The 72089-nt window shown below is 38.0% G+C and overlaps 1 protein-coding gene and 1 non-coding gene across 2 annotated transcripts; both read right to left on the reverse strand.

The window, feature by feature from the left end:
- Nucleotides 1-23100: 23100 nt before the first annotated feature.
- LOC108203891 (uncharacterized) lies at nt 23101-24081 on the reverse strand. Its single transcript, XM_017373094.1, has 3 exons — nt 23821-24081; nt 23518-23577; nt 23101-23406 (listed from the first exon to the last, which is right to left on the reverse strand). The coding sequence occupies exons 1-3, from the start codon at nt 24079-24081 to the stop codon at nt 23101-23103; spliced, it is 627 nt and encodes a 208-aa protein (XP_017228583.1).
- A 20425-nt stretch (nt 24082-44506) lies between these two features.
- LOC135152533 (small nucleolar RNA R71) lies at nt 44507-44613 on the reverse strand. Its single transcript, XR_010291708.1, has one exon. It is a non-coding gene; the product is annotated as a small nucleolar RNA R71 (small nucleolar RNA).
- Nucleotides 44614-72089: the final 27476 nt, after the last annotated feature.

Consider the following 72089-nt stretch of genomic DNA (forward strand, 5'->3'; position numbering starts at 1 on the left):
TACAAAAATATATCATTGGAAATAAATTTTAATCTACTCTAAGATGTAATTTTCAGTTTTTTAAAATAATGAAAGAGTGATTAATAATCTTTGGTCAAAATTTAGTCAATTTGACCAACAAAAATAGAAATGTGACAACTAAAATTGGACGAAGGGAGTAAAAGAACCGAAGTCTCTAGCTCCATCAAGAGTAAACCATAACTTATGTCCACTGTTACAGCATCTGAATTCCATTTCATTTCGATTTACTCGAAATTTACTTCCAGGGACACTATATAAGGTTTCTCTTCTCTTTTCATCCAGAACAACTTCTCTCTGCTTGCCAGAACAACTTCGCATTCTTCAGCAAACTGAGCTTCCAGATTGTTTAAAGATCCAATCACCCTGATGTACACTCCTTTCACAATAATGGTCTTGAATTTATTCAGACGGTTGATGTGAATTTCTTGATCAAATCTTTGTACCTTATGGGATTATCAAGTGTGACAGCCCGCAAATCCGGGGGTCTGGATTTGGTGCCACTAAAAGAAAAACAATTTAAATCCTGTAATTTCTAAAAGAAAGTAAAAACAAATATTTCAAACCCTGATTTTTTTTCTTCTTTTCTTAAATAAGGTTTTGAAGAAAGGCCCATTTTGAACCTTTTAAAACACTTTTGAAAAATTGTATTTCTGAAAACCAAATAATTTAAAACCTTAGAGCATTAATAAAAGGTTTAATAGGAAACACTTTAACCCCCTAAAAACAGGATCGCATCCAGGTTACAGTATTAAAATCAGAAAACACCCAACCTGATCTCTGATGTATAACTTAACCACTTGCAATCCTTGCAGCTTAGCATCACTCTCAAGCGCAGCCTAATCAGTAATTCATCTTTGTCGTTAGCTGAAAGGTTTAGAATTGAAAAGCAAGAATGAGCTAAAATGCTCAGCAAGTTCTAGTAGTAAAATAGTGTGTATAAAGATAATTTGCAAGGTTGAGCTATGAATCGCTCAGCAGTGCCAATTTGAATAAACAAGAGATATAATCGAAAAACATTTTATAAGAGCAAGAGTATAGAAATCATGCATGCTTTGAATATAAAGCAGTAAACCATCATTTGACATAAAAACCAAGTATGCTTTGAGTATAAAGCCTTAAGTCATCATTCGATATAAAACTGGAAATCACCTTTAACTAGCATGCTTTTAAAACATAAGAGATCATATGATTTTTAAACTCAGAAATTTTCTCTGGCATGCTATAAGAGAATTGAATCTCAAAACGAATTATCATATATATTCGGACGCTAACAGGTGAAGATAGCTGATCAGTCTATCAACACCGGACGGCGACGAGGCCATCACGAATAAATGTTCCGGAACCTAAAGACTAGCTAGGTCTTTAGCACGCTGGACTAGGGGGTTTAACAATGTGCACCACCCCGACTTAGCCTCTTACGCAACCACATGCTGGGTCGTTATCAAATAACGGAACCTCTTACGCAGCTCCAAATAGAGATATCTGATCCATTTCCAGTTTCCAATTTGATTTGTATCTATCCCATTTTCAAAACCATTACATGATATTCATGAATCAATACCATGTCTCAAAGAATTATACCACAGGTTTAGCAATGATAATCACTAAACATTTTCCAACACATCAAAAGTTTAGCAATGATAATCACTAAACATTTTCCGAATTAAAATCTCATTCGGGATAGATAATCAAAAGATACTATTCCCCTAAACCACATTTTAAAAGATATTGAAATCCATAGAAACAGGGGAATACGTACTGAAAACATTTGATATTTGAGATGCATTCTTGCTCTACTTTATTAATATATAATCTGAACCACCAGAGATATGGTCAGAAGTACTTGCAGAGATTTTAAAATATGAATATGGACACTTCTTTTGGATAAAAGAGGAGTATACTTGATCTTTCAAATATAAGAGAAAGGTAGGAATACTTGCACTTTCAAATATATAAGAGAGAAATGAGAATACTTGCCTTTGGTCCTTAGCTTATACACTCTTAGCTAACATCCTTATCTTATTCTGCTTTCTCAAGACATCACCCTCAACTATTCCTGATTCTCTGCTATGGCGCTCATGCGGTTGCTGCAGCCTGATACGAATCTTATCTAAGTTCAGTCTTGATCCCCAATGTCTGTTTCTACTCGTCTCGAACAATCCGTAACTACTGAACCACTATGCAACTCTCCCTTTTTCAGGCCTTTGCTTGGTCTCACGCCCTCAATGCTCGATCCTATTATAAACAAAAAGATACTATTTTAGTATCCTTCCAGAACGACTATCTTATTTCTACCCTTTCGTGATATATATATACATATATATACATGGCACATTATATAGCACATAACAAGTAGCACACGTTATAGTTTTACAACTTACAACCAACTCAGAATATTATTTAACACGAGAACGCGTAACTTAAGTTAATATTTCTATAGAAAATTCGGCATCACCTATTCGTAAATAGGACTATCCCCTTGTTTTCAAATCAATCAAATCAAGCTCTTTAAACTAAATAAAATACTAATATAAAGAAATTCTGCCTCGACATGCAGTAAATCACATAAGAAAGTACCCGCCCCGACATGCGGCACCTAACACATAATGATAAATAATTCGCCCAGACATGCTGCACCTAAACATATAATGATTGAAAGAAACTAACAGCTTATCTTTAAAACAGAAAGTAACTCAATATTAATACATTATACTATCAAGAATAATACTCTAACATTTAACACGTAGCATGTTAGGTCCAAAGTATCGTAGAAAGGGGGGGGGGTTGAATACGATACTCACTACAATTTAAAATTCTTTCGAATCTTGCGGATAAATAAATTGCAGTCCTGTAATGGGTTTCGTGTTCCGGATATTTATTGGGTCGGTTTCTGAGGATATGAAAATATTAAACCAACACACAATATTTTCCAAGGTATATCTGTATATTGATAAATACCTCGAAGGGTGCTACAAATCCAAACCCGAAGGTTGGCTACAATGACCACTCCTCTAAATATTACAAGCCCTATCCACTACAAATATTTATGGTACAAAACTAGGCTAGGGTGTGTGAATATTTGAGAGAGTTTGTGCATAGCACTTGGCCATCCATCCCGAAGGATGATGTGTAAATTGTGAGAACACAATTCACATATTTATAGGCTTTCATAAACTAACCATGGTTAACGAGTTCGTCCTGGACGACTTGAGTTCGTCCTGGACGAGTTCGATTTATCAAAATAAATCTAACTCCTCAGCACTTGAAGTGGCGCCAATTACACATATATATATACACATATATATATCACAAACTTGCGCTTGGAAATTTATATATGTGTACACATATAAGTGGTCAAAGGTTGCGCTTCCAGGAGGTCAAACATGGCGCCTAAACATTGCTTCACTGTAGTGGCACTTAGACAATCTTCAAGAAACTTGCACTTTGCCCCAAGGTGAGAGTGAGGCGCAAACTTTGACTTAGAGTCAAAGGTTGCGCTCACAAGAGCTTCCACAGTGTCACAGTAGATATGACTTAGAACAATTCCAGTAGTTGCTCTAGTGAAGTGGATGGGAGTCGCAACCTTTGACTTAGTCAAAGGTTGCGCTCATTGCAGTGATGACTCCACTGTAGAGCACTGTGTGTACTTAGAAAATCTAAGTATGGACTGAAGTTGCGCCAAGGGCAAGAGTAGAGGCGCAACATTTGACTTTAGTCAAATGTTGCGCTTGACTTAAAGTTGCGCCAAAACTGGTTCATCTGTTGCCTTAGACAATTTTGAGCATAATCCAAGTCAAAGCTTGCGCTTGACTTTCAGTCAACAGTGGCGCTAATTCTAGTCAAATGGTGCGCCTTTACAGTGTTCCCAGTGAGTGGTACTTAGAAGATTTCCTGATAAATATATCAAGCGCAAGTTTTGACTTTTAGTCAAACTTGGCGCCTGATTCATTTACCTCAGTGTATACACTGTTGTACACTTGGAAGATCTTGCCTTGGACTTCCATTTACCTTTATTATATATATATATATATATTATTAATTGTGTTAATTGAATTACTTGAATTATTCAATTCAGGTAATTCACAATTAATATATATATATATATACACATATAATAAAAAGGTTCTTTTGGTAATCCATTCAGGAGTAGCTCGATTGACTTGATCAATTAATCCGTTGCTTGAATCCACTGAATACTTTCGTACGTCCTGACGTCCTGTGCACTGGTCTGGTTCACGAACGACTCGAACTGAAATAATCCCTTGAATTCTTTTGCTTAACAATATACTTGATCAGTCATTCCGGGTTAGTTTATGCTTCAGTTTGTTGATTATAAATAACCAACCAAGATATATAGAAATATCTTGCTTCAGGGGTTGCACTGAAATCTTTCGAGTACTTGGACAACATCTTCATTGCTTCCACAATCTTGAATACTTCAATCTTTATTCTTCACTGAGGCATGAACATATTAATGAACTTCTTCCAGTGAACTTATTCCTTCAAGACTGTAGATGGCTTCTTCAACCTTTGTCTTCGTATCCTCCGATTCCGATGCAGGCGTAGTGTTATTTACTTGTCCTGTTCTATTGTTGAGTTATCATCCCTATGTAACAGATAGGGTTGTCTTTACATTTAGACTTACAATCTCCCCCTATTTGTTTGTTAATCATAACAAGCAAATCCTCTGGAGGATAACTCAACTAACACTAGAAAAAGTAAAGTCCTGGACTAGTAAATAATGCTACAAAGTTTCTGGATCATATAATACATTTCCAGATTTCATGAATAGAAATAACAGATGTGCATATCACCTTCATTTCTCTGGTTTTTGCTTACCTGCCAGATAATCCTCATAGTCTGTCTTGAAGAGAATTCAAAACATTCCATTATGCAAAGAATAATCAGCAGCTTCATTGAATTCTCCAGTGGTAATGAATAAGTTCCTGTCTACCACTTACTGAAGAATAAATGTATCACCTTATACTTCTCCTCCCGTTACCTTGATCAGGTTCCCCTTGGTGATAAGTAGCTATCTCCCCTTAGATGAAAGATCAATCCTCCTCCGCAGTTGAAAGAAGAATCTCCCCCTCAGTAGTACATAACTAAAGAGTAGTTTAATCCCCTTTAGTTGTAGACAACTAAAGAAAGCTAACTTACTTTTTCTTCCCCCTTTCATATATTCTCCCCCTAAATATATTCTCCCCCTTAGTTGTGGAATCCTCCGAGGATATGTGGTATCAAATAGGTCAAGGAACGTGTACAATACTTCCTGTACCAAAAGATAATCTCCCCGTAGAGAACTAAACAACGCTAAAGCTGGGGTCGAAGAAAGAGTTCAGAAGAAGGGTTTACTTTGATTGGGTTGGTCCCTATGCTGAAAGAATAGGTTCCAAACGGAAAAGTAATGAATAAGAACTGACATTCCAGTAACAACATCCACTTTGTCTTTAGGTATAAATTTGGTAATTAGTAGGTGTCTCACTAAAATGTTCTGCAGGTGTATCACTCAACACTCAATTTTCTCTCGGTTTTTGGGTAAGGGTGTCACTCACGAGTTCTGTAAGTGTATCCCTCCACACAAATACTGAGCTTCCAAAATGCTGAGTACCTGCAAGAAAATCACCTTAGCCACCCTTAAAGGGGGTCACCGGTGGTGCAATGGGAGTTCGTAATTCCCAGTCCCTGCAGACTCATCAGATAAATCCGAATCATGGTCCACAAGTTGCCAACCACTAAGTGGCTTATCCAATTAAGGATCCAGAGTTGTTTGCTCTGGGAGGTTAGACAAAGGCTTAATTATGGCAAAGGCCTAAGTCCTCCTCAATGTCTGTGAAGACACTTGATTCAAGAGAATCATCAACCATAAGTTCACATCGTGAAATGGAATGAACCGTAGTTGCTTCCGTCAATTCTTTCAACAACTTGTGAGCTTTCAATACCAATTATTATTATATGTACGTCACAAGTGTTTCACTCTTCTCAATATCCTATGTGTTTGCACTCACTCATGCACACATATTTTTCATTCTGATATCTCACTGGTTCTTCTCAGAATCTCACCAAGTGTTTAACTCTCATTGTTTGGCTCACAGTGTTTCTCTCAGCACTCAAAGTATGGTCTTCTGTACCTGCATGAGAAAATCACCATAGCCCCTTCAAGAGAGGTCACTGGCGGTGCAATGGGGTTTCGTAAATCCCCGATCCTCAACCGACTCATCAATAAATTGACTCGTAGTCAGAGAGTTGCCGATCTCCTATAAATAGGAAATCCATTCCGATTGGATCCAGATCTGTTCTTATCTGGGGAGGGAGACGAGAATCCTGAAGATTTGGCAATTGAGATCCTCGTTTCCTCCTTACACCTGTAAAGGCATCAACCATCTTATTTACCGTAAAATGGTGAATGAAGAAGTTGCTTCTGGAACAAAACCTTTAACCTTATTGTGCACTCTCTTGTATTGTGTCCATAAGATTTTTGTTTAGGCTCTTCATCAGAGTGATTACTGATGATGTGCTTGACTCAATACAAGATGCTCTGGCCGACGAGCGAATTTCAATGGACTCATCCTGTTGAGAGAATGATTCCAGAGACTGTTTTATTGCCTTTTCAGCTCTATATTCTTTTGAGAGAATACAGATGAGCAACAGTTACCTCAAGTTTGAAAACACCTTTTCTTCTTGAGAGGTAGAGCTGTGGGTACACTATATCCCTCACATCCTTATTTGCTGTAACAAGTACAGTTTCTCCCTCATTGACCTCTAGTCTAATAAGTTCCTTATCACTCCAGGGGAAAGTTGAGATGTGTTCTGAATTTGGTTTTATAGTCTGGGATAAAGATTGTTGGTTTTCAACCTTATGACTATCTAGGAAAGCCAAGAGGCTGATTAAGTTCCAAAGAACAGAAAGAGATATAAATGCATTTTAGAAAATCTATGATTTTGAATGAAAGCAATTGCATTTAATCTTTTGAGGAAAAAAGAATCAGTTGTGATTGTAAAAATGATTTGCATAAAGAATGACAATCACAACCGATGAAAGAATCAAAGTTTTCCTTTAAAAACTGGTTTGAGTACGAGAGTCTGAATCTATGCTTAAAAGGTTTAAATGAAATTGTCTTTGAAAAAGACACAGACTCCTGTTTCTCACTACAATTTTAAAAAGGAAACAAAAAAAAATTTATGTGCTACAGTGTATAAAGCACTCACCACACAAATTAGTGAAAAGGCCTCATACTAGCACATCGTCAAAACAGACGCTGCAAGTGACAAAGATCACCAAGTACACAAATACAAGATAATCAATGTCTCATCCTATGACGCTACATGTATAGATGCAAAATATTCTAAGAGATATTTATGAAATAGAGTAGTGGATACCAATTATTGAAATCAATTGATAAGAAAATTTCTTTGAAGAAACTCACCACTCCAGAACATAAATATGAGACAGAATAAAGATTATGTTGTCTCCCTTGTACTCAGAATATTAAACACCTAAAATATATTAGCACCAGTGGTTTTAAGAAATATGCAACAATATTTCACCAGTGCCAATACATCACAATCAATTCACAAATAAAACATCAATAAAGTATCAGAAAGAGATACCAATTAAATATTTCAAAACGTAAATTAATCATGCATCTATTATTCTATCAAAGTCAATCATGAAACAAATAAGCATATAATTGTCATGGATCACAATTTAACTAAGATAAAATAAAAATTACTTACGCAATATCATATAATTATCAGATCAGCATATAACAACTAAAATCATGACAATCATACAAAGATATTCGCAAGCCCGAGGGAAAGTTGAGGAAAAGTTCACGAGTCCTATACAAATAATCACTAAACACACGTGAACGCACACAACTCCTCGCAGAAAAATATTAACAATTAATATTAGTGATCTACATATAAGCATGCAATAATATCACTAACACTAAAAGTATCACAACTATATGCAGTTAGACATGAAATAAAATATCAATTAATAAATCATCAAATATCCAACACAAATAGTTATGCTTCAAGTATATGCACTAATATAAATGGATTCAGCCTAGAGAGAATCTAAGTAACTCCACAAATACTAGTATATCATGACTAAATTCTAACTAGATTCTAACCACATACCAATTACTGATACAAGTCACAAGTCTAGAAACAAATAAGTCATGCTTCAGATTTTATACCTATAAAAATGAATTCAACCTAGAAAATAATCCTAAGTATGTTCACAAATACAGATATATCACGACTAGATTATGACAAAGTTTCTCTACTAGATACCAATTGTTAAAGAGGTATAGATCAAGAAAAATAACATAATTAAGTCATGCTTCATGTCATCTCTAATCATTTAAATCATGAACAAATAAGTCACTTAATTGTCATGCAACATAATTTAAATAATTGAAATAACAAACGCTCATGCTAAAACATATAATCACCATCTAAGCATGCAAAGCAATAAACATGGCAATCACATAGAATAGCAAAAAGCACGAGGTACTGGATTTTAAATAAATTCACAAGTCCTATGTATAGACAATTTAATACTCATGAATTCATTCAAGAAATACGATAGACATGCTCATGAAAGAAGTAATACCTTATAGTATGTGATCTACTTGCAGTTAAGTAAAGTGATAAATTGAATACCTCTGAGACTTGACATTTCAGTTGATGTACCTTTCTTGTACTGATCAAGTCCAGTGGTTGTTGGCATAAGTCTTGACATGTATAGAATCTTCCAAAATGCGCATATTCAAAAGATCCTTGACTTCCTTTTATTGCCATCATTCTTTAGGCTAACTAGTAGACCATAAAGAATTGCAACTTTCCAACAAACTCATCATATCACTAATCTGCATTCACTTAGCAATTATCTTGCACAAGTGACGTTAGTCCACATATAATATAATCATGGTATCACAGCACGGATATTTGTCTTGTGTGTGCCTTGTATCATGAGAGGTAAGAATTTGGATACCAAAAATGACTCTAGCAAAGAGATATTAAAATAATATGCTAGTAAGAAGTCATACCATGTCCGTGACGATCATCAGGTGTTGGAGAGTAACTCATAGAGAGCTGGTGAAGAAAGAGAATACAAATTCCATTGGATCTGCAACTGCAAAGTCCTTGAAATGTTGCATGAAGCTTCATCTTCTAGCTCACTGTAATATCTTGAACCCGAGTCTCGTCAATGGTGCTTTAGTTCAATCATGAAGGTTGTTGAGTCCCCTAAGATGTAGAGTCCTGAACTTGAAGATTCTATTTCCATCATCTTCATAACCTTCTCCTTTAAAGTAACTCTAAGCAACCAAATTTGGCTTGTCCCTCGTAACAGAGCCAATATTATCCAGTTGGAATCTGAATACCCGACAAGTACTAAGTACTGAATTGTCTTTAGGTCAGGGTATCAGAATCCGCACAATATGCTTTACAACTGATTGAGATCATCTTGTTGTGCAATCACTCAATCTGGATCCCTTTATGAGCTTCTGAATCTTCCTCAAGTTTCACTTCAGATTGAAACTAAAAGAAATAACATCCTTTCACAATAGCTCTCCCAGTCTTCACTTCACCATTAGGAACATTTAAGAACTAGAACCCGGGAATGATATTGACTCCAAACCCTTTGTCTAAGCAGATACGTTCTTGATATGTCCTGTTCATCTCCAACGTGGTGTAGAGTTTGACGAGTGGATCCACCAAATGCTCCCCCTAAGCTGTTGCTGGGATTTCTTTAATAATCCTTATCCTTGCAAAGAGATTCTGCTTGGATCTGAATCATTATTAAACTAATACTTTCACCTTTAACAGCTTGGAGCAAAGTGTCATTCAATGTCCTGTCCAGACTTACAATCACCTTCTGTTGATTAATCACAATCACCCTGTAGATTATAGACTCCATAGAGTAGCCGAGGAAAATGTTCTTTGGGCTTTAGATGCAAGACTTGCAAAGATGCTCACACTAATATTTTGAGATGGAGCATTTTCCTCCAAACACATACCAAGAGATAGTGTTTGCTTCTGATTGGCCACTGGCAAGAATGGTGTCTTTCTGGATTTATCAATGATCAGGGTTCATCTTGATCAACCTCTATTTGTGATGTCTTGTTCTTCGAACACATACGAACAACACGAAAGAATCTAGAGTAGTCAATGATCATCGCAAAAAGATATATGGCTTTGTTGTAGACATGACATTAACTGATCTGTAGATATTCATGCGTATCATCTGAAGCGGCTCAGTAATGTTGATCATATCTTTGCTTCTGTGCGATGCTCCTTCGACTTCCCTATTGACATACCTCATGAGCTTCATCCATATTGAATTCCAGATGAGGTAGTCCTCTCACCAATTCTCTTCTTACGAATAGAAAGAGCTCCTTGTTTTGACATACAAGTGCGAGAGCTTCAAGTGCCATAGCTAATACTCATCTGATGAGGCTTCACTATCAAAACAGCTCACTCCATCTTCAGTTGAAGTTCCATATTAGCTACGAGCAAAATTCACATCCTTCCTGATTTGAGATAAAACACTATTCCATGAACTGACATACTGTCATTTGTTAGAGAACAGTCTGATACTAGGAATTTGTGTGCTTTGACTCTTCCAAGAAAGATATGCTTCCATGATGACATTCCAGGAAAACAGGCATGTCCCGCAAGAGAATCTTTGTTGTCATCTTTCAAAGATTATTGACGGAACTGCTCATACGATCACATTTGCTAACAGGGTACTTTTGGTGAATCATATGATTTCAGCTACTCAGCAAACAGAGTGCACCAAAAATCATATGGATCATATGTAACCTGCAATCACAAATGGAAAGAGTTCTATGGTCCCCAATCATAACTGGGTCCGGATGGATTAGAGATTTTTCTTTAACAGTGGTAACAACAGAATCAACTTTAACATGCTAATTCTTATTTAGACATTGCCCTAATGTGATTCTCAAACATGCTTTTCTAAAATCAATGCAAGTACAAAGACATGCATTCATGACATGAAAGTAAGCAGACATGATGTTGAATACACATGGCAAACAATCAAAGATAAGACAAGAGCAAGACAGGCAGTTATGCAATTCAGAAGATTCAGTACTCTCTACTTAAACCAATTAACACAAGTGCAACAGGTAGCAAGTAGAATTACATATATTCAATAATCTTCGAAAAGCATATGGATTAGACACAAGAAATTAATAATCACATTATCAATTCATACTAATCCCAATCTGTTGTTATATGGCATTATACTATCTCTATTACCTAAGTCAGTTTTAGATCTAACATGAAGTTCTAAAAGTTCTACTGACACAAGGTAGACATTCCATCATAGAACAAAATAAAATCCTTAACAAACAATTCAGATAAATAAGCAAGTCTAATTGTACTAAGGAATCTGAAACAAAGTGTTTTAACAAAGTTATACATGCTAGGATCATAACCCCTAAAACTAAGAGTCGTGTTCCAAAGGAAATCTTCTAATCTCACCATTGCAAATAATCAGATCCTAAATATTCATACACATGTTAAGAATCTGCTAAAGACACATGCACAATATTATCATCAAACCTAGTTACTAGAGAGGTCATCTAGCATACTAGTTTAACATTATCTATTGTGATGCTATCATGCTTGTGCTTGTGTGTTAAAACATTCTACTCAGAGATTTATAACATGCTTTGAATATAAAGATATATGTATTGCATAGTTAGAAAGAATTCGTACCTGAGATGTGCGAGTTGAGTCATCTTCAGAGAATGCTAGGATAGCCAGATAACCATAATCATCCTTCTCATCAGCAACTGATCCAGCTCACACCTTTCCTAAAATAGCATAAGAACTTGTTGTGATGTTTCTTTCAAAACATCCACTTGAATTTCAGACAAGCCCTATCATCCTTGTTTGTCGAGGCTTCAATATATATAGCAACCCACCTTTGCTAAAGATACCAAACAATATTGTGTGTATTGACCAACTCAGTTTTGAAAACAACCTCCTTGAACTGAACCCTGAAGAGTCACCACTTGAAACTAATGGATTCCATCTGAATCTGACATGACTAAACCTCTCAGACAGTGTTATGCTAATCCTTGAAGTTCTGTCCTCACATTCTCCAAAAGTATTAACTTTCGTCGACTTGAGCTGCCTCAAATTCAGCAGTTACAAACTCTTCTGTTCAATCCTAAGGTTCTGACATAAATGCATGAAACTGATTTGGTGCGGTAGTAACTTGATAATTATATCCTTAAACCTCCACAGTTCTCTGTCTTTGGTTCAGTTGATTCTGGATGGATTTAGTATTGATACAATTCACTATGTAATTGTATATCCCTGAATCACTGAGTTAGATTGAAATCCCTGGAAGATTCGTCCGTAAAAACTTCTCTTTTCCTACTACCAGTGGTGTCATTCAAAGTTGACATTCCGAGCCCTGGGAAGATGCACTGAACACATAAAGCAAGTTCCCATCCTGATCTGGTGATCTGATAATCAAGTAGGAGTAATTACTCAGATCAAGGCCTGAAGTACTTTCTTCAAAATCCACTGTTAGTAGTACCAAATTAGTCTTCAATGGAATCTTCTTCGAATCACAATCATCTTTGTCGAACATGGAAAACTGCTTCTAATAATCCTTTGAGTAATCAATTGGATTGGGTCATCAATGTAATTCCATTACCGGTTCTGAGAATCTGGTATTTGAAAGCCCGGTGTTTGTCTTGTAATCTGTCATCCTGATCTGTCTCAACTAAATGTTAATTTGATTTGTCTTGGAGTAGAATAATCAAAAAGGTTACGGGACACTTGATTATTTAAACTAAGTTTAAATTATAAAGAAAATAAATTTAAAAATAAGTTTTAAAAGATGAAAGAAAATAAAGTATAAAATAAACTTAGTTAAATCTATAAAGTAAATTTAATTATATTTAAAAAATAAATTCAAATAAATTCATAATAAACTGAATAAGTTTAGAATAAATTTATTTCAAATTCATTTAGTAAATATATTAAAATTTATTGTATAAATTTAATTTTTGAAAATATTCAAGTGTCTCGTCTCCAATTAAATCATAGCTTCCAGAACAAACTAAATTGAACCTTTGAACTTGAACTTATATCCATAATCAGTTAAAATCCTCTAAAATTTATATTCTAGATTTTAACTTAAATTTAAATCATAAACCATACAAATTTAAATAATAAATTTATAAAAATTTATGATAAACTTGATAAAGTCTAAGAGTAAACTTTACAAGTCTAAAATAAATTTAAGCAAATTTATTAAATGAATTTAGCAAAGTTTATAAAGTAAATTTAATTAAGTTTATAAGATAAATTTAATTAATTCATAATAAACTCAATTAATAAGTTTAAAATAAATTAAGTTAAATTTATAAAATAAACTTATTAAAATTTAAAGTATAAATTTATAAGTCCCGGTCCAAAGTTCAGTATCCAACAGATAATCCTTGCTTAGGCCTACGGACAAATTCAGCAACACAAACCGGAAGAACATTTCCCCTAATCAAATATCAAAAGCTAGGTTCTTGATTTTCCGTACGATTAGGATCCTGATTTGTATATCAATCAACCTCGCTCTGATACCAATTGTTAGGTCCAAAGTATCGTAGAAAGGGGGGGGGGTTGAATACGATACTCACTACAATTTAAAATTCTTTCGAATCTTGCGGATAAATAAATTGCAGTCCTGTAATGGGTTTCGTGTTCCGGATATTTATTGGGTCGGTTTCTGAGGATATGAAAATATTAAACCAACACACAATATTTTCCAAGGTATATCTGTATATTGATAAATACCTCGAAGGGTGCTACAAATCCAAACCCGAAGGTTGGCTACAATGACCACTCCTCTAAATATTACAAGCCCTATCCACTACAAATATTTATGGTACAAAACTAGGCTAGGGTGTGTGAATATTTGAGAGAGTTTGTGCATAGCACTTGGCCATCCATCCCGAAGGATGATGTGTAAATTGTGAGAACACAATTCACATATTTATAGGCTTTCATAAACTAACCATGGTTAACGAGTTCGTCCTGGACGACTTGAGTTCGTCCTGGACGAGTTCGATTTATCAAAATAAATCTAACTCCTCAGCACTTGAAGTGGCGCCAATTACACATATATATATACACATATATATATCACAAACTTGCGCTTGGAAATTTATATATGTGTACACATATAAGTGGTCAAAGGTTGCGCTTCCAGGAGGTCAAACATGGCGCCTAAACATTGCTTCACTGTAGTGGCACTTAGACAATCTTCAAGAAACTTGCACTTTGCCCCAAGGTGAGAGTGAGGCGCAAACTTTGACTTAGAGTCAAAGGTTGCGCTCACAAGAGCTTCCACAGTGTCACAGTAGATATGACTTAGAACAATTCCAGTAGTTGCTCTAGTGAAGTGGATGGGAGTCGCAACCTTTGACTTAGTCAAAGGTTGCGCTCATTGCAGTGATGACTCCACTGTAGAGCACTGTGTGTACTTAGAAAATCTAAGTATGGACTGAAGTTGCGCCAAGGGCAAGAGTAGAGGCGCAACATTTGACTTTAGTCAAATGTTGCGCTTGACTTAAAGTTGCGCCAAAACTGGTTCATCTGTTGCCTTAGACAATTTTGAGCATAATCCAAGTCAAAGCTTGCGCTTGACTTTCAGTCAACAGTGGCGCTAATTCTAGTCAAATGGTGCGCCTTTACAGTGTTCCCAGTGAGTGGTACTTAGAAGATTTCCTGATAAATATATCAAGCGCAAGTTTTGACTTTTAGTCAAACTTGGCGCCTGATTCATTTACCTCAGTGTATACACTGTTGTACACTTGGAAGATCTTGCCTTGGACTTCCATTTACCTTTATTATATATATATATATATATTATTAATTGTGTTAATTGAATTACTTGAATTATTCAATTCAGGTAATTCACAATTAATATATATATATATATACACATATAATAAAAAGGTTCTTTTGGTAATCCATTCAGGAGTAGCTCGATTGACTTGATCAATTAATCCGTTGCTTGAATCCACTGAATACTTTCGTACGTCCTGACGTCCTGTGCACTGGTCTGGTTCACGAACGACTCGAACTGAAATAATCCCTTGAATTCTTTTGCTTAACAATATACTTGATCAGTCATTCCGGGTTAGTTTATGCTTCAGTTTGTTGATTATAAATAACCAACCAAGATATATAGAAATATCTTGCTTCAGGGGTTGCACTGAAATCTTTCGAGTACTTGGACAACATCTTCATTGCTTCCACAATCTTGAATACTTCAATCTTTATTCTTCACTGAGGCATGAACATATTAATGAACTTCTTCCAGTGAACTTATTCCTTCAAGACTGTAGATGGCTTCTTCAACCTTTGTCTTCGTATCCTCCGATTCCGATGCAGGCGTAGTGTTATTTACTTGTCCTGTTCTATTGTTGAGTTATCATCCCTATGTAACAGATAGGGTTGTCTTTACATTTAGACTTACATAGCACTTAGCAGGTATCACATATTTCCATACATTTACTTACCACCTACCATAATACTCAATTTAGATACTATTCAATTCAGAATTGCAAGTTGAGTTAGATCATCATAGCAGTTCAATTCTACACGCTACAATCAAATATTAATAGGCAAAACATTTTAACTATTTAAGATATCGCATATTTATATTATTAATATTATTATTTACTATTATTACTACTAGTGAAAGTAATAATAATAATAAAGAATAATACTAATATCTATTAATATTCGACATCCTAAAATTACCAAGTAAACACAGTTTCACACATTAACATCAATAATAATGCTATGTAGTACTGCTATTACTACCAAATCACATAAATATTATTTATAGATTTTATAGAAATATCACGAATCAGTAACTATATAAATTCGATTAATAGTCCGATAATTATAGGATACGCTCCCGTATAATTTAAAATCTAATTTCATTTGAAAATCGGGCAGCACCTCCTCTATTTATCGGTCTACCAGTCGATATCATATCGACACAACAAATCCCAACAAACCTACAATCAATCTCCGAATAATCCAAACTAAAAATACCAATCAAATCCAACAAATAAATCCAATGAACTAAATCTACGAAATAGTTATGACTTTAGATAATTTACAAATACTAACTAAATCCGATAATCAATTGAATAAACCAACAATCGAAATAATAAACGAAGAGCGTATATAAAAGAAATTAGTTCAGGACTCGAGCCAACCGAAGAATCTACAACACGGCCCCACACGAACACACCTACGAGACACACACACTTGTTACACACACCCACACCCGCCTAGTAGCACACGCGCACACACCAGAATACACACACACACCTTCACGCACACACACCAGCACCCCATCACACACACTCGAAATATACACACAGACGCACTGATACATACACACACAGCAGCTCGAATTGAGGAGGGAGAGAAACCGGAAGGAGGCGGCGACGAGAGCACAGCAGGCGGCCAGAAAAACGAGGGGGAACAGGGGAGAGATTGTGAGGACGCGAGGGAGAGAGAAACCGAGAGAGAGAGTGACTGTGAGAGAGATTCAGGCGAGAGAGGCTCGAGTGGGAGAGAGTTGAGCGAGAGAGAGAGGGAAAGCGCGGAGAGAAATTGAGAGAGAAAGAGGTGTGGTCGAGGGATTTGGGAGAGATGGGGTGGAGAGAGATTAAGGAATAAAAGAAAAAGGGAAATCAGTTTATATGAACTGATTAAGTGAAGGTGTAACACGTATCAAAACAAAGGACACGCGTCCTTTCCAGCTCGGTCTCAGACTGCTTTTGACAAATTAACGAACAACTCACAGATAAAAATGATCCAGATATATACCAAAATAATTTTAAAATTCTTAAAATAATTAAAAACTAATAAAATATGAATTTCATGATTTTTAGATCATTTTTGAAATAAATAGAGAGACCCCACTTTAATCTACACAGAAAATCATTTGGAGCTGAAAAATTATCGAAATATGATTTTATGAATTTTATAAATCTCTAAAAATATTTAATGAAATATAAAGCTATAAAAATGATTTTATAGGTTATACACAATTTTATAAAATTCAATCAGTATAAAATCTATAACAAATGAAAATCGATAACACAGCTCAACAATTCTATAAAAATGAAATCCACTGACTCTCGAGAATATAATCACATAATAATCATTTAGAATTTTTCAAAATAATATATGAAACTCATTTTTGAAGAAACAATTATATACCAATAACACAATAACCCGGAGTTTAATATATAAAACTTTGAAACCTCATTAAACTGGAATAAAATATTAAATCTTATTCCTTATTTTAAAGAAAATCACTTTTAATATTAATAAAAATATATTTAAAAATCCGGGTCATTACAATCTACCCTCCTTATGGGGATTCCGTCCTCGGAATCACAGAATGAAGGAGGACGTGTAACCTACTAATCCACAAAACAAATATAGACCATCACACAATATTCAATTAAAGACAACCATAATATCTAAACAAATTAGATCTATAATAATCAAATCTGAATTAAAAATCTGGGATACTACATCAAGAACTCGAGAGACGTGATCAGGTTTCATTGATCGATCCCTGTTCAGCACTCTGTGCAGATTTATCACTTCTTCTCTTTGTTCTTGGTAGCTGGGAGGAGTGTATTGATGTAGTTCAGTTGTGGACGTGTTACCTTGTGAAGTTTTTTTAGACAAATTAATTTCATCATCCGCAGTTAGATCATCATCATCATCAGACGACTCATCAATTTGAACATCTTCTTCTTCTTCAGGATAGTCTGAGTCATCAGGCATCAACCAGTTTCTTCCATTTCTTTTATCAAACTCCCTTTTTCTAAGAGTATGATACTTAAGAATTGGCTCCATTGTTTGCATTGACATAGATGGATCATCCATCATAAATTCAATCATTCTTTCCAATTTAAAGAAGTAAATTGGAAAGACAGTTTCACATACATGACCTTGTTTTACGGGATGAAATAGCCTATATGATATGACATTAACTTCTCCGTCGAAATCAACTCTAGCATCAATAACTTGACATAACAATAGTCTCTTCATCGCAGCAAAACTGTTTTCTTCAGCTGTTTGAATTGGAGTCTCTACAGTTTTGTTATGAAGTCTCTTGAAGTGGTCATTTGCAGGATGCTTAGTTCTAGACCACAGACGTGATGTCCACCTTGCTGCTCTCTTCTCAATATAATTTTTGAATTCTTCCCTTTTTCTCATCTGAGTATATCTAACAGTAGATATGACGATGTTTTCAATATCCTTAAGAACAACTTCATTTACTTCAGCAGGTATGACAGTAATTCTGTTCCAGTAAGAGTAGTTTGATTGACAGCAGCTTCTGTTTTCGTAGGGATTCCTTCGTTGACAGTAGCTTCTATATTGACAGCAACTTCTACTTCCTTAGGATCAGCTTCACGATCATCATTTTCACCATTTGTGACAGCAGCTTCATTGACAGTAGGTTCTGTGACAGCATCTTCTGTTCTGCTTACAACGGCTTCACTGACAGTAACTTCTGGGTTGTTGACAGTAGCTTCAATGACAGAAGTATTGACAGTAACTTCTGTTTCACTTTCATTTTCTCTACCTGTGTCACCAGCTTCTTGTCCCACTACTGTAGCTTCCTTAACATTTTCATCAAAAGCTAAGTAGATTAGGCTTCCTCCTCTTTCTTCCCTTGCAGCATTAGCTTTACTTATCCATCTTCTTACATGCCTGTCCTAAGATCTTACTTTATGGATATTGATAGCATGGAGTTTCTGTACTGCTGCAATTCTTTCTTGACTGATGGGTGAAGAGAGAATCTGCTTATGGTGCCAACTTGTCTGAATGCTCTGCAGATTTCGTTCTGTAGAATAGAGAGAATGGATTCATATGAACTTCAAGAGCTTTCTCAATAACGAGATGCAAGAGATTTTCTCTCAAGATTTGATTGACTAGAATCTCCTTTCTCTTCATCAAAGAGATTAGAGTGAATAGAACAATGGCTGGCTGTTGTTTAAGAACTTCCATTGTGACATACAATGTGTGGATAGTCTTCAAGCAAATGTATACAGACCATATGTGCTTTTCATTGATCTTGACACAGAAATCTGCAATTTGTTCTTTGAAATTGTCAGACCAGTTCATCAATATGTTTTCACTTCCAGTTCTTGCATCCAGAATGAGCTTCACAAACTATTCATATTGATGAAACATAACACTTTCCATGTTACTAGTCATGATGACAACAACTTGCTCTAAGTCAAATTCTCTATAGTGATGAACTTCATCAGCATACTCAGCAAGTTTTTCCTTTCCCTTTCTTTTAGTAATTTCTTCTTCTCTCTGCTTGAAACTCCTTTCCAAGGCAAAGCTTCCGGATGTGGGCTCCCTCATTCTGAGTGGAGGAAAGATTGTTCTGCTTACAAATACATTCCTTCTTGCATCTTCACTACTGTTCAATTCTTCAGCCAGGGTTTTACTTGCCAACACCCTTTCACCATCAATAATCATCTCAACTGTACCGGGCTCCCCCTGAGTAGATGCTTCACGTTCCCCAAATCTTTCCTTACTCAGATCCTCCTTTGTTGCTTCACCTTGCTCCCCCTGAGCAGATGCTCCTTGGTTTCCTTTGCTTGTCCCACTAGCTACCCCTATCTCATTCTGACTTGTATTGCCTTTGATTTTACTCTTCTTAGAGGGTTGATCTTGAGGTTAAACTGAGTCACCAGGTTGATTACCTTTTACTGGTTCATCATCCAACTCTCTTTCATCCGATCTATCACTATTCTCCCCCTTAGGTAAGTTTGCAGCGTTAATGAGTTTGGATAAGGTATCAAGTGTAGCTTGAATATTTGAGAAACTATTAGCAATAGACTGAGAAAAGCTGTTCAGATTGTCATTCATGACAGCTACTTTCTCTTCCAAAGAAGATATCTGTCGGATGCTTGAATAGCAGGGACACCAGTTCTCAACCTTTTAGGAATTGAAAGAAGAGACTGGGGCCTGGAGGCTATTGGGGTTCTTCCACTCTCAGGGTGTTTTAAAGTGATCTCATCACTTCTCATAGTTGAACTCTCAAGGCCTAGTGCCTTTAAAATTGTGGCTCCCTCAGGTTCACTTTGGACATTCTCAAGTCCCTCTCCTTTTGCCAGCACATTTGGCTGCCTCTCATTTTGTTCACTGACTCTCTGTTCTTTTATCTCTTCTTTTTCTCTCCCTCACTCATCCTAAATGCATGAGTATGAGCAGTACTGAAATGCATTGAAGAGGAAGGTTTTGATGTACCTTTGATAAAAGATGAGATGAGAACATGATCATCGTCAGAATCATCCTCAACAAGAACTGTAGAAGGATGCTGCATTGAAGTGACAACAGGCTGTGTGGATACGATACTGTCAGTCTGTGTGAAGACAGCAGTATGAGCTTTGCCAGCAGGAGTGCTTGTGACAACAAGTGAAGTCTTGACAGTAGGTATGGAGTCGACAGCAATAGAAGTTGTTGTACCTGCGGAGTCATAGACAACAACAAAGGCTGTGACAACAACTTTTATGGGAAAAGTTACAGATGGGAGAGTAACCAAGATAATGTCTATTTCATTTTCTGACTGGATTCTACCTTGATTAAACTAAGTGTTTAGAAGTGTGGTGTCCATTACACTTTGTGCAATGGGTTCTTGTGGACCACTTGATGGGGGCTCTTCCATGATTTGAAATGGAAGATCAACATCTGAGAGGTTTGGGCAGTCCTCTGCTCTAGGTGTTAAAGAAGAAACAAGTGATGTAGGACAAGTAGAAGATAAGATCTCAGAAATGATTGGGGGCTGAGTCAAAGATGTAAGTTGTGGCTCATCAATAGTCATAGGAGAAGATATCTCACTGTGTCTTAGACCTATGTGTGTTTCTTCAAGCGCAGGCTTCTCAAAAGTGTGTTTCTGAGTTTGTGTAGACTCTTTACAGGGTGCCAGACAGGACAACTTCAATAGACGACTCTTGTTGAGAAGAGACACCCAGAGATAAGTTTTCTTCTCATGTAATGTCTATAGCCTTTTGGGAGGATGCAGCATGGCTGACAGTAACTTTTGTCCTCCTAGCTCTCTTCGCCCTAGGCTCAGAAGGAGCACTGTGGGTTCTATGATATTGTCATCCTTATTTTCTGCATCTTGTGCAGTTACTCCCTCTACACTTTCACTATCCACCCCTTCGGCTTCTATGGTTCTTTTTTGAGGAACTGTTTAGGCCTTTTGAAGGGATTCAGGTAGTCCTGACATTCTAGGTAGAGTGTATGGGGTAGAATGCGGGTTAGCTTAAGTTGGGTCTACTCCAGCCTCATCCTCGAGAGAAAAGATAACGGAGTTATCTTCGAATGGGGAATCAAGGTTGGACACTTGATCAATCATGTGCCTTGTGTAGTGCAGTCTCATGTCACCGTGTGGATTTGAATTAATGAGTGAATTGTGTGTATTCTTTTTCAAAACAAAACACTTCCTGGTGTTGGAAGCATTTGCAGCAATACCACAAACATCATTCAAAAACATAGTGACAAAGCGAGGGTAGATTTGTACCTTTCTGATTATAGAAGAACGAAGTTGAGCCATGATCATGTTACCCACGTTCACCTTGTACCCATGAACCATTGAGTGAGTAAGATTCCTGATGTAGGAGGGTATGGCATTCCATCCAGATGTCTTGGCAGAGAAAATCTTCACCATGGCATCGAATATCATATTCCATTCCTTCCTTATGTATTTTCTATCCATTTCGCCGGTTGGATACCAATCGGTTGAATCTTCTTTAAGAACTAGACCATCATACCCAATCTTTAGGAAGAACTTTGTCAGAGTTGCATCATCAGCAAGATCCCTATAGGATTCATCATTTGCAAGAGTATTTCCAAATTTTTTATTAATTTTTGCGACGGTTTGGATGTGTTCTTTGCCGTCAATCTCGAATTTAACACTGGAATCCTCATCAGTACCTTTGTTCTTAGCAGTTCTTCAGAATTGCTCAAGTCTATCCAAGTCAATCAATGTGCTTGCAGTGATTGGAATCATAAGGTTAGAGTTATTCATGAATAACACTATCTTTTGGAAACATCCAATCGCTTCTTCAGCACTTTGAATACCATCATAGTTGGTAGGAACATTAGCAACTTTGGGCGCCATTGTTGTGTTGATTTCAAGCTTCAAAAAGTATAAGGTTGAGTAGGTTGAAAGAGAATAAGCAAGTATGTCGATTGGAATTAGGAGGGAAGTTATGAAGGATGTTTTTGTTTTTTCTATTTGTGTGGTATTTTTGGTAACCGTTGGATTGAGACTTGTGATTGTTTACTTTTGTTCGAGAGAAAAACATACGGCTTGTTCATGGGGATGGTAACTTGTCAGACCTTGTAAAGCAATTCTTCTTTTAGTCCTTGACAGTTTCCCATATATTCAACAAATCTTCCTGCACACTTCATAAAACATTAGTAACACAAGGATTTGACAGAGTGTTTTCATATATTTAGCAAATCTTCCTGCACACTTCATTAAAGCATTAGTAACACAAGGATTTGACAACATGTTTTCATGACAGTGGAAGGGTCATGGAAAGTTGTTGTCATGACTTAATTATTTAAATGTAATATCCTTTAAATCTTCTTGGACAGTACCTTTGAAACTTGTTGTCAGGCATACGACTGTCATGCATAAAATGAACAGACTTTGTATGACTGATAGTAATTTCAATATCATATATCCGACTGTCTAGATTAAATTTATGGATTAATTTCATTTAAATGTTTAAGTCGTTTTTAAATCGGTTTAAGAACAATTACTATTATGCATGCTTGAACAATGTAGAAGATGTGAGAATATGAACAGTAGAATAATCTCAAACAAAACAAGCAAGAATATCACACAAGATCTAACACAAAGATTTTAACAACAAAAACATAGATCATTTTATTAATAATAAAGAGATTAAACATACCTTCCATAAATATTCCAAAACGACTAATCTAGTCTTCATTAGATACATCATCGTCACCGAAGATCTCCCAGACAATCTGAAGAAGTTTTTCCCAAACCTCATTTCGAGGAAGTTTTGCTCCTTCTATGAGATCTTCAAGCTGTTTCTTGTAGACTAAGATTTCTTCCATTTCTTTTTCGAGTTTTTCTTTCTTGATTCTCTCAGTCTCCGTCTCAAGATGCAAATTCATTTCCTCAAACAGCAAATCTACCTCCTTCTCAAATTCAGATTTTTCTAACTCTAGTTCCTTGATGAGAGAGAACTTATGACTAGAAGAAGAAGGCTTTGACATTTTCTTATGAGAGAGAGTAGGGTTTCAGAGGTGTGAAGAACTATTGAGAGGCGGGTTTTATTTATAGGCAAAAGTGGTAAGGGCTTTTAACCAAAGGTCACTCAGGTGTATTACCCTTTCATCTACCCATTTAATCCTTATTAATGAAACACCTCGAAAATCCATAGTCAACCTCTATAAAACCAATAGACTTGCAGTAAATGTCTAATCAGATTAGACCACATAAAAAATGTACATCATTACGTCTTTTAAAGATATATTTAAAAACATGACAGATAAGCATTTAAACAGATATTCAATCAAGTACACATACTGTCAAGTGTCAAGTAGTCAAATAATCCAAATAAGACGTAATGAGAATATCTCGTGACAGTAGGTTTCCAAGCTGTTGTCACAGACTAGTGAATTTCAACATACCATATTTAGCATTCCAAGGTCACTCACAAATCTGTTGAAGGTGGTTTCATCCAATGGCTTTGTGAAGATGTCCGCAAGTTGCTTTTCTGTAGGAACATAGATTAGCTTGACAATCCCCTTTTCAATATGCTCCCGGATAAAATGATGTCTCACATCAATATGCTTCGCCCTTGAGTGTTGAATAGGATTGTCAGAAATAGCTGTGGCACTTGTGTTATCACAAAAGATAGGAATTCCATTTAACACACGACCATAATCCATTAGCTGATTCCGTATCCATAGAATTTGTGAACAGCAAATTCCAGCACCAATTTATTCAGCTTCTGCAGTTGATTGAGAAACTGATTATTTCTTCTTACTAAACCATGAAACCAGTCTTCCACCAAGAAATTGACAGCTCCCAGTTGTGCTCTTTTTTTCAATTCTACAGCCAGCATAGTCTGAATCTTAATAACCAATTAATTCAAACCCAGTGCCCTTAGGATACCATAAACCCAAGTTAGGAGTCCCCTCTAGATATCTGAAGATTCTATTCACAGCCATCAGGTGTGATTCTCTAGGGTCAGCCTGAAATCTTGCACAGAGACATGTTGCAAACATGATATCTGGTCTACTTGCAGTTAAGTAGAGCAGTGATCCAATAATTCCTCTGAACAAGCTTGAGTCTGTCCTTTTTCCTTTAGGGTCTTGATCTAGCTAGGTTGCAGTAGCTATAGGAGACTTTGCAGGAGATGAATCTTCAAGCTTAAACTTCTTGAGAAGTTCCTTCACATATTTTGCTTGACTTATGAACATTCCATCTTCTTTCTGATATAATTGTAATCCCAAAAAGAATGATAATTCTCCCATCATGCTCATCTCATACTTGTTTCTCATTAAGGATGAGAACTTTTCATAGAGCTCATCATTTGTTGACCCAAAAATGATGTCGTCAACATAGATTTGAACCAAGATGATGTCTTCACCATGATGCTTGTAGAATAAAGTCTTATCCACAACACCTCTGGTAAATTTGTTTTCCAGCAAGAAGGTTGATAAAGTGTCATACCACGCTCTAGGTGCTTGCTTTAAGCCATAAAGAGCCTTAAACAGCTTGTAGACAAAATCAACCATTTCTAGGTCTTCAAAGCCTGAGGGTTGTTCAACATACACTTCTTCTTCTAACTCTCCATTTAGAAAAGCACTTTTAACATCCATCTGGAATACCTTGAAATTGAAATGAGCTGAAAAAGCAAGAAAGATTCTTATTGCCTCTAGTCTTGCCACGGGAGCAATTTTTTCATCGTAATCAATGCCCTCCTGTTCAAAGTATCCTTTGGCAACAAGTCTTGCTTTGTTCCTTGTCACATTCCCACTTTCATCCAATTTGTTTCCAAATACCCATTTAGTTTCTATCACAGATTTTCCTTTAGGTCTGGGAACAAGTTTCCATACCTTGTTCCTCTCAAATTGATTGAGCTCCTCCTACATGGCTATCACCCGATCTGAATCCAAAAATGCTTCATCAGTTGATTTGGGTTCATTATGTGATAAGAAACATGAGAACCTTCTGTCAGCCGAAATGTTCCTCCTTGTCTTTACTCTAGTGGAAGGATTACCAATTATAAGATCGTTGGTATGGTCTCTGTTCCACTTGGTAGCTCTTGGAAGATCTCTAACTTGATCAGTTGAGATTGTTTCGACAGAATAAGAGGTGCTTTCATTGCGATCATCCATGTTTCCAGAATCACCATTGGTTGGGTGATTTGTAGAAACTTCTTGCGATTGTGCAGCATCTCCATTCAAGTTGTTGACAGCAACTTCTCCATCTTCGACACTGTGGGTAAAAGTAGGTTCAGCAATGACAATATCCTCATTTCCAAGGAATCCTTGATTCCCAAATTTGAGTAGCTCCATCTAGCCTTCATCATGAATTTCCGGAAACTTTGTCTAGTCGAAAGTGACATTCACACTTTCATCTATGATCCTGTGCTTAAGAATGAACACCTTGTAGGTAGTTCTTTCAATCCCGTAGCCCACAAAAATCCCTTCATGAGCTTTGGTGTCAAACTTGCCATTCTTCTCATGATTTTCCTTCATCAAGAAACACTTATTGCCAAAAACATAGAAGTACTTGACAGTAGGATTCTTATCAGTCAATAAATAGTAAGGCGTGTTACCATGAGTTTTGTTGATAATAGATCTGTTCTGAGTATAACAAGCAGTGTTGATGGCTTCTGCCCAGAAGTATGTTGGTAGCTTGGCATCATGCAACATAATTCTTGCAGCTTCAATAAAAGTCCTATTCTTTCTCTCCACATATCCTTACACAATCCTTTTTGACAGAATTCTTGTTGAGGAAGTCCTCTAATGAGCTCCTTCTTCATTAACAAATTCATTGTTTTGAAGTTTAAGTGAGAGAGTTTCCTGTGCCACATCATGCTATCACCAACAGTAACCTTGCCGTAAAAGCAATAAGTTTTATCCTTCTATGTTGAATCCAAGTCAGGAACAAACAGGCCTCCTTTCATCACTCCTCCTAGAGAGAGGATTCCATCCTTCTTGTCATAGATGTTGCAATCCAGAATATCGAAATCAACCTTGAATCCTTTATCATTGAATTGGCTGACAGTCCATAGATTATGTTGCAGTCCATCAACAAGAGCGATATCATCAATGACAACATTTCCAATTTCCAAACGACCATATCCCATTGTGTAACCTTTGTTGTTGTCTCCAAAAGTTATAGTTGGGCCGGTCTTCTCCACAAACTGTGACTGCAGGGCTTTGTTACCTGTCATGTGCCTGGAGCATCCACCATCGTTTATCCACATGACCTCTTTATTCTTTTTGCCCTGCACATCAAATGAGATTAAGTTGCATTTGGTACCCAATGTTTGTTGGGTCCTGCAGTTACATCATTGCTAGAACTAGCATCATCATTTGCTTCAAATTTCACAGTTTCATCCACCACATCAAGACTATGAACAACAAGATTTTTGACATCCCTTTTCACCCACTGTGACTTAGAAAATGGCACTGCCTTTTTCTTAGTAAGTGTAGCCTTAGAACTAGCATTAGTAGGCTCGGGAGTCTCAACATCACATAAGTAAGAGCATTTAGCAGTTGATAAAATAGGTAGATTAAAAGCAGTACTCATGGCAGTAATCTTACAAGGCATGCAATCAACATCACTACACACGTTCATGGATCTATCAATTATAGACGTTCTGTGTAGATTACCATTGATCATGACAGCATTAATAGGAGTAGCTACATCATTCTTACAGACATTAGTAAGGTGATGAGAGGAACCACAATTATTACATAACTTCCAAGGTCAACTCTTAGCATACTCTCCATTTTTACCTCTATTCATTTTACCATTTCTGTTTCTAGACATGGTATCATCTGTGTTGACAGAGCACTCAAAAGGTGCAGTAGGGTCACCTTTGACAGCAGCTTTAGCTTCGACGGTCTTGACAACAGTTATAAAAGTTACTGTCTTAGGATTCCTCTTGATAGTACCTTTATAAGGTTCTGTCTCAGCTTTGTTGACAACATGTTTTGAATGAGCCATCTGACTATGTATAGAGTCAACTGTCACGGGTCTCTTGACAGTATTTTTCTCAGTGACAGTTACACTGTTACTTACACTGTCCTCATCATTCAGCTCTTCCTTGATGAGTAAAGCTTCCTCATCAAACACAGATTCAACAAACTTGAATACAGGTTTCTGAACCTTTCTGAGAACCAGTGGTTTGGCAGTATCATTGTCAACATAATCAGAAACAGATTCTTTACTAGGTCTTCTACCATATTCATAACCTATGCCTAAATTATTGTTCTTAGTACCTTTCTCAGAGATGTCCTGAACAATTTGAGAAGAGTTCTTATAGGCCTTAAGCTTAAATTCATTCTCTGCTAGTTTAGTCCTAAGAAATTCCTCAATCTTTTTAGCATAAGCTAAGTCATTCTTAATCTTATCATTATCAGATCTTAAGGAATCTAAAGAAGCAGTTTTAAGAAGTAACAAGTCATTATCAGCAGTTAAGGTCTCATTCTTACTATTTACCCTGACTATTTCCTCATGAGTTGCAAAAAGACTAGTGTGTAAGTTAAACATTTCAGCGCTAATATCCTCAATAGTTTTCTTGCACTCACCAACATTCATATCAAGTAAGACAAGTGAGGGCACCTGACTTGAAGAGCTTGATGCCTCATCACCTGAGTTTGCCATCAGAGCAAGATTCACCATCTGCTCATTCTCTTCTTCATCGGTTTCCTCCCAGCATGTGCCTTCAGCAGTGTTGTGCTATAAAATCTCCCTGGGCTTATTTTATAGCCCATTACATTATCTGGGCTTTATATGGGCTTAGTAGAGTCGTTTGGTAAAGGATATTGGGCTTCGCCATGGCTGAGTGTGTAGGAACAACCGGACCTTGGCCTGCGTTTTATGATACTAATTAAAAGTTTGAAAAGAATATTAACCTTAATCGCTACAGCGCAACCGAATCAAATCCACGTCTTCTACTGTATTCCCTGATTCTCCTTGGACGAAATGTGTCCTTCGATCTCCCAAGGTGTGCCTCTCCTTAAAGCTCCAAAAACCCAAAACCCTAGCTGCCTCCTTGAGAAAAACATCTGCCTCTCTCAAACCCTAGGATGAATTCATTTTGGTGTGTCTTTCAGCTTCAGGAGAACGAGAATATATATAGGCTACAATAGGGATCATGGACCATTAGGTCAGGTCTTCCAATGACATTCCGTGCCAGGTCCAATGTCATTAAATATTAATTCAATCCACTAAAGAATTAATATTTGCACTACCTTTCCTAATTCCGTAAATTATTTAATTCAGCTCCCATATTAATTGCTTATAAATTCCCCACGTTTAAGATATCGCATGTCAATTAATTAAATTAATTTCTGACAGTTAATTTAATCAATATCTTTTATCCTTGATCATCCACTCAAACTTATAATTATGCAAGAACAAATCTGCCTTCAGGACTAAACCATAATTATCTTTATGAGCTTTCAAGAGGACATCATCACCTGAATATATTTTTCGAACATGGTTTCCTTTTGTAGTTAATATCCCACTCTATATATAATGTCATTGCCCAATACATAAATTCGTAATTTAAAATAAATTACTTAACTTATGAGTCAAGGCATGTGCAATAAATACAAGTGTCAGTCACTATATCCGGATTAAGAACCTAAGAAGTAATAACATCATAGAATCTTAGTTCTTTATTGTCAGAATAAAAGAAACAATTATTCTACTATTTTGATCCCGTTCAATATACACAAAGTATATAAGTATTATTCTTTAGTCAAGATAAACTATTTCCAAATAATACTTCAGTCGTTCCAATGGTTTGTCTAACACCATTTAGACTGTGAACCTTTATTATATTATATAAGGAGTTCAACAATCTAATCTTCTGCTATCCCATTTGATACTAGATTGTCTACAATATATAATATACAGACAATGTGAAAACATGCATTCAAGATTCTCCCACTTATACTCAAGATATTCTTTGACTATATATACTTCAAATGAATATTTTAGTATAACCCTAACAATCTCCCACTTATACTCAAGATATTCTTTGACTATATCAGTATTTATTAGAAGCAATCCACTACCAACTATATAACTATGTGACAAAGTATCTGACTCATATTGCTTCCACGTGCTCCTGAAAAGCCTTAGCTGGTAAGTTCTTCGTGAAATGTTCTGCCCGGTTATCCTTCGATGCTATATCAGCCACAATGATATCTCCTCGCTTAACGAACTGTCGTATGAGGTGATACTTACGCTCTATGTGTTTCGCTGCCTTATGGGCCCGTGGTTCCTTGGTATTTGCCACATCACCAGTATTATCACAATAAATCGTGATTTGCTGTGGCAGATTAGGAACCACATCCATATCCAGCAGGAAGTTTCGGAACCATATAGCCTCTTTGGCTGCCTCAGAGGCTACCACATATTCGGCTTCCATGGTTGAGTCTGCAATGCATTTCTGCTTCACACTCCTCCGTATTACGGCTCCACCTCCCAAAGTAAAAACACATCCCGAGGTGGACTTTCTCTTATCCTTATCTGTCTAGAAATCTGAATCGGTATATCCCAGAGGCAATAAATCAGAGGACTTGTAAACTAACATATACTCCTTAGTCCTTCGCAGGTACTTGAGTATTGCTTTTATGGCACTCCAATGTTCCTGTCCTGGGTTTGACTGGTATCTGCTAACCATGCCCACGGAAAAGCAGATATCAGGCCTCGTGCATAACATAGCATACATTAGGCTTCCACATGCCGAAGCATAAGGAACTGCCTTGATGTTCTCTATCTCCTTAGGTGTCGAAGGACACTGACTTTTTGATAGAGTAACTCCATGTCTGAAGGGTAAATTACCCTTCTTGGAGTCCTGCATGTTAAAACGAGCTAATACGTCATCTATGTAGAGCTCCTGAGATAAAGCCAACATCTTTTTCTTGCGATCCCTTATAAGTTTGATCCCAAGGATGTATGCTGCTTCACCTAAGTCCTTCATTTCAAATTGTTTGAACAACCATGCCTTTATTGAAGACAACATCTTAACATTGTTTCCAATGAGTAAAATGTCATCAACATATAGCACTACAAAAATCACTGCATTTCCCTAACATCTCTTATACACGGATGCTTCGTTTGGACTTTGATCAAATCCATACGACGGGATTGCCTGATCAAAGCGAATGTTCCAATACCTAGAAGCTTGTTTAAGTCCATAAATAGACCTCTTCAGCTTACATCCAAGATGCTCTTGGCCTTCTTTAATGAATCCCTCTGGTTGTTGCATATAGATGGTTTCTTAAAGATTTGCATTAAGGAAAGCTGTCTTGACATCCATTTGCCAAATCTCATAATCATAATCGAGATGAGCTGCTATAGAAAAAAGAATACGGACTGACTTAAGCATGACTACCGGCGAAAAGGTTTCCTCATAATCGATACCTTCTTTCTGAGTATACCCTTTCACAACAAGTCTTGCTTTCCAGGATTTCACCTTTTTATCTGATCCCCTATTTTTCTTGTAGACCCACTTACATCCAATAGGTTTTATACCTTTGGGTGGTTCCACGAGCTCCCAGACCTGATTAGAATACATTGATTCCATCTCAGAATCCATTGCCTTTTGCCAAAAATTTGCATCTTTGTCTTGTATTGCCTCTTCGTATGTCCGGGATCATCATCATGTTCACTAGAGACCAAGTCCGAAGATTCTCCCAAAAACATGAATCTATCAGGTATTAGTGACAGGTTCATTATTCGTCCCTCCCACTAGTTCCTCTAAAACGATACTACTCATGGGTTTGTGATTCATTATATAGTCTTCTTCTAAGAATCTTGCATTGGTGCTAACAGTGACATCCCAATTCTTAGGACTATAAAATAAATAACCTTTTGTTCCCATGGGGTAGCCTACAAACAGCTTTAATTTTGTACGAGATTCTAGCTTAGTCATGTTCTTGTTCAGCACATGTGCTGGACAACCCCATATCCGAATGTGTCTTAGACTCGGTTTGTCCCTGGTCCACAATTCTAAGGGGGTTTTTGGAACTGACCCAGAAGGTACTAAGTTCAGAAGATAAGCTGATGTCTCTAAGGCATGTCCCCAAAACGAGTTGGGTAAGTCCGAATAACTCATCATCGATCTAATACTCTCTAAGAGAGTCCAGTTCCTTCTCTCTGCTACACCGTTCTGCTGGGATGTGCCTGGTGCAGTTAACTGGGATTCTATCCCATTGTCTGATAAATATTCCCTGAATTCCCCAAGCAAGTATTCGCCACCACGATCAGATCGTAGTGACTTGATACTTTTATTATATCGCTTTTCCGTTTTAGCTTTGTGCGCTTTGAACTTATCAAAGCACTCAAACTTACGGCGCAACAAATAAACGTACCCATATCTAGAATAATCGTTAATGAAAGTGACGAAATACTCATAACCACCTCTTGCTTGGATATTCATAGGTCCACATAAATCAGAGTGAACCAATTCTAACACTTCTTTGGTTCTATTCCCCTTTGCCTTGAAAGGCCTATTAGTCATTTTACCTTCCAAGCAGGATTCACAAATTGGAAATGGCTCCACTGCCAATGAGCTTAAAGGCCCATCTACTACCAGTCTTTGAATCCTCCTCAAGTTAATATGACCTAATCTCAAGTGCCAAAGATATGTTTGGTTCAAACTAGAAGGTTCTTTTCTTTTAGTAGAGGTAGAAGATGTGTTGTTCAATACTCTATGTTGTAGTTGCAGTGCAGGTTGACTAGGATTAATTATATACAAATTGTCTTGCAATGTACCAGAACATATAATCCGTTTGTTCATCATAATAGAAACATTACGATCCAAACAAACATTATAACCATCCAAAGCAAGTTTAGAAACCGAAATCAAATTCCTTCTAAAAGAAGGTACATAAAGACTATTGTTCAAACTAAAATCCTATCAGAACCAAAAGATAAATGAATAACTCCTACTGCAACTACTGCTACTTTCGTAGCATCTCCCATGAACACGTATGCCTTACCATCTCTAAGCATTCTGGATAGCTGGAACCCCTGCATAGAGTTACAAAACTGATCAGTGGCTCCCGTATCTACACACCAAGTGCTCGTAGATATAGCCGCCATAAATGTTTTTGTAACTAGAGAAAGAGACATACCAGTATTGTTTGTCTTCTTAGGAAGAGGACAATCCTGTTTCCAGTGACCCGACTGCTTGCACCAGTAGCACTTTCCCTTAGGATTTTTCACACCACCTTGAACTCCCACTGCCTTCACAGCTTTCTGTGTCTAAGCCTTTTTATTCTTCTTATTGCCTTTCGGCTTAGAGGAAGAACCTTTCTCATCCACATTAACTTGAACACTCTGGCGAAATAATCCTTCAGCTGCCTGAAGTTCTGTCAGCAGTTCCGCAAGACTATACTGCCTCTTGTTCATGTTGTAATTCAAGCAGATTTGTTCAAAACTCTTGGTCAAGCTCATAAGGATAATGTCCATCTGGGTTTCCCCGTCAAGCTCAGGACCAAGGATCTCTATCTCATTCAGATGTGAAATCATCTTGACAATATGATCCCTTACAGGTGTACCTTCAGCCATCTAAGTGTTCATTAAAGCCTTCATGGCTACTTGCCTAGCAGCCCTATTTTGATCTCCAAAAAGTTCCTTGAGATTAAAGTGCATATCCGAAGCAGTGGCCATAGCCTGATGCTGATGCTACAAAACACCCGACATTGCTGCCAGAATGTAACATCCCGACATCTCATCAGCCTTTGTCCACCGCTTATAATACTCATTATCCTCATCAGGAGCATCAGCAGTAGGCTGCTCAGGCTTGGGTTCATAAGTGCAAAACTTGTACTCCTCAGCAGTCAACACAATGTCCAAATTACATTTCTATTCAATATAGTTAGGTCCGGTAAGTTTGTTATCCTTAAGTATGGTGAACAGTGGATTAAATCCCATTTTATCTTGAGAATCATGCATGAAAAAATCACATTACACATAAAGAAGGGTGCATTAAAAATTAAGACCTATTGGTTCCTCTAACAATTATTAAAATTAAATGCACTAACATTTAAACACCATAAGTTTCTGGTACGTCACGATGGGTGACATGTATACCACCTAAAATTTTTTAAACGTTACTTCGGTCCTATTACTAAACAATAAGCCACGTTGGGGTGGTCTATATTATTTTTCATAGCTAAGTGTTATTTTACACCAACTATAAGAAAGATTGTAGAAGGGGGGGTTGAATACAATCTTTTTCAAAAATAAAAGATTCAAGAACAAACACTTTACAAACAACAAAACAGAAAACACCAAGTATTAAAAATACGGGTGGATTGAATGATCCACCCGTGAGATTTTATATTGAAGAATCTGTGGATTGATTACGATTCGCACAGCTACAGGTTCATCACTTAAACAAATTCTAACTCTCAGATTTTCTCTCAAGTAATTTGAACAAGTTCAACAGATGCTGCTAACTTGGTTATATACTCCAAGTTTTACAAAGCTTTTTAACTAGAATACAAATTGCACTCTAATCTAAAAACAATGTTGCACATCTTTGTCTTATGCATGCTTTCTGAGATGTCTTCATCTTTGACCATCATCTTGATTTGATCCAGATTGCATTGCATGAGATAAGAATGTTTCTGCTTCTTCTTTATTTTCCCAATCAGGCTTCCATGTCTATTTTAGTGTAATTCGATCCATGTGATTTGTCAGACTTAAGCTCTTGTCACTTTCAACTGCTCTTTGCTTCATCAGTTGAAAGTTCTGGTTACTTTCAACTGCTCTTGACTTCATCTGTTGAATGTTGTGCTAGTCTCATCAGTTGAACGAATTACAGACTTCATCAGGTGAATGCTAGTCTCATCAGTTGAATTCCTTAGCATCATCAGTTGAATACTTTGTCTTCAGTTGAATGCTTGGTTTTCATCAGTTGAAACATGATCCAGTCTTGATCAGTTGAATAGTTGCATCTCATCAGTTGAATATCCTTCACTTAGATAAAATTACATGGCATTGGATATTTACAATTAGCCATCCTATTCTACCCATCCGTTGATAATTCCCAATGACAAGAAATATAAAAATTACAACTGAAATTTGATAAAGATTCTAAATAAGACATGTTACAAAATGTTTGTGTTATCATAAAAAATTATTGATTCCTAACAATCTCCCCCAATTTATGATTGGAGAAGATGCAGACATAAATTCTACACTTGATGATAACAAAACATAAATAAAATAAAATGCAGAATTTAAATACAAGAGTTAGAAAAATTTACGGATGATTATGCTCATCTAGACTGAGCAGTTACTTGTTCCTAGAAGATCTTCTTCTTCTGGACTTAAGCTTTTCTTCAAGAATATCAATCTGTTTTTGAAAGATCCTGTAGAACCCTTCATCACTGTCCTGTCTGTTAAGCTTGGATTGGAGAGTCTTCAAAGTGTTCAAGCTAGCAACCTTGAGTTGATCTTTAGGTCTGAAAAATCTCCTAACACCTTGACTGTCCCTAAATTCCATGATTGGAGTAGGTTCATGGTGAATTTTCTTTCCAGTGTAGGGGATTTTCAGCCTTCTTTGTAGACTAGCATCTGAGGACCATTCTTTCCTGATTTCAAGGATTCTCTTTAATACCATTTGCTTTGCAGGTGGTGATCCTCTTCATGGAAGCATATATCTTTGTTAGAGAACTGAATCCTTCAGAACTCAGAACTCTGTGAAGAGGCCAGGTGACATCACCTTTGCTTTTGTAAGAGAATACCAATCTTTCAGGAAGCTTGGAAGTTGCTTCTATTCCTCTGACTTCTTGAAGATCATCCAGCTCCAGCTCTAACTCAGAAATTTCTTCAATGTTGGCAATGACAAGATAGTCATCTGGATTTTCAGGTTCTTTTGGAAGTTTTGGAGGGTTAGCCATTTTCTTAGCCACAGTCTTCACTTTCTTCTTTGGCTTTGGAGTTTCTTGAACAAGAAAGGCTGGGATTGGAATATCTTCAAGATCAATTGGCTCCTCCTTTGGCATTATTGGCTCATCATGGAAGTTGACATCTGGATGTACCATTGTGAGGTCTTTGATTGGAGAAGAAGGTTTTGAGATAGGCACAGATACTTCAGGCACTTCTTCTCTTCTCTTGGCAGCCTCAGGCATCTTTGATCTAGACTTGACTCTCTTTTTCTTTGGAGAATTTTCAAGAGCCATTCTATTTTCACTTTGCAGTTCAGCTGCCAACTCCTCTTCAAGCTCAATAGCATATCTTTCGTCAACCTCTATTTCTTGGTTTAAAGAGAGTTGAGATTCATACTCCTTTGTTTCACAGTCTCTGGCCACCTCTTCAGCTTTTGCAATTGAGTAGTGAGGATGGCCAGTTCCAATAAACAGCTTTTGGCCTTCTCTATAGATGATGGCAAAATGTGATTTTAGAGCTACATCTGTAGAATCTTTGTAGCTTTTAATTTCTTGGCCCAAAAGCATATACTCATTCTTGTCAGGCCTGGCTGGTGGAAAGTAGATTGAACTTGAGTCTTTTCCAGGCCTAGAGTAACCACAATTATTTGGAAAAAGGATGGCTTTGAACCCATTCACAAATGATGGCTCACCCTTTTCTTTCTTGGAAGGCATGACAATTTCAGGTGTGATCACCCTGAAAATTGTAGTTGTTGTGGGAAAAGAGGTTGGAACTGCAGATGTAGATTGTGAATTTGAAGTTGCAGAAGCCTTCTTATCCAACAGAGCCAATCTCTTTTCTATGGAGTCCAAAGCTGCAAGTCTTTCAAGCCTCTTCTGTTCTCTGGCAGTGTGGAAAGGAGGAGGAATTCTGCTCACCAACTCTGCAGGAGAAGGCAAGGGTTCTTTCTCCCCCTTTTTGTGATCATCAAATGCAGCAGAAGGACTGGGAAGAGAAATGCCAGATGCCAAAAGAAGATGTTGGAGAAGTCCAGTTTGCACCCTTTGGTGTTGGAGCATCTCTTCCATCCTTGAGTTTAAAACTTGGACATTTTCTTCCAGAGCTTGCACTTTCTTCTCCAGTTGAGCTTGCTTCTTGTCAGATGTAGATAGTGCAGTTTGGACTTGAGTAGAGAACTTCTCATCATTCTTTTTAGATAAGTCTGTTTTAACAGATGCGATGAGAGAGTTAAGATGTTCAGCTTCCTTCTGGAAATGGAGAGACTGATATTTGTGCAGTCTTAGGTTTTCAAGGGCTTGACTGGCAAAGGTAGCAGTGATGGATGGAGAAGAGGAGGAGCTCCCAGCTTGAGGATGGAGAAGGGATGTGGCTTGCCTTTGCAACTCAAGACTGACTGCAGTTGCATTGGCAGATTGAATGGAGAGCCAAGATGGAAGAGAGACTGTAGGCTCTTCACCAAGAGAATCCTCAAGAGCATCGTTGAGGTCTTCATCACTATCATCATATTGAAAATCATCTCCAGCATTGGCAGGCAGAGCTGCAAGTGCCTCCTTTGCTCTAAGCATGGATGATGTAGTGTGAATGAAATTTAGGCTCCTCTCAGCTGCTTGATTGTCCAATCTTGCAAAAGCTTGAACAGAAGACATCCCATGAGTAAAAGACTCAGGGTCTAGTGGCACACTATCCAATAAGGATCTGTATTCAGCTTGATAAGTTTGCTCACTAAACCCTTCATTGACACCTGCATTTCTCTCAATTTCTCTCTGTTCTTGCATCAAGGGCTCCCCTTGGCTCACCACACAACTCACCTCTCCCTCACTTACCCTTTCTAAGGGGCCACTCATCTCCTCTCCTTTTTCCTGGCCAGAAGAAATTGCCAGACTCTCCACACCCTCTCCTTTTGCCAGCACCCAAGGCTGCCTCTCCACTCCTGAGCTCACATCACTCAATCCTAATAGTGTTTGTGCTACCATGTGATCAACTGCTGTAGAGAAAAGTAAATTAGTTGAAGTAACAGCAGTTGTCAACTGATGAGGGACATCAGTTAAAACATGAGTAGAAGAGGCTTTCAACTGATGAATGCTGTCAAGCACATCAGTTGAAGGACAAACACTATACAACTAATGAAGGAGATCAGTTGAAGATAAAGAAGACAAAGGCATAGAAGCTGTGGCAGTTGAGTCTGTGGTGATTGATTTTAAATGTAAATCCACAGAACACATTGTCACAGTAGAAGAAATTTGATGAGAAAGATCCAAGAAATCATCAAAATGATGATGATCAATCTCAGAAAGGGGCTTCTCCATGAAATCCAAAGATGGAGAATTTACAAGTGTGGTGTGGATTAATTCCACATCCACAGAAGAGGTGGGGGATTGTATTTGAGTAGTAGATATAGTAAGATCATGTATGTGCAAAATAGGTTGAGAAGAGGAAGGGGGTTGTGACTCCATATTTATTGGAGTCACATCAAGCTGATTTTGTGAAGTTACAGGCATGAAATCCAGAATGGATGCCTGTGTGTGTGCAGAGTGCTTTACCTTCTCACCTTTGAGCTTCTTTCTCCCATAGGCTTTTATAGGTGAAGAAGTAGTGTCCCTCCCCCTCTTTTGCTGTGTCCCTGGATGGGGACTATTTTCAATAGCAACATCCTTTTAGGAGGATGCTGCTAGAGATGAGGTAGAATCCTTTTTAAGCTCTACAGTCTTTTGGGAGACGGCAGAGTGGCTTGGCTGGTTATCACTCTTCTCTCTAGCCTTATCCTAAGGGTTTCTTTGATGTTCACCCTTTCCCTCCCCCTCACTTCCACCAATCACACTCCCCTCAGGTTTGTGCTTCTTTGATTTTACAACAGATGCCTTTTGGGAGACACCTGAGGTTGGTTTGGAAGATTTGGTTTTAGAAGGTTGTGCCACTTGTGTGGACTGTTGATGGCCTCTTCAACAGCCCTGATGGCAGAAAACAAAGAATGTGAGGGTTGAGAAGGAGTAGTAGGAAAGCCATGTACCTCTTTTTCTTTTCCAGGCTCCATGATTGGCAGGTTAATCACCTCCAAAGAGGGGTACAGATTCATCCTTAAGAGGTCCTTGAAGACCCTCTTTTCTTGCACAAAACTTGGAAGCTTGGCTTCCTGGTTAGTGATGACTAACTTGTCATCAACATGGTTAGCCAACAGCATCAAAAATCTAACATAGTATATGTTCTTAGGCCTATCAGTCCTATCACCTAGCTTCTCCCCAATTTCATGGATCATCAAAGTACCAAACTTAAAGTACTCATTGGTCAAGAACATATAGAGCATTTGCAGAATTTGAGAAGTAATAGCATTGAAGTTACTAATTTTGCCGGAAAAAGACTTAACAAAGGCATCACATATGTAACTCCACTCTCTCCTAAGACCACTCCTCTCTATTTTACCTAAAGCATCAGTAGGCAAAACATAATTCATGGCAAGAAGCATGTTAACCAATTGTACATCAGAAGGCAAGGAATTAACAGTGTTATCAGGAATCTTAAAACATGCATTCATGACATCGCAGTTAATAATATGAACAGTATTTTTGAGAGACAAAGAGATAGTGTCATACTCACTATTAAATTCAGCTGTTGTCCAAATCTCTTCCACAACTTCATGGTAGATAGTTGGAGTTGAGAGCATGGCATGAGACAGTTGGCTGGATTTGATGAACTCCATCATCTTGTGATATTCCTTCTCCTCTACAGCCTTAGTGTCCACAAAAGATGCGAATTTGTTCATCTCATAGATGAAGTGAGTGGGAGAAGAGTATTTCTTCATTGGCGCCATTGCAGTTACAGTTAGAAAAGCTTTGAAGAATATGAAGGTTTTCTTTGCACAGAGAGAGAAGGGGAGTTTGTGAATTTGAAAGAGTGAAGTGAAAAGAAATAAAAATAAATTAAAACACTTAAATACTTTCTCAGAAAATTGCTGTGATTGGCTGAGAAATTACCGTTGAGAAGAAATAACTCTTATATAACTCTACAAAAATCACACACACGATCGTGTGTATAAAGCAGGAGAGAGATAAAAGAAATTTCAACGGCTCAGATCTGATAATATTTTCAACAGATGAAATAAGCGCCTCTTTAAACTTCTTATTCAACTGATGATGATCAGTTGAAAGTGTTTTCAACTAGTGTCATCAGTTGAATGAAAAACAAAACACGAGAGTATTGTTTCAGACATCAGTTGAAACACTTTCACTATTTCATCAGTTGAAATATTACACATTTTATCCAGAATTATAACTAACTTAAATTCACTATAAATTAGGAGAAATTTAACATACCTAATTTACTTACCAACCTTGTGAATGTGGATTCATGAAGAGGCTTTGTGAAAATATCTGCAATTTGTTCTTCACTTGGAACAAAATGCATTTCAACTGTACCAGCCATCACATGTTCTCTTATGAAGTGATATTTGATGTCAATATGCTTGGTTCTTGAGTGTTGTACTGGATTTTCAGTTATAGCAATAGCACTGGTGTTGTCACAAAATATTGAGATTTTTGAGAGATTTAAACCATAATCAAGTAATTGATTTCTCATCCACAATATTTGTGCACAACTTCCAGCTGCAATGTATTCAGCCTCAGCTGTAGAGGTTGATACAGAGTGTTGCTTTTTGCTAAACCAAGAAATCAGCCTATCTCCAAGAAATTGACATGTGCCTGTTGTACTTTTTCTATCAATTTTGCATCCTGCAAAATCAGCATCTGAATATCCAATTAGATCAAATCCAGAGTCTTTAGGGTACCAAATGCCAAGATTTGGTGTTCCCTTAAGATATCTGAATATTCTTTTTATAGCAATAAGATGTGATTCTTTAGGATCAGATTGAAATCTAGCACAGAGGCATGTAGAAAACATAATATCCGGTCTACTAGCTGTCAGATATAAAAGAGATCCAACCATGCCTCTATAATTAGAGATTTCCACAGATTTCTCATTAGGACTTAACTCCAATTTAGTGGCAGTTGGCATGGGAGTCTTAGCTTCTTTGCAATCCATTAAATATAACTTTTTAAGTAAATCATAGATATACTTAGTTTGATTTATGAATATACCTTCCTTTACTTGTTTAACTTGTAAACAAAGAAAGTAGGTGAGCTCTCCCATCATGCTCATTTCATACTGACTTTTCATTAGATTAGCAAACTTTTTGCAAAGTCTCTCATCTGTAGAACCAAAAATTATATCATCTACATAAATTTGAACCAAAATAAAAGCACCATTTACATTTCTGCAAAATAGTGTTTTATCCACAGTTCCTCTGGAAAAATGATTATCTAACAAGAACTGAGATAGAGTGTCATACCATACCCTTGGTGCTTGCTTTAGTCCATAAAGTGCTTTTAATAAAAAGTAAACATACTCTGGAAATTCTGGATCTTCAAAACCAGGAGGCTGACTCACATACACCTCCTCTTCCAGTTCACCATTTAGAAAAGCACTTTTGACATCCATTTGACAAACTTTAAAATTTGCATGAGCAGCATAGGCCAAGAAGATTCTTATGGCTTCTAATCTTGCAACTGGTGCAAATGCTTCATCAAAATCAATTCCCTCAGATTGAGAGTATCCTTTAGCCACAAGCCTTGCTTTGTTTCTGGTGACAACTCCATTCTCATCCATCTTGTTTCTGAATACCCACCTTGTGCCTACAATTGTTCTATTCTTAGGCTTGGGTACCAGCTTCCATACATTGTTTCTCTCAAATTGATTTAATTGTTCTTGCATGGCAAGAACCCAATCAGCATCTTTGAGAGCATCTTCTATTACTTTAGGTTCATCCTGTGAAAGGAATGCACTGTACAAACACTCATCTTGAGTGCTCTTCTTGTTTGTACAGATGCATTTGCATCTCCAATAATTAACTCAAAAGGATGATCCCTTGTTCATTTTGTTTGAGGTGGAAGTGATTATCTTGATGATGTAGCTTCACTCTTATAGTTCAGATTTCCATGTTGGAAAGCTCCCCCTAAATTTGACATCTCATTATTTCTAGATTGATTGAAATTTTGAGACATTCTTTCAACTGATGATCCTTGAGGTGTTTCAACTAAAGCCTCCAATGTAGTTTCCACTGATGCTTCAGTTGAGTTTCCAATACCAGTTGTTTCTTGCATCAAGGTCACATCAGTTGGAATATTAATTCCAGCATTCTGAACAGTGTCATCACAATCATCATCACTTTCAGATAGATCACCTTCACCCTCATTCTCAAATCTGAGATTATCATGAAATCCTTCATCTGTCAATCCTTGAATCTTTTATCATCAAAAACTACATGAATTGATTCCATAACAATGTTGGTTCTCAGATTGTATACTCTAAATGATTTTCCATTAGAATATCCAACAAAAATAGCTTCATCTGCTTTGGCCTCAAATTTTCCAAGATTTTCACCTTGATTTCTTGGAACATAACACTTGCATCCAAATACATGAAGAAAGCTAATTGTTGGCTTCTTTCCCTTGAAGAGTTGAAAAGGAGTTAGATAGTGAGGTTTGGTAATTAGAGAAATGTTTTGAGTGAAACAAGCAGTGTTCACAGCTTCAGCCCAAAAATAGGTTGGAAGATGAGCTTCATTAATCATGGTTCTTGCAGCCTCAATGAGAGTTCTATTTTTCCTTTCTACCACACCATTTTCTTGTGGAGTTCTTGGTGCAGAAAACTCATGAATAATTTCCTTATCTTCACAAAATTCTTTCATCACAGAATTCTTGAATTCTGTACCATTATCACTTCTTATTCTTTCAACTTTGACATCTGGATTGTTGTCTAATGCCTTGATATGATTGATAATGATTTTCCCAGCTTCGTCCTTAGAATGTAGGAAGAAAGTCCAAGTAAATTTTGAAAAATCATCAACAATCTCTACACAATATTTCTTCTTTAAAATGAACATTATGTTGACTGGTCCAAACAAATCCATATGCAAGAGCTGAAGAGGTTTCACAATTGATGAAAGAGATTTGCTTTTGAAAGAGCTTCTCTTTTGCTTTTCTTGCTGACAAGCTCCACACAAACCATTGATAAGTGGTATTTATACACACTTATAGGCCTTCATTTCCACTTAAATTGGTTGGTTGTACTTAAGTGTTTAGTGTCTTTTGATGTGTTTTTAGTGTTTTTCTGTGCAGGTCACGAGTTGAGGTGATGAAGTGATTTTCTATCATTTTAGGTTGTTTTTGGTGCATTATTTGCAAGAATAGAGAATTGTGGATTCATCAAGACTTGGGATTTTGTGGGTACATCTTCTACAAACCCTCACGAGAACACACTCGTCCACTAGAGCTATCTAGGGGTTTAAAGGGCTTGTTGCATATGCTAAATGCAACCGTGATCACCTACGGAAGTGGTACTAGAGCGAGGAAGGACATGCACGCGAGAACGAGCTGAAAACGAAGAACCAGGGCTGCCAGTGGCAGACAGTAGCGCGCCCGCGCTAAAGGTTAGCGCGCCCGCGCTAGCTACTGTTGCCACTAGCGCGCCTGCGCTAGTTTAGCGCGGCCGCGCCCAGCAGAAGTGTTCCGGGCCGATTTTTACAGCTTTTCTGACGGATTTTAGCAGCGGTCGAGGCCCGGTTGACTTGGTCAATTTATTTTAATTTCTCATGTGTAAAACCCTAGCCTCCAAGTAGTTTTAGATCAAAAACAATATCATAGTTAGTTTAATTATTCAAGCACATTATCAGTTTTGTAGTAGATCGTTCTTCGCGAGGAAGTGACAGTTTCGAGCGAGATCGTGAACATCAAATCTGTAACGTTGTGTTCTTTATTATTAATTCAAGTACTTTTATTCCGTTTAATTCTCGTCTTTTATTTATCATGTTTTCATTAGAACCCATGATGTCGATTAGTTCGATTATGAACTAACCGCCTTCATGGGATTCTAATGGATTTATCGATGTAGTTTAGTAACGAGATTGTTTGATTGATTTTGTGACGTACGTTGATTTCTTTGCATGAGCCGTGCTTATTCTTCTTAGAAGCGTAGCTAACTTCTGAGTTGTTTGTTAATTCTTTCTGAAGCGAGAGTGGATGATTGAATTTAGAACTATGCCATGTAAACATAGGATTATGTGAATGAAACATAATTTGTGATAGACTTGAACTATTTTTATCACCCTGTGTAATCACGATAGACGACCTGTTATTAAACCTCTCTGCTTACACTACCGCTATAGAGATATAGGGTCTGAGCTTTGTTGGTGTCCATGAGATTTCTGTCGTAATTGTGGATTTTGATTGGTATGATATGTGTGCAACGAGAGTTGGCATGTATTACTTTCGTGTTGTCTGATTAGGATCAACAGTCGCATGTTAATCAGTAATTTCAATTCTAGATGAATTCGATAATGAAGTTAGAATCCCATGTGTTTTCCTATTCTGATTTTGATTAGTAAATTTAGTTATTAGTATAAAAGAACACATCCTTGTTAATTGTCTTGGCAGTGAATATTACTCATACATTGTTGCATAGGTGCGTATTCTTAATTCACCAGTCTCTGTGGGAACGAACAAATATATTACTTATGATCACGTGCGCTTGCGTGTAGATTTTTGCGAACAAGTTTTTGGCGCCGCTGCCGGGGGCTCGGTGTTAATTAATTAGTTTATGTACTTGTCATCAGTGTGCATTAAAATTCACTGACTAGGATTCTATTCTCTTCTCACTTTTCTTCTTTTCTTTATTTCAGGTACTTGGGTCGCGTTTATGCTAACACGTTCTCAAGCTCGTAAAAAAGCAATTGATTCATCTTCATCTTCTTCTTCTGATTCTGAAACAATGACAGAACCTGAAGCACAACCAGACAGTAAGGCATTGAAGGATTTCTCTATGCCAAAGATCGATGATATCCAGTCAAGCATTGTCAGGCCTGCAATCGCAGCCAAAGCCTTTGAAATCAAACCAGGAACTATTCAAATGGTCCAGAACTCGGTACAGTATGGGGGTTCTCCTACTGAAGACCCTAATATGCATATACGTAATTTTATAGAGATCTGTGACACTTTCAAATTTAATGACGTCTCTGATGATGCTGTGAAGCTAAGGCTTTTCCCATTTTCACTGAGAGATAAGGCGAAGGGATGGTTACATTCTTTACCTTCTAGTTCTATTACTACATGGGAAGATCTAGCTCAGAAATTTCTCACTAAATTCTTCCCCATGGCAAAGACTGCTGCACTACGAAATGCTCTATCTCAATTCTCTCAACAATCAGGAGAAACATTCTGTGAAGCATGGGAGCGATATAAGGAGATGCTAAGAAAGTGTCCCCACCATGGCATGCCGGATTGGATGCAAATAAACAGTTTCTATAATGGTCTTGGACCTCAATCCAGACCTATGCTTGATGCTGCTTCTGGAGGTGCGCTATGGGCTAAAAGTTATGAAGAAGCTTATGATCTTATTGAAATAATGGCGGCTAACGAATATCAGAACCCTACTCAAAGACTTACTCAAGGGAAGGTAGCCGGAATTCTTGATCTTGACACGTCTACAGCTATTGCTGCTCAACTTAGGGCTCTCACGATGAAAGTCGATTCTCTGGCTCACCAAGGAATTCAACAGCCAATCTCAATTTGCGAATTATGTGCTGGTACTCACTCTACTGATCAGTGTGCCATTTCTAGTGAATCAGCACAATTTGTGAGCAACTTTCAGAGAGGTCAACAGCCTGCTCCAGCTACTTACCATCCTAACAACCGAAATCATCCGAATTTCAGCTGGAGTAATAATCAGGGTTATAATCAGCCTCAACAAGGATTTCAACAGGGACCTAAACAGTATAGTCAGGCTGGAACTTCACAACAGTATGCACCTAAACAGCCTTATCACCCACCGGGATTTCAGAATCATGGGCAATCAGCTAACGAAAGGTCTGACATGGAAGAACTAAGACTCATGTACAAGAGTCAGGCAGTAACGTTGAAAGCCTTGGAGACACAAGTCGGTCAGTTAGCTAATGCTTTATTAAGCAGACCGCAGGGGAATCTCCCTAGTGATACAGAGGTACCAGGTAAGAGGGACCCTAAAGAGCAAGTCCAATCCATTACGCTAAGATCTGGAAAAACTACAACAGGGCCAACCTCAACATTAGTGCAGAATCAGGATGATGAACAGCAAGAAATTCCAGCAGAACTTCCTTCGAATACAATTGGCATAACACCTACTGTTGAAATGGATAGGGCTATCCCTACAGCTGCTCCGGTGTCAAAGCCATCATATCCACCACCTCCGTTTCCTAGGAGGTTAAAGAAACAGCAGCTGGATAAGCAATTTGGTAAATTTCTTGAATTTTTCAAAAAGCTTCACATCAACATTCCGTTCGTAGAAGCACTCGAGCAAATGCCTAGCTATGCTAAATTCATGAAGGGTATTCTTTCAAAAAAGCTAAAGCTCGAGGAGTTAGAGACAGTAGCTTTAACGGAGGAATGTAGTGCTGTGCTTCAACAAAAATTACCACCGAAGCTTAAAGACCCGGGAAGCTTTACTATCCCTTGCACTATTGGGAAGTTCTCTTTCGATAAGTGTCTGTGCGACTTGGGAGCTAGCATCAATCTGATGCCTCTATCTATCTTCACACAACTTGGCCTGCCAGAGCTCAAGCCGACAAACATGTCTTTACAACTAGCTGATCGTTCGATCACATATCTGAGGGGTATAATTGAAGATGTGCTAGTCAAGGTTGATAAATTAATATTTCCAGCCGACTTCGTGATTCTTGATTTTGAAGAAGATAAGAGAATTCCTATCATCTTGGGTAGACCCTTTTTAGCCACCAGGCAAACTTTGATCGATGTACAAAAAGGGGAACTTACAATGAGAATACAAGACCAGACGGTCACGTTCAACGTATTCAATGCAATGAAATTACCAACTGATGAGGAATCTTGTTTCAGTATGGATGTACTTGATTCTACGGCAGAAACCAATAGCCAGCGGATTTTACAGGATGATGTATTGGAAGCAATCCTTACCAATGATGAGGAATTGGATAGTGAAGAAGAATTGGAAGAAATCCATCATCTTAACTCATCACCTTGGCGAAGGAATTTTGAACCACCTGTCGAATCTCTTGGCTTGGAGGAACAAAAGGAAGATCATAAACCATTACAACCATCAGTGATCGAAGCACCTAAACTTGAACTTAAACCGCTACCGGATCACTTGAGGTATGCTTTTCTTGGTGAAAGTTCTACTCTTCCTGTTATTATTGCAGCTAACCTGTCAGGTGAAGAAGAGGAAAAACTTTTGAGGGTGCTAAGGGAATTCAAAACAGCCATTGGGTGGACTATAGCTGATATCAAGGGAATCAGTCCATCCTTTTGTCAACACAAAATCCTCATTGAAGAAGGAAGCAAACCTTCAGTGGAACAACAGAGAAGGTTAAATCCTATCATGAAGGAGGTTGTAAAAAAAGAGATTCTTAAATGGCTCGATGCAGGTATCATATATCCAATTTCAGATAGCTCATGGGTGAGTCCAGTACAATGTGTGCCTAAGAAAGGAGGCATGACAGTAGTAGCCAATGAAAAAGGGGAACTCATCTCAACTAGAACTGTCACTGGTTGGAGAATTTGCATGGACTACAGAAAGCTGAATAAAGCTACAAGGAAGGATCACTTCCCTCTGCCTTTTATTGATCAGATGCTTGACAGGTTGGCTGGTCATGAATTCTATTGCCTGTTGGATGGGTATTCTGGCTATAATCAGATTGCTATTTCTCCGGAGGATCAAGAAAAGACAACCTTTACATGTCCTTATGGTACATTTGCATTCCGAAGAGTACCTTTTGGCTTATGCGGTGCACCAGCCACTTTTCAAAGGTGCATGATGGCAATATTCTCAGAGATGATCGGCATCAATGTGGAGGTATTCATGGAAGATTTTTCTGTATTCGGAACATCTTATGACGAATGCCTCACGAATCTGAGAATGGTTCTTAAGCGATGTGTGGAAACTAATCTGATTCTCAATTGGGAAAAATGCCATTTCATGGTGCAAGAAGGAATCATATTGGGACATAAAGTATCTGCCAAGGGACTGGAAGTTGATAAAGCGAAGGTGGAAACAATTAAAAATCTCCCTCCACCACTCTCAGTTAAAGGCATCCGAAGCTTCCTTGGTCATGCAGGTTTCTATCGGAGGTTCATCAAGGACTTCTCAAAAATTTCCAAACCTCTTTGCAATCTGTTAGAGAAAGACATTCCATTCAAATTTGATGAGGAGTGCTTGGAAGCATTTGAAATTTTGAAAAAGAAGTTGACATCAGCACCTATCATCACTGCACCTGATTGGAGTAAACCATTCGAATTAATGTGTGATGCCAGTGATTATGCTGTAGGAGCTGTACTAGGCCAGCGTACAAGTAATGTGTTTCATGTTATCTATTATGCCAGCAAAACATTAAATGATGCACAATTGAACTACACTACTACTGAAAAAGAACTTCTAGCTATTGTCTTTAGCTTTGAGAAGTTCAGGTCTTATCTTCTTGGAACAAAGGTAGTGGTATACACTGATCATGCAGCCATTCGGTATCTCATTTCAAAGAAGGATTCCAAACCAAGGCTAATTCGTTGGGTTCTATTACTCCAAGAGTTTGATGTAGAGATAAAAGATCGGAAGGGCACAGAAAATCAGGTAGCAGATCATTTATCCCGACTAGAAGATCATAGCAAACAAACTACCGACAACACTCTCATTAATGAATTCTTCCCAGATGAACAGTTGTTTGGAGTTGAGGCAGAAGAGCCATGGTTTGCTGACATTGTAAATTATCTGGTAAGTAAGGTCGTTCCTCCAGAATTCTCTTATGCTCAACGCAAGAAATTCCTTCACGATGTGAAATGGTATATTTGGGATGAACCCTTTCTGTTTAAACAAGGAGTCGATCAGATTCTCAGACGGTGTATTCCTAATAATGAAGTTGAGGGAGTTTTGCGCGAGTGTCATTCCACTGGTTATGGGGGCCATTATAGCGGAGAGAAGACAGCAAAGAGGGTACTTCAAGCAGGTTTTTACTGGCCAACTCTGTTTAAGGATGCTCATCAGTTTGTTTTGGGGTGCGATCGATGTCAACGTACAGGTAATATTTCTAGGAGGAATGAAATGCCTCTTAAAATGCTTTTGGAAGTCGAAATATTTGATGTTTGGGGTATTGACTTTATGGGACCGTTCGTTTCGTCTTGCAACAACCAGTATATTCTATTAGCAGTTGATTATGTATCTAAATGGGTGGAGGTGAAAGCCTTACCTACAAATGATGCCAAGGTGGTCTTGCAATTTCTTCAAAAACAAATCTTTACCCGTTTCGGAGTCCCTAGAGTCATTATCAGTGATGAAGGCTCTCATTTCTGCAATCGGAAATTCACAACCTTGATGACGAGGTATAATATCAATCACCGGGTTGCTACTGCTTATCATCCTCAAACAAATGGTCAAGCTGAAGTGTCTAACAGAGAGATCAAACGCATATTAGAGAAGGTGGTTAACCCTTCTAGGAAAGACTGGTCCTTGCGATTAGACGAGGCTGCTTGGGCTTATCGAACAGCGTACAAAACACCGTTGGGTACTTCTCCATTCCAGCTAGTGTTTGGGAAAGCTTGTCACTTACCAGTAGAATTGGAACATAAAGCTTATTGGGCACTAAAGAAGTTGAATTTCGATTTACAGTTAGCTGGAGAGAAACGCATGATTCAGCTCAATGAGTTGGAGGAGTTCCGCCTCCGTGCTTATGAAAATAACAAACTCTACAAAGAGAAGGTGAAAAGATTGCATGATCAGCGGTTGATACAAAAATCTTTTGTAGTAGGACAATTGGTTCTATTGTATAACTCTCGGTTGAAGCTGTTTCCAGGGAAACTCAAGTCACGCTGGTCGGGGCCGTTTACGGTCAAGACGGTATTCCCCCACGGTGCAGTAGAAATCTATGCCAAATCACCGGATGAATCATTTAAAGTTAATGGTCAACGGTTGAAGCCTTACTTTGGCGGAAATGTGAATCGTGAGGTACAAACCACGATTCTTCAATCGGAATCGGATTAATTCTGGACTTCACGTCGAGCTAACGACGTTAAACAAGCGCTTCGTGGGAGGCAACCCGCGCATTGGAGCCATGTTGTACCATTGTAACCCTCAAAAACACAAAAATCGAGAAATTTTGGCCCTGGGTGTCAGACACTAGCGCGCCCACGCTAGTGTCCAGCGCGCCCGCGCTAAAGTGTACAGCGCGCCCGCGCTACACTTAGCGCGGCCGCGCTACTGACTGCCCAGAAACTCGAATTTTCTCCCAAATATATTTTCTTTTCGTTTTTAAAAGCCCACAATCCTAATTTTGCATGCCTAGCCCGAAATATATCCTCCAAAACCCTAACTCAACTATCAATATCCTATATAAACACAAAACCCATCTCCAATTCCTATTCTAATTCTATAAACCCTAATTATATATATACACATCCATATACACAAACACCATCAAATCTCTCAAACCCACCACACATAAACCTCTTGCAACTCTAAATCTCTATCAATGGCACCCAAAAGAGCCCGAAGATCACAAGGACCAAGCACCCAATCCCCTACATCTAGCGATTCTTCCTCGATGGGTGAGGTTGAGTTCACCTCCGATGGTGCACGAACCGAGTTTCAACGGCTTATGAATAAGTCGATAGTCAAGGAGAGGGGATTCTTACCCACGGCGGAAGATGGTGAGCTCTTAAACATGATCCAAGAAAGGGGATGGGAGTCTTTTTGCGAGGCTCCGGAGGCGGTTCCCTTGGCCATTATTCGAGAGTTTTATGCTAATGCCAAGGAGAATCGCGATGGGTTCACGGTGGTGCGAGGAATCCGTGTGGATTATAGTGCGGAGGCGATCCGTAGAGTGATTGGGGGGCGTGCCAAGCGCCGTAATGAAGAAGATTGGGTTGTGGAGAGGATTGGGCATGCCAAACGCCGGTTTGATGATGATCCGGTTGATCTTGAGCGGTTGGTGTATGATATGTGTGTGCCGGATACGAATTGGAAGATGACTGCACCTCCTTTGCCGGCACATGTTTCTTTTCCTGCAGCCGCTTTGAACCGGTATGCGAAGGCGTGGAATGCCTTCATCTGTGCTAACATCATGCCATCTTCACATGGGCATGAGGTGACAGTGGATAGAGCTATTTTGCTCTTTGGGATTGTCTCGGGCAAGTATATTGATCTGGGACATGTTATTCATCAGGGGATTCTGAGGTTCTTACAGGGAGGAACCACTGGTGCCATTCCATACGGCACAATTGTTACGAAGCTCTGTCGATCAAGCGGTGTTCGTTGGCCAGCCAACGAGCAATTACAGTTGCCAGCAGCACCTAGTGATCATTCGGCGATCAGTCGGATGACGGAGTGGGATAGAGGAGTTCCCCACCCTCGAGGTCTCGGGTATATATATGATGAGATGTCAGGGGGACGTCCAGAGTTCATTAGGAGGGAGCGTACTAGAGCTTCTGGAGCTGGTACTTCACAGACGGAGAGGAGCTCCGAGCCTATGGGAGATGTTCATTATCGCCGATTAGCGAGACGTATGGACACTATGCATGACATCCACCAGAGGTTTGCATTCGATTTGACACAAGCTCTAGGTACTGCTTTTCAGGCACAGGGGGTCACAGTTCAGTGGCCAGTATTCGGAGCAGGGATGCAGTATCCTCCACCTGATTCACCTCCAGCAGAGGAGGGGGAGGACTCGGACTCCGAGTAGGTATGTGGGTGCTCTAGCCTTTTTATCACTTTCAATGGGGACATTGAAAATTTTAAGTTTGGGGGTGGTAATCTAAGGAAGAGCATATATTATATATTTTATTGCATGTGTTAGTTAGTTCATGTAGTTCACGTTTTTTATTATTTTTGCTTTGATTATTTCTCACGTTTTTTTTTATTTATTTTTCTCATATTTTTTTTATTTTACATGTTTAGTGGTAATTGTCGTAGTTAGTATCACGAGCATTTGCATGAATTATGAAGTTAAGCCAAGTTAATTGCCTATGATGAGTTATGTGCGTAGTTCTTGATTAGTAGTTTCAATTGCAATGCTAGGTTAGTACTTGGAAATTGCTTGTGTTGGAAATTGTAATTCACATATGTTCTTGAGATAGGATTTAGACGAAATTCCATGAATTCTAGGATTGAATTGAGCATCCTTCAGCTTAGGTCTTTAAGCAGGTTGTGCTTAAGACCAGACACCAATGCAACTTCATCTATGATGACATTCTCTTTTGCAATCAAGCCATATCCCATAGTATATCCTTTGCTGTCATCTCAAAGGTAATGCTAGGGCCAGCTTTCTCTACAAACTTCGTGAGCAGGGAAGAATCACCAGTCATGTGCCTGGAGCATCCACTATCTAAGTACCACAAATTCTTCTTATGGTTTCCCTGCACACATTTCGAAAACAGATCAAGTTGACTTTGGTACCCAAATTGCTTTGGGTCCAGATTTGTTAGTCTTAACAGATTTTCCTTCATTCTCAACTTTTCCTTTGGATTGAAGTGGTTCAATCTTTGGTTTTGGTTGAGAAATTGGAACATCAACATTGTTCTTAAACACAGGCATTTGAGGCATGCATACATTGTTTATACCATGCAAATTTGAATGGAATTGAGGCATGTTAAAAGCATTGAAATATGGATTGAACATATATGGCATGCTAGGCTGAGAATATTAATTGTGAGGCAATAAACCAGGCATCATGTTCATAGCAGATAAGTTCATGTGAGGAACAGATGGCATAGGAATAGGCAACGATAAATCATGAGCAATCACAGTTTTATAATTAGCAGATAAATGATTTACACTACCACATTTACTGCAAGTTTTCCTAGGAGCACTGGCATTGGGTGTGTAATTAGTGTGCTTGTTGACTCCAATTTTACCATTTCTATTTCCTTTCTTCTTCTTAGTCTCTTCTGATTTATGCTCACTAGCATCCAATTTCTTCTTGGTCTTATTACTGGAATTAAGAGTGTTGTTAACACTTTCACTAGTTTCAGAAGAATTATCCTCACCTTTAACAAAGTTCTTTTTAACAGGACCATATTTCTTGTTGAGTTTCTTGAGAACTTTCTTGTCAACTGATGAGTTCTTATTCAACTGATGAATTTCATTAGTTGAGGCTTTGCTTTTCAACTGATGATCATCATCAGTATTCTCATCACTTGAACTGTTCTCAGAGATCTCAAGAGCTTTCTTATTCCTTTTCCATTCATTCTCCTCAAAGGTTTCTCTACCTTGCATGTTGATGATATTAGTGGAAACATCTCTCCCAGATTTCCATTTAGCAATAATTTCTTGTTCCTTATCAAGCTGTTTTTTATGATCTCTTCTCTTTTTAATACAGCCAAAAGATCATCCTTGGCTGTTTGACATTCAATCCTCAGTCTCTCAAACTCAATAAATTGAGTTTCTAGAGCACTGTTTCTGTCACTAAGAAAGGTATTAGCTTCCTTAATTCTACAATTTTCCTTAGTAAGAGATTTCAAAGAGACATGCAAATGATATAACTCAAAAGACATTTCATTAATAGTAGCATTGCATTCATCTTTAGTTAACTCTACTAAGTTTGTAGTGAATACCTGACTGCTGCTTCCAGTGTTTTCTTCTTGATCTGTGGAGTTGGCCATTAGAGCAAGATTGACAAACTCCTCCTCATCTTCAGAATCATCTCCAGCTGCCCAATCATCCTTTGTAATGAATGCTCTTTCTTTTTGCTTGAGAAGTTCATAATATTTCTTTTTGTAGTCCATATGATCACTGGATCTCTTCTCAGCTTTTGGCTTTCTGAATTCATTTGCATAGTGTTCGGTGAAAACTACACTACACGCAAGCGCACGTGATCACAAGTAATATATTTGTTCGTTCCCACAGAGACTGGTGAATTAAGAATACGCACCTATGCAACAATGTATGATCAATCTTCACTGCCAAGACAATTAACAAGGATGTGTTCTTTTATACTAATAACTAAAATTACTAATCAAATTCAGAATAGGAAAACACATGGGATTCTAACTTCATTATCGAATTCATCTAGAATTGAAATTACTGATTAACATGTGACTGTTGATCCTAATCAGACAACACGAAAGTAATACATGCCAACTCTCGTTGCACACATATCATACCAATCAAAATCCGCAATTAAGACAGAAATCTCATGGACACCAACAAAGCTCAGACCCTATATCTCTATAGCGGTAGTGTAAGCAGAGAGGTTTAAATAACAAGTCATCTATCGTGATTACACAGGGTGATAAAAATAGTTCAAGTCTACCACAAATTATGTTTCATTCACATAATCCTATGTTTACATGGCATAGTTCTAAATTCAATCATCCACTCTCGCTTCAGAAAGAATTAACAAACAACTTAGAAGTTAGCTACGCTCCTAAGAAGAATAAGCACGGCTCATGCAAAGAAATCAGCGTACGTTACAAAATCAAGTAATTATTATTCGTTACTAGACTACATCGATAAATCCATTAGAATCCCATGAAGGCGGTTAGTTCATAATCGAACTAATCGACATCATGGGTTCTAAGGAAAGCATGATAAATAAAAGACAAGAATTAAACGAAATAAAAATGCTTGAATTAATAATAATAAGGATCACACGTTACAGATTTGATGTTCACGATCTTGCTCGAAACTGTCACTTCCTCGCAAAGAACGATCCAATACAACTGATAATGTGCTTTGATACAAAAGAAAACTAACTATGAAATTGTTTCGATATTCTACGATAAAAACTACTTCTCCGAGGCTAGGGTTTTTACACTTGAGAGATTAAAATGCTTTGACTAAGTCAACCGGGCCTCGTCCGCTGCGAAAATCCATCAGCAAAGCTATAAAAATCGGCCCGGAACACTTCTGGAGGGCGCCACCGCGCTATACTACCGCGGGCGCGCTAGTGGCAGCAGTAGATAGCGCGGGCGCGCTAGAGGTTAGCGCGGGCGCGCTACTGTCTGCCACTGGCAGCCCAATTCTTCGTTTTTCAGCTCGTTCTCGCGTGCATGTCCTTCCTCGCTCTAGTACCACTTCCGTAGGTGATCACGGTTGCATTTAGCATATGCAACAAGCCCTTTAAACCCCTAGATAGCTCTAGTGGACGAGTGTGCTCTCGTGAGGGTTTGTAGAAGATATACCCACAAAATCCCAAGTCGCGATGAATCCACAATTCTCTATTCTTGCAAATAATGCACTAAAAACAACCTAAAATGATAGAAAATCACTTCATCACCTCAACTCGTGACCTGCACAGAAAAACAATAAAAACACATCAAAAGACACTAAACACTTAAGTACAACCAACCAATTTAAGTGGAAATGAAGGCCTATAAGTGTGTATAAATACCACTTATCACACCCCCAAACTTAAACTGATGCTTGTCCTCAAGCGTCAACGACACTATACAATAATACAATGCAATGCATGAATGCAACTACGTGATGAATGAGTAAACTATGAAGTAATTGCCTTGCCAATTATAATACCTCAGATTGTGCTAATGTTCTCGAATTTCATCTCTCACGCTACCAAGTCAATTACTCTTCTATTTACAAGTGTGGAGTGCCCGTGTGTGCAAGCATGCTCTTTTATTGAGACAAGACAAAACTACTACTCCCACAGAATCCCAATCAAGAATCGTAAAAGTTTAAAACTAACACCCCGTCACTCAAGTCCAACTAAAGCCAAGGTCCCAAAGAATGTCCACACCCTTCTATTTTATTCACTATATATTTTTTTTTTTTCTTTTTCTTTTTATTGGTGATTAATTGCTCGGTCTAGGGTCAGAGCGCTTCGCAGTGTAAATGCGTTACGAACACCATAAGACTTCACACACCAATTATTCACTTTATTCTAGTGGTTTATTTAACTGTGCAATGGTTGAGATCCTTAAAGATTTATGCACTAGTACCCATGTAGCGAGCGTTGGGTCAACAATCCCAAACCACGAAGGGCTTTAGGTTGTTAGGCACAAAGTCCCCTCAGACTTAATTACTCGAGTACTAATGAGCTCAACCTAGTTAATTCTACCACTTATTTTTTTAGTGAATTTATTTACTACTCTTTTTTTTTTTCTTTTTTTTTTTCTAGAAAGGTATATCTACTCCTCAGTTCCCCCAAACTTAAGATTTACAGACTTAAGCTGAAGGATGCTCAATTCAATCCTAGAATTCATGGAATTTCGTCTAAATCCTATCTCAAGAACATATGTGAATTACAATTTCCAACACAAGCAATTTCCAAGTACTAACCTAGCATTGCAATTGAAACTACTAATCAAGAACTACGCACATAACTCATCATAGGCAATTAACTTGGCTTAACTTCATAATTCATGCAAATGCTCGTGATACTAACTACGACAATTACCACTAAACATGTAAAATAAAAAAAAATTGAGAAAAATTAGAAAGAAAACGTGAGAAATAATCAAAGCAAAATAAAATAAACGTGAACTACATGATCTAACTAACACATGCAAATAATAAAAAAAAAAAACTATCTAATAATATGCTCTTCCTTAGATTACCACCCCCAAACTTAAAATATTCAATGTCCCCATTGAAAGTGATAAAAAGGCTAGAGCACCCACATACCTACTCGGAGTCCGAGTCCTCCCCCTCCTCTGCTGGAGGTGAATCAGGTGGAGGATACTGCATCCCTGCTCCGAATACTGGCCACTGAACTGTGACCCCCTGTGCCTGGAAAGCACTACCTAGAGCCTGTGTCAAGTCAAAAGCAAACCTCTGGTGGATGTCATGCATGGTATCCATCCGTCTCGCTAGGCGGCGATAATGAGCATCTCCCATCGGTTCGGAGCTCCTCTCCGTCTGTGAAGTACCAGCTCCAGAAGCTCTAGGCTGCTCCCTCCTCACAAACTCTGGACGTCCCCCTGGCATCTCATCATATAAGTACCCGAGGCCTCGAGGGTGGGGAATTCCTCCATCCCACTCTGTCATCCGACTGATCGCCGAATGATCAATAGGTGTCCCTGGCAACTGTAATTGCTCGTTGGATGGCCAACGAACACCGCTCGATCGACAGAGCTTCGTCACAATTGTGCCATATGGAATGGCACCAGTGGTTCCTCCCTTCAAGAACCTCAGAATCCCCTGATGAATAACATGTCCCAGATCAATATACTTGCCCGAGACAATCCCAAAGAGTAGAATAGCTCTCTCCACTGTCACCTCATGCCCATGTGAAGATGGCATGATGTTAGCACAGATGAAGGCGTTCCACGCCTTCGCATACCGGTTCAACGCGGCTGCTGGAAACGAAACATGTGCCGGCAAAGGAGGTGCAGTCATCTTCCAATGCGTGTCCGGTACACACATGTCATACACCAACCGCTCAAAATCAATTGGATCGTCGTCAAAACGGCGTTTGGCACGCCCAATCCTCTCAACCACCCAATCTTCTTCATTACGGCGCTTGGCACGCCCCCCAATAACTCTACGGATCGCCTCCGCACTATAATCAACACGGATTCCCCGCACCACCGTGAATCCATCGCGATTCTCCTTGGCATTAGCATAAAACTCTCGAATAATAGCCAAGGGAACCGCCTCCGGAGCCTCGCAAAAAGATTCCCAACCCCGCTCTTGAACCATGTTCAAAAGCTCACCATCCTCCGCCGTGGGTAAGAATCCCCTCTCCTTGACTAACGACTTATTCATAAGCCGTTGAAACTCGGTTCGCGCACCATCCGAGGTGAACTCAACCTCACCCATCGAGGAAGAATCGCTAGATGCGGGGGCTTGGGTGCTTGTTCCTTGTGATCTTCGGGCTCTTTTGGGTGCCATTGGTAAAGATTTAGAGTTGCAAGAGATTTGTGTGTAGTGGGTTTGAGAGATTGGATGAAGGTTGTGTGTATGGATGTGTATATGTAATTAGGGTTGAGAGAATTATAATGAGATTTGGATATGGGTTTTGTGTTTATATAAGGATTGTAGAGTTGAGTTAGGGTTTTATGGGATGTATTTCGGGCTAGGCATGCAAAATTAGGATTGTGGGCTTTTAAAAACGAAAAAAGAAAATTTTTGGGTGAAAATTCGGCTGACTCGGCAGTCAGTAGCGCGGCCGCGCTAAGTATAGCGCGGGCGCGCTGTGCAACTTAGCGCGGGCGCGCTGACACTAGCGCGGGCGCGCTAGTGTCTGACACCCGGGGGCTGAATTTTTCGATTTTTGTGTTTTTGAGATTTACAATGGTACAATGTGGTTCCAATGCGTGGGTTGCCTCCCACGAAGCGCTTGTTTAACGTCGTTAGCTCGACGTGAAGTCCAGACTTAATCCGATTCCGATGAAGTATCCTGTGGAGGATACCTCGTTCCATAACCAAACGAATCCCAAGTAATATTAACATCTAGTGCCAAGAATGCTTCAGCAAGAGAGTCTGTTAATATATCAGCAAAACGACCAATTCGTTCTTCCACTGCGTCAATACGCCTGATTAACCTTCGGTACTGTGCTTCATTCAATGTTGAATTTGCAGGTGATTGAATCTCAGATTGGTTACTCGCACTGGTAGAGAATAGAGGACAAGTGTCTCCACTTGCATTAAAGTTTGAGTCTGAGTGAGCTCTAATTCTATGCCAATTAGTCATCTGGATTTCCTGAGTGACTTCGACCGCTTCATCCTCCTCTGATTCTTCCTCTTTTGGAATTTTCCACTTTAGATCTTTGTGCTCAGCAGCGGCTAGGTTCTCTATCAGTTCGTAAGCATCATCGAAGCTTTTGTTCCACAAACTTCCTCCAGCTGCCACGTCTAACTCTGCTCTACATTGACTGTTAAGACCCCTGTAGAAGTAATTAATTGCCATTCCCGGAGGCATGTCATCTTCCTTGAGATTTTCGAGAATCTTCTTGAATCGGTCCCACGCTAGGCAAAGATATTCTCCCGAGAATTGAGAGAATTTGCCTTCAGTGTTTTTGATAGCTGATACTTTGATTAGAGGATAAAACCTTGTACAGAATATTTTCTCCAACTTGTTCCAGCTATTAGTAGTGCTTGCCGAGAGAGAGATAAACCACGATCGTGCTACATCACGTAGCGTGAATGGAAAGAGTCTCAGCTTCACCAGATCCTTAGGTCCGATATTGAAATCCAATGCAGTAATGAATTTCTCGAAATTTCTTAGATGCAGGTTTGGGTCCTCAAGAACAGAACCCCCAAATTGAATGGTGTCTTGCAGCTTGAGAATGATTGATGGTTTGATGCGAATGCCACTGGCTGATATTGCTGGTTCAATTGTGTCAGCCTGATTATCATTGATGTTCAAACGAGAAAATTCACGTGACGCCTCACCAACTGCTGTCCTTGCATAATTCATTGTTTCAGAATCAGAGAAAGAAGATGAATCCATTGCTTCCTTACTGGTTTGAGAATGTGTTTGCATAAACGCGATCCAAGCACCTGAAATAAAGAAAAGAAGAAAAGTGAGAAGAGAATAGAATCCTAGTCAGTGAATTTTAATGCACACTGATGAAAAGTACGTAAACTAATTAATTAACACCGAGTCCCCGGCAGCGGCGCCAAAAACTTGTTCGGTGAAAACTACACTACACGCAAGCGCACGTGATCACAAGTAATATATTTGTTCGTTCCCACAGAGACTGGTGAATTAAGAATACGCACCTATGCAACAATGTATGATCAATCTTCACTGCCAAGACAATTAACAAGGATGTGTTCTTTTATACTAATAACTAAAATTACTAATCAAATTCAGAATAGGAAAACACATGGGATTCTAACTTCATTATCGAATTCATCTAGAATTGAAATTACTGATTAACATGTGACTGTTGATCCTAATCAGACAACACGAAAGTAATACATGCCAACTCTCGTTGCACACATATCATACCAATCAAAATCCGCAATTAAGACAGAAATCTCATGGACACCAACAAAGCTCAGACCCTATATCTCTATAGCGGTAGTGTAAGCAGAGAGGTTTAAATAACAAGTCATCTATCGTGATTACACAGGGTGATAAAAATAGTTCAAGTCTACCACAAATTATGTTTCATTCACATAATCCTATGTTTACATGGCATAGTTCTAAATTCAATCATCCACTCTCGCTTCAGAAAGAATTAACAAACAACTTAGAAGTTAGCTACGCTCCTAAGAAGAATAAGCACGGCTCATGCAAAGAAATCAGCGTACGTTACAAAATCAAGTAATTATTATTCGTTACTAGACTACATCGATAAATCCATTAGAATCCCATGAAGGCGGTTAGTTCATAATCGAACTAATCGACATCATGGGTTCTAAGGAAAGCATGATAAATAAAAGACAAGAATTAAACGAAATAAAAATGCTTGAATTAATAATAATAAGGATCACACGTTACAGATTTGATGTTCACGATCTTGCTCGAAACTGTCACTTCCTCGCAAAGAACGATCCAATACAACTGATAATGTGCTTTGATACAAAAGAAAACTAACTATGAAATTGTTTCGATATTCTACGATAAAAACTACTTCTCCGAGGCTAGGGTTTTTACACTTGAGAGATTAAAATGCTTTGACTAAGTCAACCGGGCCTCGTCCGCTGCGAAAATCCATCAGCAAAGCTATAAAAATCGGCCCGGAACACTTCTGGAGGGCGCCACCGCGCTATACTAGCGCGGGCGCGCTAGTGGCAGCAGTAGATAGCGCGGGCGCGCTAGAGGTTAGCGCGGGCGCGCTACTGTCTGCCACTGGCAGCCCAATTCTTCGTTTTTCAGCTCGTTCTCGCGTGCATGTCCTTCCTCGCTCTAGTACCACTTCCGTAGGTGATCACGGTTGCATTTAGCATATGCAACAAGCCCTTTAAACCCCTAGATAGCTCTAGTGGACGAGTGTGCTCTCGTGAGGGTTTGTAGAAGATATACCCACAAAATCCCAAGTCGCGATGAATCCACAATTCTCTATTCTTGCAAATAATGCACTAAAAACAACCTAAAATGATAGAAAATCACTTCATCACCTCAACTCGTGACCTGCACAGAAAAACAATAAAAACACATCAAAAGACACTAAACACTTAAGTACAACCAACCAATTTAAGTGGAAATGAAGGCCTATAAGTGTGTATAAATACCACTTATCACATAGTGACCTTCATTTCCACAGTTGAAGCACTTGAATTTGGATCTGTCTACCATGCTTCTATCAGGATTGAAATTTCCTTTAAAAGATTTTGCAGGATTGAAATTCTTCTTGAATTTCAGTTTGGAGAATCTTATTGGCAGGAAGGCTAAGTGCTCATCAATCCCATCACTTTCTTCATCAGAATCAGCTACATCTTTTCCTTTTCCCTTACTTGATTCTGAGCTCTCTTCTTTGACCACTTTCTCAGTTTCTTCAACTTGAGATTTTCCCTTGTCCTTGACAGTTTCATCATGAGATGCAACTAAATCCACAGATGCATACCCTTTATTTTGGATTTTCTCTATTTCTTCATCTTGTTCCATTTCAAGCTCATAGGTCTTCAAAGTTCCATACAGTCTCTCTAGAGTGTAATCTTTAAATTCTTGAGTGTTTCTGAGAGAGACTGTCATGGGTTTCCATTCTTTGGGAAGAGCTCTCAAGAACTTCAAGTTTGAATCTTTAACTTGATATATTCTTCCAAAAAGTTTTAGACCATTTAACAGTTTTTGAAATCTGTTAAATGTGTCACTCAAACTTTCACCAGCCTTGAAATGAAATGACTCATATTGTTGAATCAGCAACTGCATTTTGTTTTCTCTTACTTGCTCATTCCCTTCACAGATGGTCCTGATGGTGTCCCAAACTTCTTTTATACTTGTGCAGCTAATAACACTATCAATCATTTCTTGATCCAAACCATTAAACAGAAGGTTCATGGTTTTCTTGTCCTTGTGCACTTCTTCAGTATCTTCTTGAGAATACTCATGGATAGGTTTTGGAACCATTTTTCCTACCATATCTTCACCATCAGCTCCCATACTGGTGCAGACCTTCATTGGGACATGAGGTCCTTTCTCAATGCAGTTCACATAGCTTTCATCAATAGACAACAAATGCAAATGCATTCTCACTTTCCAGTGAAAGTAGTTGTCTTTGTCAAGAACAGGAATCTTCACTCCAGCATCCTTCTTTCCCATCTTTCTTTAGCAGTGTTGATCTTTTTCCCTGTTTGTTGGGAACCTGGATCTGATACCAATTGTTATTTTACACCAACTATAAGAAAAACTGTAGAAAGGGGGGTTGAATACAATCTTTTACAAAAATAAAAGATTCAAGAACAAACAAATTCTAACTCTCAGATTTTCTCTCAAGTAATTTGAACAAGTTCAACTGATGCTTCTAACTTGGTTATATACTCCAAGTTGTACAAAGCTTTTTAACTAGAATACAAATTGCACTCAAATCTAAAAACAATGCTGCACATCTTTGTCTTATGCATGCTTTCTGAGATGTCTTCATCTTTGACCATCATCTTGATTTGATCCAGATTGCATTGCATGAGATAAGAATGTTTCTGCTTCTTTATTTTCCTAATCAGGCTTCCATGTCTATTTTAGTGTAATTCGATCCATGTGATTTGTCAGACTTAAGCTCTTGTCACTTTCAACTGCTCTTTGCTTCATCAGTTGAAAGTTCTGGTTACTTTCAACTGCTCTTGACTTCATCAGTTGAATGTTGTGCTAGTCTCATCAGTTGAACGAATTACAGACTTCATCAGTTGAATGTTGTTCTAGTCTCATCAGTTGAATTCCTTAGCATCATCAGTTGAATACTTTGTCTTCAGTTGAATGCTTGGTTTTCATCAGTTGAAACATGACCCAGTCTTCATCAGTTGAATAGTTGCATCTCATCAGTTGAATATCCTTCACTTAATAAAATTACATGGCATCGGATATTTACAATTAGCCATCCTATTCTACCCATCCGTTGATAATTCCCAATGACAAGAAATATAACAATTACAACTGAAATTTGATAAAGATTCTAAATAAGACATGTTACAAAATGTTTGTGTTATCATCAAAAATTATTGATTCTTAACACTAAGTGTATACCATCATCAAATCTTAAATTATCTGAAACCTATGGAACTTGGTACGCCACGATGGGTGGCATGTATACCTTCCAATATTCTTTGAATAGAATACTTCAATTCAATATTCGTCAATGGTTTGATTTTTAGGCAGTGGAGGAGTCACATCGGTCTCACTTAATACCCATAAGCCTTAGAAATCGCCCTAAATCAGAAATAAAGAAAATTCGTATTTATTCATATTACTTTAAGAAGTTTGTTCCAATAATATCTATAACATTCTAGCCACCATAAATTACATGCCACGATGGGTGACGTATATAAAATTTATATTCGTCTTTATGTTAAATTACATACAAACAATGATGGAACCATGGGATTTAATCTCATATTAATTCCCTCTCCCACTTAGAATTTACTTTGAGGATTTTAATCTAGATGCATCCCCCTATGTTATTTCTTTGATGTCCACATGCATACTATCATGATTATAGCAACACAAAGAACACATAACATGGCAACATACTATCATGATTAAAGCATTAATTAAAAACATCCCTATGCCCATGTCATTTTAGCGTGCGAAGGGTTAATATCACATGGCATAAAAACATAGAAAAGAAACACATAATAACAATCATCAAGAAAAGGCAAAATCATAATAAAAACACATCCACTATTATGGCCCCGGAAAAACAGCTTCGAATTCATCCTTCGAAAAATCCCGGAAAACTTCGAGAGCCCGTTTGGTGGCCTAAACGACCTCAGAATGCCTCGAAAAAAAAGGAAGACATCCCAACCGGGCTTGCCCGGGTTTTGGTCAAGTCCGTCTCGTTCTGCCATACCCGAAAAGATCTTATTCTCCCAAATCGGACATCGTATGCAAAAGTTACGGCCAAACCAGCGAAGCACCCTCGAAAATAGATCGCAGCAGCTAAAGATCTCTGTTTCTTGCAGCCCCGCTGATCAAACAATTACATACAGATTGTACAGACCTATTCTATTACATCAGATCATAATCTAAAACAATTACAAATTGAATTACAAGATCAAACTATCACGATCAACCCTCGTGATTTACAACACAGCCACGATAAACCACGTGGAATCCAAACATAACAGAATAACCACGATAAACCACGTGGGATCCAAAACACATAATTAAAACATGGCCATATTAAAGGATAACAACCTGCATCATAGAACCACTATATACATGCATATATAATCATGAAATAGACTACATATCAGAAATCGCAGAACCGCAACCTCGCTCTGATACCATTGTAGGAACAATCGGACCTTGGCCTGCGTTTGATGATACTAATTAAAAGTTCGAAAAGAATATTAACCTTAATCGCTACGGCGCAAGCGATTCAAATCCACGTCTTCTACTGTATTCCCTGATTCTACTTGGACGAAGTGTGGCCTTCGATCTCCCAAGGTGTGCCTCTCCTTAAAGCTCCGAAAACCCAAAACCCTAGCTGTCTCCTTGAGAAAAACGTCTGCCTCTCTCAAACCCTAGGATGAATTCGTTTTGGTGTGTCTTTCAGTTTTAGGAGAACGAGAATATATATAGGCTATAGTAGGGATCATGGACCATTAGGTCAGGCCTTCCAATGACATTCCGGACCAGGCCCAATGTCATTAAATATTAATTCAATCAACTAAACAATTAATATTTGCACTACCTTTCCTAATTCGGTAAATTATTTAATTCGGCTCCCATATTAACTGCTTATATATTCCCCATGTTTAAGATATCGCATGTCCATTAATTAAATTAATTTCTGACAATTAATTTAATCAATATCTTTTATCCTTGATCATCCACTCAACCTTATAATAATGCAAAAACAAATCTGTCTGCAGGACTAAAGCATAATTATCTTTAGGAGCTTTCAAGAGGACATCATCACCCGAATATATTTTTCGGACATGGTTTCCTTTTATAGTTAATATCGCACTCTGTATATAATGTCATTGCCCAATACATAAATTCGTAATTTGAAATAAATTACTTAACTTGTGAGTCAAGGCATGTGCATCAAATAACATCATAGAATCTTAGTTCTTTATTGTCAGAATTATAGAAGCAAGTATTCTATTATTTTGATCTCGTTCAATATACACAAAGTATATAAGTATTATTCAATAGTCAAGATAAACTATTTCCAAATAATACTTCAGTCGTTCCAATGGTTTGTCTAACACCATTTAGACTGTGAACCTTTATTATATTATATAAGGAGTTCGATAATCTAATCTTCTGCTATCCCATTTGATACTAGATTGTCTACAATATATAATATACAGACAATGTGAAAACATGCAATCAAGATTCTCAAATAATTGTTATATACTTCAAACGAATATTTCGATATAACCCTAACAATCTCCCACTTATACTCAAGATATTCTGTTAGATATAATTGATGATTACTAATGTTCTTAAAGTTTGTTTTAGAACAGGAGTGATCAGAGTTTAAGCTGGGAGCTGATCAGAGTTTGCTAAAGTCTGATCAGAGTTTACATAGTCAAGACTCGTCAGAGTTTACACGTGGAAAGAGCTCAGAAGCGGATATACTTCAAGGAAGGATAGAAGCGGAGGAGTGATTTGCTGACTATGGAAACCAAACAGAAAACAGTAGCAATCTTTGATTGATAGAATACATAGCTGATTTATAGGATATCAAATCAGAGATTGATTTTGTAACTGTGTATATATAGACACAGATTAGGGTTACTCTAGATGAGTTGAGTTATCGAGTATATTTTACAGAACCCTAGCAGCTCTTAGTGATAACATATAAATCACTGAGAGAGTTTTTGTAATCGATTAAGCTTTGTGAATAAGAGTTTACTGCTTTCAATCTCTTATATTGTCATACTGTGTTATTGATTGTGTTCACTATATTAATTCATATAGTGAGTTTATAGGACCTAACAAGTGGTATCAGAGCCAGCTCTGTTAAGATAACTACAGTGAGATCTTAATCACAATCATGTCTGAAAAATCACAAGCTTCGTCTTTTAGAGTTCCAGTCCTTAAGGCATCTGAATATCCAGTCTGGAAAGAGAGAATGATTATATTTCGAGACTCTGTCGATCCAGAATACCTTGACAGGATCTATGATGGACAACATATGCCCACCAAGCTCTCTGTTGGGCTTGCAGATGAACCTCAGAAGATGGTTCCAAAAGACAAGAAAGATTATACCCCTGAGGACATCTTGTCAATTGGTAAAGACTCAAAGGTGAAACACATTCTGCACAGTGCCCTTGATAATGCAATGTCTAATAGGGTGATTGGGTGCAAAACTGCTAAACAAATCTGGGATGCTCTGGAAACCAGATGTCAGGGAACTCAAGCCATCAAGAAGAACAGAAAAACCATCCTTACACAGGAGTATGAGCACTTTGACTCAAAATCTGGTGAGTCCTTGACAGATCTGTATGACAGATTTGTCAAACTGTTGAATGACTTATCTCTGGTGAACAAGGAATATGATCTTGAAGACTCAAACCTCAAATTCCTTCTTGCTCTTCCTGAAAAATGGGATTTGAAAGTCACTACAATAAGAGACAATCTTGATCTTGGAGAAATGTCTCTTGATGATGTTTTTGGAAGACTGAAGACTCATGAACTTGAGATGGAGCAGAGGAGCAAACGTCATGGAGGCAAATCAAAGTCTGTTGCTCTAAAAGTTCAAGAGGAAGCTGCTAAGAGCAAAGGAAAAGCTCATGTCACAAAGTCTGACATTGAGTCATCAAACTCTGATGACTCAAACTCTGATGTTCCCTCAGACTCTGAAGACAGTGATGATGAGATGATGCAGTTAGCAGCATTGATGGTGAAAAGCTTCAAGAAGTTGGCTTACAAAAAGTTCAACAAAGGAAAAAGTTTCTCAAGGAAAGATAGAAACTCTGACAGAGTTTATGATAAGAAGAACTTCAGGAAGAATGAGGGCAAGGAAGGAAAAGCTGGAAAAGCTGACAAGTATACCTGTTTCAACTGTGGTGAAAAGGGTCACTTTGCATCTGAATGCAAGAAAGCCAAGAAAGAAAAGGAAAAAGCCTTCATCACCAAGAAAGGAAACTGGACAGATACATCTGATTCAGAGGAAGAAGTCAATTATGCTCTGATGGCAAACACTGACAACAACTCTGAATCTACTGCTAAGGTACCTCATTCTACTCTTGCCTTTGATACTGAAGATATAACTGAGTTAAGATTGTTCCTTAAAACTTTGCATATCAGCTTTAGAGATCAGACTTTAGAGAATGAAAGATTAAAATCTGAAACTCTAAGTGTAAAGAAAAGGAATGATTATCTAGAAAAAGAATTAGTTCAGATGTTAGAAGTTCAGAAAGAGAGAGATGATGTTGTCATTGTCAAAGATGAACTATTAAAGAGGTATACATCTCTTCAATCAGAACTTGCTAAGGAAAGGGATATTATTAAGACATGGACTAGTTCAGGCAAAACTACTCAGGATGTCTTAGGTAGTGGAAACTGGAAGAAGGGACTAGGTTACACTGATAACTCAGAAGCTGAGTCATCAAAAACAGAGTTTGTTAAAACTGAAAAACCTAAGGTTAAACCTGTTAAATTTGTTGCTGAATCCTCTAAGTCTAAACAGAGTAGACCACAATCAGAGATTAACAACAATTTAAAATCTGATAAGCCCAAACAGGTTAACATAGGACTGATGACTCAGAAACAGCTTAAGCATAAGCTTAAAGAGGTAAAGTCTGATAACAAAGACAAGGAGCCTAGGAAAAATAGAAATGGCAAGGTTGGAATAGACAAGAGTAATAACTACATGCCTATTCCAAATGCACCTAGGAAGACATGCCATAACTGTGGAAATACTAATCATCTTGCTAATTTTTGCAGGAAGAACAAGGACATTAACTCCTTACCTACAAAGTCTGGAGTTAGAAAAAGTAGTATTAGATATAAACCACAAGATCCATGTTTTCATTGTGGTAGTTTATGGCATTCTATTTATACTTGCAAAGAATATCATAGTTTGTATTATGATTATTATCAATTGAAACCTTCTTTGAAAAAGGTTAATAAAAACTCTGCAAGTACAAAATCTGTTTCTAGTACAAACTCTGTTCCAAAGTCTGTTAGCTCAAACTCTGATAATAATAATTCCGCTGCAAAAGCTAACAAACTTAATAAGGCCAAGGGATCCAAGCAAGTCTGGGTCCTTAAAACTAACAATTAGTGGTCTTTGTGATTGTAGGGCAACAGGAAGAATATCCTAGTCTTGGACAGTGGATGTTCAGGACACATGACTGGAAATAAGGCCCTGCTGTCAGAGTTTGTGGAGAAAGCTGGCCCAAGTGTTTCTTATGGAGATGGCAACATAGGAAGGACTCTGGGATATGGCAACATCAATTTTGGAAATGTCATCATCTCAAATGTAGCTCTTGTTCAAGGGCTAAAACACAATTTACTCTCTGTCAGTCAGATCTGTGACAGAGGATATCATGTTGATTTCTATGAAGAACACAGTGAGATAGTAAGCAAGTCAACAGGCAAGGTGGCAGTGATTGCTCACAGACATGGAAATATTTATGAAATCAACTTGCCTACAAACTCTGAAGGAAAAGCAATTTGCTTATCTACAAGAATCTCTGCAGAAGAAAGTTGGAAGTGGCACAAGAAGCTCTCACATCTCAATTTCAACTCCATAAATGAGCTTATAAAGAAAAAGCTTGTGAGAGGACTCCCTGAATCACTACTCACTTCAGATGGTCTATGTGATTCATGTCAAAAGGCCAAGCAGAGAAAGACATCCTTCAAGAGTAAGACTGAATTCTCAATAAAGAAGCAATATCATCTTCTACATGTTGATCTATTTGGACCAGTTAATGTACCATCCATTGCAAGGAAGAAATATGCTCTTGTCATTGTTGATGAGTATACTAGATACACTTGGGTATATTTTCTTCACTCTAAAGATGAAACAGCTTTGCATCTGATGGATCATGTGAAGCAACTGGACCATGGATCTGAAGACAAAGTAAAGATCATTAGAAGTGATAATGGAACTGAGTTCAGAAATTCAACAATGGAAGAGTTCTGCAAAGAAAGAGGTGTAGTACAACAATTTTCTGCACCTGGAACACCACAGCAAAATGGTGTAGTTGAAAGGAAAAACAAGACTCTAATAGAAGCTGCCAGAACTATGCTTGATGAGGCTAAATTACCTACTTATTTCTGGGCAGAAGCTGTTCAAACAGCTTGTTTCACTCAAAATGCAACACTGATTAATAAGCATGGCAAGACCCCATATGAGATGGTGAAGAAAAAGAAGCCAAATCTGAAGTACTTTCACGTATTTGGGTGCAAATGCTTTGTATTGAAGACTCATCCAGAACAGCTTACCAAGTTTGATTTAAAAGCTGATGAAGGCATTTTTGTAGGTTATCCTCTGACAACAAAGGCCTTCAGAGTCTATAATCTAAGAACCAAGGTGATCATGGAATCCATACATGTGTCATTTGATGACAATAGAATTATGGGTTTAGCAGATATGGATGATCATGAAGAACTGCATTTTGAAAATGAAGAAATATTCTCTGATTCGACAAACTCTGATGAACAGTCAAACTCTGACTGCGAGCAAAATACAGCATACTCTGGTGAAAATTTACAAGTTCATGATGATGAAGCATATGTTGAGGGGGAGCATCAGAATGTTTCAGACTCTACCCAAGACTCAAACTCATCAGAGAATGCTGACTCAAACTTATCAGAGAATACTGATTCAAACTCTGATAGCACAAATTCAGGGGGAGCTACAGAGAAAGATCAACAGAATCAAGAGAGCATGGATCAAGGGGGAGGATCCAATGATGAAAGTAGCCAACTTCCACATGCTAGGAAGTGGACAAAATCTCATACACCTGATTTGATAATTGGAAATCCAGAAGCAGGTGTGCAAACAAGGACAGCTACAGCAAATGAGTGTTTACATCATTGCTTTCTGTCACAAACAGAACCTAAAAAGGTGGAGGAAGCTCTTCAAGATGCTGACTAGATTCAAGCAATGCAAGAAGAGCTAAATGAGTTTGAGAGAAATAAAGTCTGGACCCTAGTACCAAGACCTAAAGATAGATCCATAGTTGGTACAAAATGGGTTTTCAGAAACAAAACTGATAGTGAAGGTGTCATTACAAGGAATAAAGCAAGACTTGTGGCAAAAGGGTATTCACAACAGGAAGGTATTGATTATGATGAGACATTTGCTCCAGTTGCAAGATTGGAGGCAATTAGAATCTTTCTGGCCTATGCTGCTCACAAGAAATTCAAGGTATTCCAGATGGATGCCAAGAGTGCTTTTCTTAATGGGAAACTGGATGAAGAGGTATATGTTGAACAACCTCCAGGATTTGTGGATCCAAAGCATCCAGACTATGTCTACAGATTGGACAAAGCTCTCTATGGACTAAAGCAGGCTCCAAGGGCATGGTATGAAACTCTAGCTCAATTTCTTATTGAAAGTGGATTCACTAGAGGTACCATAGACAAAACCTTGTTTTATTTGAATCATGGTAATGATCTGCTTTTAGTTCAAATCTATGTTGATGATATCATTTTTGGTTCCACTAATGCTAAACTCTGTCAAAGATTTGCCAAGCTCATGCAGTCTAGGTACCAAATGAGCATGATGGGGGAACTCAGTTATTTTCTGGGGTTACAAGTAAAACAGACTGAAGATGGAATTTTTATCAATCAAGCCAAGTATACCAGAAATCTCTTGAAGAAATTTGGTATGCAAGACAGTTCAGCTGCAACTACTCCTATGGCAACAGCAACCAAGCTAGACAAAGATAATGGTGCATCAGTGGATATCACAAACTATAGAGGAATGATTGGATCTTTGCTTTATCTGACTGCAAGTAGACCAGACATAATGTATGCCACATGTCTATGTGCAAGATTTCAGGCAGATCCAAGAGAGCCTCATCTGATTGCAGTAAAAAGGATATTCAGATATCTCAAGGGAACCACATCATTGGGATTATGGTATCCTAGAGAATCAGATTTTAGTCTAATTGGATACTCTGATGCAGATTTTGCAGGTTGCAAAATTGACAGGAAAAGCACAAGTGGGAGTTGTCAATTTCTGGGTGGAAGACTTGTTTCTTGGTACAGCAAGAAGCAAAAGTCAATATCAACATCAACAGCAGAGTCTGAGTATATAGCTGCAGGCAGCTGCTGTGCTCAAATTCTTTGGATGAAGAATCAATTGTTGGACTATGGGTTATCCTTTTCTAAAATTCCTATTTATTGTGATAACCAAAGTGCTATTGCTATGACAGGAAACCCAGTTCAACATTCTCTGACAAAGCACATCAGTATAAGATATCATTTTATAAGGGAGCATGTGCTGGAAGGAACCATTGAACTTCACTTTGTTCCCACTGAACAGCAGCTAGCAGACATATTCACCAAACCACTATGTGAAGCAACCTTTACTAGGCTGGTGAATGAGCTAGGAATGATATCAGGAACTGAGTAAACATAATGGTCAGATCTTTCAAGTTTAAATTATCAAATTACCATATGTATTGCTCACAAATTTGCCATGATATACTCTGATTATTAAACTCTGATGACATTCTCTGATGATATACTCTGTTTGTTATACTCTGATTGTCATTCTCTGACGATATTCTCTGATGTTTGTAAACTCTGAATCTTGATAAATGATCTCATTTTATTTCTTTGAGACAAATAACCTGTGAAGATACTATGGAGCATGATCTGAATTAGTAATCATGAATCTCAGTTAAGTTCTTCAATCTTGATCTCAATTTTGTGCAACTGTATTACACAATAAGCATGTTAATATCATTGAGACTCTTTTACTTCACATATCTTAATTATAAGTGAGACTGATTAATTTGAATTTTCTCTCATTAAATTAGAGATGCACAGTGGTTATAAACTCTGATGACTTTATATCTAAGCCAATACACCCCAGATGATAAGCATGGTACTCCTTTGAGATCTTAGATGTCTATATGACAGTGACTGGGAAGACCCAAACATTTGCTGGTATTAAGTAATTGCTAAGATTTTATAATCTATGGTGACCAGTCACAATCTCTGATTACTGGAGAAATACTGATGCAATATTATATTTAAAGGTCGTGCCTCATTTGCACTGAGAAGCGTCCTTATATTAAAAAAAATAATAATTATTTATATATATATATATAGGGGGTATTTAATTGCATAATTCTTCATCAGAGTATGTCACTTCTCTATGTCTTGAGAGTTTGAACAGATTATATTTGTCTTCCTTATTCTTAGGAAATTATGAAATTCTTTAGTCTCTGATTTAATATGTTAAATCACACACATTATTTCACAAGCACATTATTGAGCTATGGATTTTATGACAAAATCTGATTTTTGATGAATTTTCTAAACATTATGTCTTCTTCTGAGGTACTTAGAAATTTATTTTCTTTTTTTTAAATCTCAGAGTTTAAAATTCGAGGGATTTAATCTTGATTTTTTTAAATCTTGTACATCTCAGGAGTTTAAATATTCAGAGAATGTAAAGAGAGTGTTCCAAACGGCTGTATTGTTAGTGGGCTTACATGTAAAACATTTTAATAGGAGAACGTGTAATCAGCATTTATAACTGCACAAGTTTTA

This window comes from Daucus carota, chromosome 4 (genome assembly GCF_001625215.2).
Source record: "Daucus carota subsp. sativus chromosome 4, DH1 v3.0, whole genome shotgun sequence".
Classification (NCBI taxonomy): Eukaryota; Viridiplantae; Streptophyta; class Magnoliopsida; order Apiales; family Apiaceae; genus Daucus; species Daucus carota.

What these genes read in the sequence shown, in the direction of transcription:
- LOC108203891 (XM_017373094.1), bottom strand. Translation starts at nt 24,081, where the DNA reads ATGGATTATGGTCGTGTGTTAAATGGAATTCCTATCTTTTGTGATAAC. An exon ending in ACCTTGGAATGCTAAATATG is followed by an intron (nt 23,578 to 23,820) that starts GTATGTTGAAAT and finishes TTGGTTTTATAG; the next exon opens with AGGTTGACTATGGATTTTCG. An exon ending in TTAAATGGGTAGATGAAAGG is followed by an intron (nt 23,407 to 23,517) that starts GTAATACACCTG and finishes CTCTCTCATAAG; the next exon opens with AAAATGTCAAAGCCTTCTTC.